Here is a 69,806-nt window from a genome sequence, read left to right as displayed (position 1 = left end):
TAGGGAAATAGATCCTGCATGCCACAACTAAGAGTTCACATGCCACAACTAAAGATCCCACACATGGCAACAAAGATCCTGCATGCCACAACTAAGACCCGGCACAGCCAAATAAATTAATTAATTTAAAAAAAAAGAAGACGAAGAAGAAAGGAAATAGGAAAGGTTATCGTTTGAATTGGACAGTAGAATTTAGTTCTGGAGAAGTTCCAATACAAGTTGAGAGGAAGGTCAAGTTTGGGGAGGAATATGAAACAGTAAGATTTCAAGGGATAAGAGAATGAGCTCTTCCTTCTTTAAGACTCATTTGCTACAAAAAGAAAATCTTGGCAACAAGTGTCTCTCCTCCCCAGCTCTCTGCCTTCTCTTATCTGTATCTTGTGAGCTAAATGAATGAAAATTTAAGAAGTATTGAAACAAGATAATACATTGAAGCAGCTCCTTTCAGAGCCATGTTTCATGGACTTGAGGAGCCTTGAGTTCTGGGACTGGTATAGTGATGGCCATAAACAATAATTTTCACTTAAGAAAAAACTTTAATTCCTCTCACGGCTTAATTATATTTTAGCCTCATTTATTTCCTTTTCATGACTCAAGACCTTGGATTTCAACTTCTTGCCAATTCTTCCACATCCTCAATTTGACCTTTCCCTTAGCATTTATTATTTTCCACCCAAGTTCACACATAGAAACATAATTTGGGAATATTAGGACTAATTTAAGTCAAGGCATTGGTGAAAAAAGTTAGGTAGTTAACCCCTTAACAATACCCTCCCCCAAAGGAGTAAATGCATGAGAGGTTTTTTTAAAAGAGAAAAAAGATAAAGTTGGGAGGAAAACAACAAGAAAGATATAAAGAAAAGTTCATGGAAAATGGTTCTACTCTGGCAGAAGAAAAACAAATTGTATATTCAGCAGCTTCACTAGTCCTATTTCAAAGCAATAAAATAGTTAGGTTTTATCTTACTAATTCACTTGTATCCATTTTAGAACTGCCTGCTCCTCCATCGTTCAGAGCTTATTCCTTAAATCATTTGGTAATTTCAGCTACATAAATTTCTAATGAGTCCAATGAAGCCTGAGAGCTGAATGAAAAGTATTACATTACTATCCTGCCTTTATACATAGTTTTTCCTTCTAGAGACATAAAGCATTTCACACATGCTTTCTCTTTTATTCAGCAGACATTTCTAAGAGTGGAACAGCAGGCTGCATACCCTAAGTCATGTGAATTGTCAGCAAGAGAGACTCAAATTCCAGACTTCAAGTTCCGGACTTTTTCCACTGAACTCTGGCACCACTCTAGATCCAAATGATGTACTTTCCAGACTATGGTTCCTTCTGATTGATGACTGTTCATCTTCCTGATTCCTAATTCCCCAAGGGATCCCTCCTAGAGACCTTTCTCTAGGTCATTTTCATTCTGTTATTAACCCCTCTGGGTAAAAATCCTCCATTAGTTACAAATTCAGTTAATGTCTGTTCTTCTTGACTTCTCATCAAAGAGTTTCTGCCCTGGCGTCACGGTCACATTTGCAGATTCTTTCCTGGGATGGGAATTGTCTGGGCCTGAAGACAAGCTCTTTTATGAGACTACCTACACTCTTAATTCCTTCTCACCTACCTCAAGTTTTAATTCCCTTTAAGAGATGTTTGTTTGAAATCACTTTTGGTTTGAAATCACTTTTTCCAAGAGAAGAAATCAAGAGCTTGGCAAACAATGAGAGATTTTGTCTGCTGGCTTATTCACTGACTCAAGGACTTTCACTATTCCCTGCTCTGCGACTCTGAAAATAATTTCTTTGTGCTTTCAAATTGCCTATCAATAAAATTGGAATCTCTCCGGTGGTAATGACTAGTTTAAAAATATTTTAAAGCATTGATATCAGAGGGGGTCCCAACTTCTAAAATGCCATTTACTACCCACAATCCTTACATTTATTGACAAAGAAAATGATTAGAATTTGTGTGTGTGTGTGTGTGTGTGTGTGTGTGTGTAATAGGCTGGGTTGGGGGTGAAATGGTAAATGAATTATCCAAAATTAGTGATGTTATCAGACAAGCCATTTAGAAGAAGGATATGTCACTCGCTAGCTCCTCATGTGATATGGGTCCATTAACCTTTGGCTATATTTCAATAAATAAAACTGGAAGACAGAACACTTATTTCCCCATTTGAAGGTGTTCCCCAGATACTTTACAAAACTTATGCATTAAAATATATGATACAATGGACCATGGAGATGGCAGTGCCATGGCTAAGGCAGTGTGAGAACTGTAGAGTGGGGCGTCCATGGAAGTTGAAGGATGAAGTGTTTATGAATGACCTGCTGAAATGTGAAAAGAAGATGATATTCTCCAAGGCATCAGGCTGCTGGAGGACCTGCTGCCCAAAGGGAGCAAAAAGGAGCAATAGGTCTGTATCTTCTACTTGGCTGAGGGCACTGCCAGCTCAAGGAATGGGAAAAGACCCTAAGATATATACAGGGGCTGCCGCAGGCAGAGCAGTCAGGCTAAGGAGCTGAAGGAGAAAACCGTCTGTCTCTCCTCCCTCATCGTCTCCTGTCCCCCCCACTCCCCGCCATCCCTCTCTCTAACCCCACCTCACTTTGCTCCTCACCCCAAGTCCCTCTGAATTCCTGCTTATTAAGATTTCTCCCCCTCCCCTCACTTTAGGCCCTTTCAATCTCCCTGTTAATGGTCTACCTCCAAGCAGGCCCCCCTCAGCCCCCGCTCACCTCCCCACACCCTCACCAAAGGCCTTCCTGGTAAGATTTAGGAGCTAGCCAAGTCGATTTATAAATTATCTCTCAGCATGTCTAGTTTATGTTGATTCTTAGCAGCATTAATTCGGGAATTTCAATTTTTTAAACCAATTTCTCAAACTTTGCCACTGCTCTAATCATGTCACAGTATGATGCAAAATAAAATAAGGGCCGAATGGTACTTATGCAGGGAAGAGAGACGGAACGAGGGGCCTACAACGCGAATCCACTTGTGTCCCTTTGTGAGGCGATGAGAAAACTAAGGAGACCCATGACTGGGCAAAGCAGGCAGACATAGTAATGGCTCAGGATCCTTTGATTTTTTGAACGGTGGCAAAATCAAACTAGAACCCAGGTCTCCAAATGTATAATTTCATGGTGTCAGTGAAGCACATGAGCTTAAGGAGGAGGAAGGGGAGTTCACAGTCCGGCTCTGCCTCTGAGGGGTGTGAGGAGTGAGGAAAGTTACTTAGCCTCTTTGAAACTGTTTCTCCTTCTGTGAAATGGGATACATTTGCTGCAGGATTAAATGAGCTAACCTGGCAAGGGCCAAACTGAGTTTAAAAGTCAGCCTTTGCCCCAGCCTCCTCAGCCCTTTGCTTGACAGCCGGAGCAAGCCACAAGGATTGCACAACTCCTAGATTCCCAAGTCACATCAAGGGAAGGAAGGTGGCCAAATCCTTATCAGGAATTTAAACCTGGCTTTTTTGCCCCTGGCTCAAACTTATCACTGTGCTGGGGTAATTCTCCAACCCTCTCTGGAACTCAGTTCATTCCTCTGTGGGATGAAGAAATAACAATCTATGCCTTTAAGACACGGGTTAGATAAGAACCAATTAATGTTTATAAAATACAGTGTTACCGCAATGGGAGAGGCTGCAACGGGAGATGCCACAACAGTGAGAGGCCCGCATACCGCAAAAAAAAAAAAAAGAGAGTAAACCTTGGGAGCCATGCCTTCAGCAAGAGGAGGAATTAAGCAGAATTTAGAAATATTTCCAAAGTTTTAATTTTTATGTTTGTCTTCTAGTTATAGCAAATAACACTGGTTTCCCATTTATGATAATGGCAACCTTTTTTCGTAAGAGTAAATGGAAGTGTTCTTTTTTTTTTTTTTTTTTTGTGGTACGCGGGCCTCTCACTGCTGTGGCCTCTCCTGTTGCGGAGCACAGGCTCTGGACACGCAGGCTCAGCGGCCATGGCTCACGGGCCCAGCCGCTCCACGGCACGTGGGATCCTCCCAGACCGGGGCACGAACCCGTGTCCCCTGCGTTGGCAGGCGGACTCCCAACCACTGCGCCACCAGGGAAGCCCTGGAAGTGTTTTTTAAAAAATAAATTTATTTATTTTTGGCTGTGTTAGGTCTTCGTTGCTGCATGTGGGCTTTCTCTAGTTGTGGCAAGCGGGGGTTACTCTTCGTTGCAGTGTGCAGGCTCCTTATTGCGGTGGCTTCTCTTGTTGTAGAGCACAGGCTCTAGGCGCACAGGTTCAGTAGTTGTAGCACACGGGCTTAGTTGCTCCGCGGCATGTGGGATCTTCCCGGACCAGAGCTCGAACCCATGTCCCCTGCATTGGCAGGTGGTTTCTTAACCACTGCGCCACCAGGGAAGCCCGGAAGTTTTAAAATACATTACATATTAGAAAATTTTTAATTTTAAAAATAGGCAATTCCCTGGTGGCCCAGAGGTTAGGACTCTGCGCTCTCACTGCTGAGGGCCCGGGTTCAATCCTGGGTTGGGGAACTAAGATCCCACAAGTGGCAAGGCACGGCCAAAAAAACAAAACAAAAAAACTTGATTCAAATAAAAATATTAAGTAAATACTAATATAAATGATATGTGGATTTGGACAAATTGAAAAGGTAGTTTTCAAATGACTGAAGTTTGGGAAACACTGGCCTCATGGATGAGGAGTCCAGGGGCCTGTATTCTAGCCCTGCCTCTGGTAGAAATCTACCATGTGACTTTGGTGAAGCTGAGCCTCAGCATCTTCATCTGGAACTAACAGGGCCTGCTCAGTTGGTCCCTAAGGAAACTTCCGGCTCTAATATCCTATCATTTGAAGCAGATGATTAGGACATTTTCTGTTTTCTGGTTAAGAATCAGTTGTCCTGTTTTCTCTCCATAACCCCCTTCGGGCATTTGATACCTAATCGAAAAGAAATATGGATCTCCATTTTATTAACACTCATAAGTTTAACTAATGCATATGTTGTTCCAAAAATGCAAAAGAAAGGAAGGAATTCTTCGTAATGGAAAGAATACTGGATTTTGAGGGAGATGACATTCATTCTGGTCCTCAAATTTGCCATTTACTGAAAATGTGATCTTAGGTAACCTTAAGTTCTCTTTAGCACTAAAATTCTATGAAATGCAAACAAGTCTATAAAAAGAAAATAGATCAGCTGATAATTCACTGCCTTTCCTTTCTAATTGAGATATTTAATACCCCACAGTGAGATTTTAATATAGACTCAGAGCTGAAAGGAGATCTTCATTTTTTTTTTCCCACTCCCCAAGGAGATCTTCATTTTAACTCTCATTTTGATACTAGCATTTTACTTGGTACACAGTAGGTAATCAATAAATATATAATGAATAAATAAAAAGTGGCTTCTCATGAACATGAGGCCAAGAAGAAACACATTTCATCAGGTAAGAATTTAATTAATTCAAAGGGAGTTAATTGAGCACCTACCATTTGGTGGCCATATTTGCCAAGCATTATACCTTTTATCTTCCATAAATAGCAAGATGAAAAAGACATGGCTTCTGTCATCTATTAACCAATGACACTTTGAGGGGAGATGGCATGTATACAAATAACCACAGTATGGTAAAAGAACTACAGTGCAATGTGAAAAGTGCCAGGCTCCTCAGGAGCAGAACTGTGCCCCATCTTCATTCTTCTACTAACTAGTTGTATGAATGTGAGAAACTCATTTGTAGAGTCAAATATCAGTTTCATCACCTGTAAAATAAGGTTACACTATATGATCTCTAAGGTCCCTTTCAGCTATGAATCTGAAAATGATTCTATGCCTCTGAGAAATTAGTTTAAATGCTAGTCTCGAAGACTCCTAACTATACATTGGAGATTATTTCTTCAATACACTTATTTTTCCAGGTAAAAATAATAAGCAAAATCACACAACTTTTTTTTAATTGGCTTCAATCACAATTGCCTTAATCTTTGAACTCTCCCACTAGCAAACTTTCGAATTTGATTTCTCTTGATTTTTGTAAAGACAGTAATAGGAACACTTGCTTTCTCAATTTACCTCAAATACCCTAGTGGGAAGTTAGATGAAAGATTCAATTCCATTCAACAAACATCTATTGAATATCAATTATGTGCAAAATCCTAAAAATGACTCCAAGATAAAGGAAAGTCATGGCCCTCAAGGAACCTAAAACCAAGTAGAGAAAATGAAACATATTCATTATAACAAGAGAATTCATTTCATAGAAAGTAAAAACCAAATTCAGAAAGTAAAACAACATGGAAGATTAAAAAAGAACTTAAAAAGAAATGATATGGAGGAGGGTTGGAAATCAGTCAGAAATTCCTCAGCCTAAAAGAAACGATGACCCATATGTTAGCAAGTAAAGGTATCAGTTGGAAGATCTTGCATTCAAATCCATTCCACCAGGGCAAGACTGGCTGGGGCCAGCAGCTCGAGTAGAGATAGCTTGTGAGCTGTCCGCAGGACTCTCTGGGTTCCCGGAGAAGGACTCAAATTCCAGCCAATGCTGGCACCCTCCAACAGAAGGGAGAAAGAAACAGCTGACTTAAAAAGTTGCCCCCAAAGTCAGGCAACTGAAGTTGAGAAGAGTACAGAAGCATTTCCCAAACAAACAATAGAGGGGAGGACAAGTAAGAGAAACCCTTGCCTTTCATGCAGTCGGTGAAAGATAATTTTCTTCTCCCTCATAATCTCTACAGATGGTCATAGGCAGGAACATTCAGGAAAATGAAAATGCAAAGCTCTGTCAGAGGAAGAGAAAAATGATTGATATGAGGAAAATCTCCATCACTGCATGGAATATTCCATTTTATACAGATTTCTCCTGAAGGTCCAGGACTGAGCTAAAGGACTGGGCCTGCGTGCATGTGCCCTGAGTTTGCGGGTAAGGAGAGGAGAAGGGGATGGAGCTGAGTCAGCTCAGCAACAAGCTCTGGGAATCCTACAGAACACTGGAGACAGGGTCTCCACTTACCCTTTTAGATATAATACAGTAATTTCCTATAGGCTGCCAGGAGCATTCTGGCTCAGACATAGATGTAGAAACATCTAGACTGGCTCCATCATTTTCCACACTTTGGGCCATTCTGGGTATAGCTGTAAACTAAGATCAAATTATACATCTTTGAAAAACTGATACTAACGTTCTGCTCATACCACACTGTCAAATACCCCACAAAAAATGTGAAATCAGGAAGAAAAGTGAAAAACAAGACAGCAGGGTAAAAGTAGGGGCATTTCTAGACACTTCATCCCCAGCAAGACTACCACAGCCAAAAGGAGTTGCCTCTAGAATTTTCCTCTGGGCTCTATTATTTTTCCTGTATGTTCTGCAACTATCAAGGTATCTACTACAGTTTATTAATGCACATGTTTGTGTGTATAAATCATGCTTGTCCAGCTAAATTCTGAGCAAATTCCACACTCTTCAATCCAGGATCCCAGACTTAACTCCACAAATCCCAAGATCCGAAACTCCTGCTCTAGGACCCAAGCACTGAATAACTTTGGGTGAATTCCTAGGCTTAGCCTGGGGGAGCTGGAGCAACAATAGCAAAAAGGTCCAAAAAGCAAAACAAACAGGCACACAAGCAACTTTCCTATTGCTTAAACAACGAGAGGCTGTTCTTAACTTTTTTTTGTTTGGTCTCAGTCAATAGTGAGTCAAAAGACTATGGCAATCGTTTTCATCTTTGAGATTTAACCACACTAGGGGACAATAAAATATTTGGGATTTTGGATGTTGGTTTGTTGTTCTGTTTTGCTTTTCTTTTGTTTTTCTGGTGGTGGTAGGCTTCAAACTCCTTTTGTACAATTGTTAGTGGGTTTCTTTTTTTAAAATCATGTTTGTTATTTTAAGTAAACGTTGCTTCCCTTTAGTTATAGGAAGGGAACACTTACTTTCTACTCTCACCAGGATATACATTCAGAAACAAGATCCTGCAAGAATCCTTTCCAATTTAAAGCTAATTTAGAGGTTTGTCTGTAACTTCAGAGACAACCCACTTGAATTGTTCTAACTTTTGGTGAATATGGAGTCTCCCAAAACGGGCCACAATTTTGAACTGGATACATTCATAACATCAAGGGGAATATACCTACACTGTCCATATGAGTAATGAGAGTTGAATTACAGGAGAAGCCCACCTTTTGCACTATTAAATATTATGTATTCTGAAGAAGGAAAGGAAAAAACTCACCTCCAAATGAAGTTAAAATTACCTACAATTGGGCTTCCCTGGTGGCACAGTGGTTAAGAATCTGCCTGCCAATGCAGGGGACACGGGTTCGAGCCCTGGTCCGGGAAGATCCCACATGCCGTGGAGCAATTAAGCCCGCGAGCCACAACTACTGAGCCTGTGCGCCTAGAACCCGTGCTCTGCAACAAGAGAAGCCACCACAATGAGAAGCCCGCACACCTCAATGAAGAGTAGCCCCCACTCGCCACAACTAGAGAAAGCCCGCGCGCAGCAACAAAGACCCAACACAGCCTAAAATAAATAAATTTATTAAAAAAAAAAAAATTACCTACAATGATGTGGTGAAAAGTTTATCTACATAGGAAAATATTATTTTATCGTGAGAAAGAAAAAAAGCAAGACACAAAATTTTATATTGTATTCTACTCCAAAATTCTATTTACATTTAAAATGGTCATACTTATTGTCCTTGAACAAAAGAATGTAATAATTTTTGCTTCCTCTCTCTAATGCTTATGTACTTCTCTGTCAGTGTAAGAGAACAGTGTAGAAAAATACACCCTTAAGAGATACAACTACATGAAAACGCCAAATTGTGTTTTTGTTGTTGTTGCTTGTTTCTTTTTGGCCAAGCTGCGTGGCTTGCTGGATCTTAGTTCCCTGACCAGGGATTGAATCCACACCCCCAGCAGTGAGAGCATGGAATCCTAACCACTGGACCCCCAGGGAATTCCCGATGCCAAACTGTTAATACAACATTTTGCTGAGATGTGAGAAAATGGAATAAGACAGGATGTAAATTTTTTAAAAATTATGTTTCAAGATAGTAAATGTTGGTTCAAAAATTTAAAAAGGGGCTTCCCTGGTGGCGCAGTGGTTGGGAGTCCGCCTGCCGATGCAGGGGACACGGGTTCGTGCCCAGGTCCGGGAAGATCCCACATGCCGCGGAGCGGCTGGGCCCGTGAGCCATGGCCGCTGAGCCTGCGTGTCCGGAGCCTGTGCTCCGCAACAGGAGAGGCCACAACAGTGAGAGGCCTGTGTACCGAAAAAAAAAAAAAAAAAAATCGAAAGACATGATATCCACATAAAAAAATCATGACTAAATCACCCTTAGTAGATAACCACACAGCAGCAATGTTTTCTGAATAACTCAAGAATGAGATTCAAGAGAACGGGTTTTTAGTGGTTGGATCAGCTTTGTTTTGGAAGTGAATGCTTTCCAGAACTTTTACTTATGATTTTGATTATACATATACTTGATGTTATTTTTATGGCTCTTTGCCAATCTCTTATATTTTATGAGATTTTGATCTTTCACTTTTGCAGCTAGCTGGGATTATTATGTAGAAAAATAGTATCTAACACTTATATCTTACTCTTAGTATCTGACACTCTGTTGCCAGACCCTGTTCTAAATGTTTTTCTCATATTAACTCGCTTAATTCTCAAAACTGTGAAGTAGGTAATATTACCATCTCCATTTTACAGATGAGAAGATTGAGGCATAGGGAGGTTAACAAATTTGCCCAAGGACACACAGCTAGTAAAATTCTAAAAGCCTAGGAGGAAATGCACCAAGGTATTGATGGCGGTTTCTTAGGGTGTGGGGTTATAAAGGAGTGTTAAGAGAGATGACATGACAAGCTCTTGAATTAAGACAGTGGCAGCTGTTTTGGAACAGAGAAGACAGACTCCAGAACGTTTAAGAGAAAATACTGGCAGGGCTTGTGGACTGATTCATGCCACATGGGGTTGTGGGAGAGTGGCCTGAGTCTAAAAACACTCCAGCTTCTGGCTTGGGTGACTGGATGGACATGCTCACTAGGGTACGGAATATAACAGATGGAGCAGCTTTGGGAGAGAAGACTATGTTCTCAGTTGTGACATGTCAGGCTTTATTGTAAGTATCTGAATATGTAAATCTGAAGCTCAAGAGAGAAGGCAGGTCTGGACTTGAGAGTCTTCACATAGACCTGGTAATTAAACCCCAAAGAGAGGTTGTCATAATGCAGGGAGAGTGTGGAAGAAGAAAAACAGCTGTGGAGCAAGAATAAAACTCTGGGGAATCTCAGCTTTATGGGATATGCAGGTGATAAGAGAGCCATTCGGATTTGACATTAACATAGCAAATATAAATATGAAATGCCACGTACATATTTACTTCTCATGGTAGGGTTCATTTATGAGAGATAAGGTAGCATGGAAGTAGGGCAGGGCAGTAGACAAGTTTGGGTTCAAATCTAGCACTTTATCACTTCGGAGCTCTGTAACTATCGTCAAGTTACTAACTGTTGGTAAAATATAAAAGATTAATACACTGCTCATACTGCTGTGGGTATTAAATGGGTTAATCCACAAAAGCACTTATATGGCACGGTGCCTGACATGTAGCATGGACCCAACAAATAGTACATATTATCACTAATGAGTACGCAAATCATACAATTATTTTTCATTCCATTGTCATACTTTGCCAGTTGAGGAAATGGTCTGGAAGTCTGTTGACTAGCAGTAATAAACTAGAGTGGAATTAAATACTTGTATGAAAACGTCACCAAAACAATTCACAGACACTCAAGAACTGGTATTTTCCATGAATTTGTGTGGTACAGTACATGTAAACAGAGGTAGTAGCAGTTCGTTAGAAGAATTAGCAGGGACTGATAGAAATATTGGTATCTGAGCTACAAGACTGCATTAAAATTTTTCTGTTGGTCTACTATAAACATTCAACAACTAGCCCCAGTATCTGGCACAGAGTAAGCCATCAATAAATACGTTGACTGAATGTAACAAAATGTTTTTTTTAAAAAAAGGAGGGAATGATTTCTTGTACCTGGTATTAAACATCTCACCATTGGAAGAATTATCCTTATGCAAAGAAAAAGATGAAGTGGCCATGCCTAGGTGCTGTCGCTTGAGATCTCTCAAAAGAATTTGGCTATGCAACTCCTCTCCCATCGGCATCTGCTGCATATTTGAAATTCCCAGCCTTAGTTGTCCTCCTTTGGAACCAGGTTTAGAGTCCACAGAAGAGCCAATTAAAATGCAAATATGTCATCTGTATACGGGAACCAACTTGGCTTCTGGCAAACACTGACACGTTTATCAGCTCTGCTGTGTGAATGGTTAGCTGCCTCGCAGAGGCCTAGACCTTGGGCGCAGGAAGGGCTGCTTCTCAGCAGACACGGTGGGGTCTGCCATGGCCAGTGGCAGGGACACTGCTGACCGCCAGCCTCGCTGCAGCCTCGAGGCAGGCCCAGCTGCAGGAAGTAGCCAGGACAAAGACAGCCCCGGGAGGTCTCATGGTGGGGCGGGACGCCATCATGCCCGGGTCTCCCTGTTCCTGAATTCGGGTCACCTCGGCCCTCCCAAAAACCGGCTGGCTCTCGTCAGAACGTTCGCGGCCGGACGTGTGGGTGCATAGCGATGTTCATTACCTTCTCACTGTTTTTATCACTGCAACCTCCAGTTCCCCAGCACATGAGGGCCGGGAAGGTGGCCAAACCGAGTAAAAACCTGAAATGTCTTTTTTGTTCTTTACAGTTCAGTCAGTTTAAATTCCATGCAATCTTTACGCTGTGAGCTAATACGTATTACACAATTCTGTGTTTGCCTTTTCAAAGGCTCTTCAACTTACAAATACCATGCTGGCCTCCCGGCCGGGAAAATCAGACAAAATTAAAACGCACAGTTGATAAGTTCCAACCCAGCTTTTAGGGCTGGGCTGGGGCTGCAGCCCCCCCTTCCTCCTCCGCCCCGGCGCTCTTCCGGCTCCCCCTTCGCGTCCCCAGGACAACGCCCGCGCGCACCCGGAGAGAAGGCGGGGCGCCGAGCCGAGGCCGTCACGTCCCGAACGTCGGGAGGCTGGCCATCGCTCTGTGACGTCACGAGGCCCCGCCCCCGTTACCCTGCTATCCCCCGCGGCACGCGCCATTTTGTCTGCAGTGTCTCGTTTGCAGTCGGTTGTGTGGAGGGAAGCGTCTTGGTCCGTAGGCGTGAGGAAGGGAACAGCCTCTATTGTCTGTGTTTGACTCCGTAGTTTGGTCCGAGGCCTCCCGGAGCTTTCCCGGGGCAGTCGGCAGAAGCCGCCGCGACCGCCCCGCCCCTCCCCTCCGTCCCCGGGACCGGGAGGGACCCAGCCCGTGTCACGCCCCTCGGCGCTCGCCTTTCCCTTCTCTGTCGTTGCGTCCGCATCGCGCCCCCGGAATCAGACGGTGCCCCATAGATGGCCAGCTTTCCCCCGAGGGTCAACGAGAAAGAGATCGGTGAGGAATGGGACGATGGGTGAGGGTTGCTGGTGAGCGCGCGGGGGCTGCGGAGAGGCAGAGGTTCGGGAGGAAGCGTCTCTGAGTCTGAGGAAGAACAGTGAGCCGGGGCCAAGCCCTGGAGCGAAGAGAAAGGAAGCGGCCCTGCGAGTGGGTGTCGCCGAGGGTAAATGGGATCTGCATTGATGCGGCGCCTGCTGTGCGCCTGGCACGGAGGGAGGCGGTGCGCGGATATTAGAGGCAAAGAGAACCTGGGCGCCGAGTGGCGAGGGTTGCAATGATTGTGTGGCCGGAGATGGACACGCTTCCCCGGGGACCCCCCCCCCCAGTTTTCTCATCGGAGGTCCGCGCAGGGCCATTTTTCTGGATTTTTTCTGGCTAAGGGGCTGGGGCGTCGAGTGGGCAGGGGAGGGCTGGGCAGGTCTCCAGGACTCTTAAAAAAGTTTCCGGTGGGGAAAAGTAAACTTTTGTGATCTGAGCTGTTATGAAAGGATGGGTCTTCGTGTATACCAACAATTATAAGGAGAAATGCAGCCGAAGAGGTGCCATCAGCCGGGAAAAAAAGCAGTATTTTTTAAAATGCCATGGCGTTAAGAAAGGCAGCGGCTCTGGGGAGGAGACTCAGTTATCTCTCCCACTTAGAGGAGCAGGGAAGAGCAGGGTGGTTGGGTGGAGTGACCGGAGGAGAAAAGCTGATCTACGGAAGAGCAGAATCTTGAAAAGGCTGCCTAGAAACTGGCTTAGTGGCCAGCCCTGCCAAGCAGAAGACAGGCCAATAGATGTTGAAGGTCCTGCGTCAGGACCTACCCACTGACTCAGTAGAAAGCACCTCACATTATTTAAATCCTCTCTCAAGGTAATATAACTGGAACAACTTTGGGGCGAGTTGCGGGTGCTGTGCATTGATTGCTATGCTTGTAAAACCCTGAACTTATCAAGTGATGTTATACACCTTATTTAAATACATACAGTTTTGGGGACTTGCCTGGCGGTGCAGTGGTGAGGACTGGGCGCTTTCACTGCGGGTGCCCGGGTTGGATCCCTGGTCGGGGAACCTAAGGTCCCGCAAGCCGCGCGGCATGGACAAAAAGATATAGATAGGTAGACAGTTTTTATTAAAAAAAAATAAAATAGATTTAGCATCTCCTCATCCCTCCCCAGAGCCCAATACTGTGTGTTAATTAAATGAAAATTGGAGGTAGCTACTGAGCAGAGAGCCTTTGCATTTTCTTGTTCTTCAACTAAACGTGTGCCTTTATTGAATCCTTGGAGGAGGTTTTCTAGAGAAAGGGAGAAGCTGAAGTATCCAAAAGGCCCTGTATCCTGTATGTGGGTGAATTTTTATACCTAGAGACAGCTATCTTAGAGTTCTGGACTTTTGTTCTCTAAGAGATAAGGTTGAGTGGCAGGTTAGGAGGGGACTTTAACCCTGGTTTTAATGACTATTTTAAACATACAGAGAAAACAAAATTCATGTCCAATTTTTATTTTAACTGTGGAACATGGAACTCAAAAGTTCTTATTCTCAATTCAGTGCTGTTTTTTTTTCCTACTCACAGCAGTATTGCAGAGGAGTGATCTGCCTTTCATTTATCTATATTTTATTTCATCTTGATGAATCACTTTGAAAACTTTCCAGTCCTCTCTTCTAAGGGATGGATAGAGGTTCTTAGCATACCTGCATAAGGTAGAACCATGCACTAAATAGCTTTTTTAATTAAAAAAAATTTTTTTTTGCATATTTGTCTCAGTGTTATTTCCTGGATATAATATAAAGTTACTATATAACTATATAAAGTTACTTATAGTATAAAGTTGCTATATTTAAAAGAACTTTGGCCTTTTGTAAGTTTTTTTTTTTTTAACCGCAGGTTTTTGTTTCTTTGTTTCTTTTTTTTAAACATAATTTGAATACAAAGTTAAACACTAATACCTCTGCGTTGCTTTGTATCTATCAGTAAGGGCTAACATTTTTTCTTGGGTATTAATTATAGCTGTTTGGTTTCTCAAGTACTGAAAGAGGAGGCAAGATTCCATGAATGATTCAAGAAGTCTCTGACAGGAAGTTACTGCCTAGAGCTACTGCCCTCTTTCACAAGGTTCTGCCACAGATCCTCCCTTTCTAGTTATGAAATTGCAGGGAGGAATGTGAAGAAGGAGCTGAATGTGGTTTGCTTGGTTGAGCAGTGACTCAGATGATGTGTTACTACTGCGCGGATATTAATAATGTGGCGTTGTATCTAATGGCCAAGTTGCCATGGCAGGCAGCTTTTCCCTTATACAAGGTCATTAAATTATAGTATCTTAGGATACTAACATTCAGCAGTTGCGGGTAGTATATAAAGGTTTAATTAAAATTTTTTCTTCATTATAGACCTCGTGCTAGTTTATAATAGTATACCAGTAAGTATTTAAATGAGTGTTTAGATTATTTCATTAAAATGCAGTGATCATTTTATATGCCTGTTAACAAGCAAGGAAACACAAGGTAATTATTAATTCAGTACTTGTTTGTATTTATTTGGAAGTATTTTTTTAGGGTGGCCCTATTTCTTGAAAAAATATATATATATTCAAGAGTAGATCAGCTTATTATTTCGTGGTCTTTGTTATCTGAACCAGTTTTTTAGTTAATTTATTACCACCCTTTACACAAGAGGAGTTTTGTGATTGTGGTCAAGGTGAAAGAAGAAAAATACAGAGTGATCCTAAAATACAGATTTAAAAAAATGAGTCTTCTGTAGGAAAGTTAGTCTTGCTTATGCTTGCTAAAGGAGAAATGAGTTCTAGTCTAATTTACCAGATGTTTTTGAAGTTGAATGCAAGGGCCAGTCCTGTTTTTTGAGATGGAAGTTATATAAGTATACTCATCTAGTTTAATCAGGGGCTTTCTCTTTTTAAGATAATGCTTGCATTTTTCAGTTGAATTTTAAAACTTGCTTCCCTTATTTGTGAACTTTGATTTTCTTTTTCTCCTAAAATTTGTGGATTTTAAAAGATAGATGTGGTTATAGAAACCCATGTTTAAAAAAAAAAAAGATTTAGGCAGGGGTTGCAAATTCAGGGACCAGGCACATAAATGAAAGACTGTGGGCTTGGAGGAATATAGGGGACATGGAGCAGCAAGCCCTTTCAAAAATCATTTGTGTGTGAGTGTTTTGTTTTTTTTGGCCGCGCTGTGGCGGCTTGTGGGATCCTAGTTCCCCAACCAGGGGTTGAACCCGGGCCCTCAGTAGTGAAAGCCCAGAATCCTAACCACTGGGCCACCAGGGAACTCCCTCATTTGTATATTTTAAAAAATCATTCTACAGGCATAAGAGTGTCACCGGTTTGTGAATTTTGTATTAAAGTCATGTGATACAAGTGGGGCAGGGGTAGGTGGGGGGTTCTGCTTTGATTAAACCACACTTGAAGTGTTGTGTTTGGTTGAAAAAGTTCCACTTTTTTGAGGGCCATTACTAACTGGAGTTTATCCAGAAAAGTATGAAGGTGTAGGTGGAGAATGGACTTGAAACCATATAATCTAAGGGACGATTGAAAACTCATCAGATTTTATCCTGGTGAACAGATTTAGCTGCTGATGTCATGGCCGTCTTCAATATATGAATGTCATGTGAGAGCAGGATCAGGCTTATTCTTTTAGATCAGACCCAGTACTGAGTGGGTGGAGTGTCACGGAGGAATATTTTGAGTTATCAAAAGGAAATTTTCTGATAATTTCAGCTGTGCCAAAATAGGTGCATATTTATATTTATGAATATCATAGGAAAACAGATTTCAGTTTTGCTTTGTTTTACTTTTTAAACCACAATCTCATTGTTAATGTATCAAAGAATTGGGCAAGGAAATATTTATTTATTTATTAATTATTGTTTTAAATATTTATTTTTATTTTATTTATTTGATTGCACCAGGTCTTAGTTGCAGTAGGCAGGCTCCTTAGTTGCGGCTCGCCAGCTCCTTAGTTGTGTCATGCGAACTCTTAGTTGCAGCATGCATGTGGGATCTAGTTCCCTGACCAAGGATCGAACCCAGGTCCCCTGCATTGGGAGCACAGAGTCTTATCCACTGCGCCACCAGGGAAGTCCCAAGGAAATATTTAAATCGCTTAAGAATGGGAGCTTATACACATGCTTTCATATTCATTCAATAAATATTTTCTGAGCCCCTGTCACATGCCAGGTGATACACTCCCTGTTGGTGGAGCACACGTGGAGACTGGAAGTGTCACTGAATGAATACATTTTTAGGGTTTGTATATATATATATATATCTGCTCTTGCAATAGGAGTATCTGTGGTTCTCATTTGAACTGCAGTACGTAGAATATATTGAAGTTCAGTTGTTGGAAACTTTAAGCCCAAAACATAAAAATAGACCATAGAGTTGAACACGCAACAGATCACAAAATAGATAATAGGGAAACTAAACCGAAGGTGACTTATAACTAAAAAGGAAGAGTAGCAGAATTTGAAATCAAGACAGACCCAAGACAGCAGTGGTGATAGACTGATTAAGATCCTTTCCCTGGTGGCGCAGTGGTTAAGAATTTGCCTGCCAATGCAGGGGACACGGGTTTGAGCCCTGGTCCGGGAAGATCCCACATGCCGCGGAGAAACTAAGCCCGTGAGCCACAACTACCGAGTCTGCGCTCTAGGGCCCGTGAGCCACAACTACTGAAGCGCGTGCGCCTAGAGCCTGTGTTCTGCAAGAGAAGCCACCACAAGGAGAAGCCCGCGCACCGCATCAAAGAGTAGACCCCGCTCAACGCAACTAGAGAAAGCCCATGCGCAGCAACGAAGACCCAACGCAACCCCCCCCAAAAAAATCCTTTTCCAGAATTGAGGAAATAGCAGCCACGTTTGCATGTGCACATGTACAATAGGAACTTGTTGATTATCCTTCTTGTTAAAGGCAGAAGAAAAATTCTCTGTACACTCTAATATGCCAGTTTTATTTAAAAAGTTTATTTATTTATTTATTTATTTATTTGTGGCTGCTACTCTTCGTTGCGGTGCACGGGCTTCTCATTGCGGTGGCTTCTGTTGTTGCGGAGCACAGGCGGGCTCTAGGTGCGCGGGCTTCAGTAGCTGTGGCTCGCACGCTCTAGAGTGCGGACTCAGTAGTTGTGGCTTGTGGGCTTAGCTGCTCCACGGCATGTGGGATCTTCCCAGACCAGGGCTCGAACCTGTGTCCCTGCATTGGCAGGCGGATTCTTAACCACTGCATCACCAGGGAGGTCCCAAATACGCCAGTTTTAGTTATGAATGCTAAATTTAAGTTCTGGTAACTAAATTTAAAATATATGAACTTGTTCCTTTTTTTTTTGTCCTTAAAAACCAAAAGAATTACTTCCATTTTTGGGTCAGTTTGTGACCCATTAGGAAGATGCTTGAGGACCACTATTCGAGAATCACAAATAACAATGCATTTTATTTATTTGGTGGCACCGAGCAGCATGCGGGATGTAAGTTCCCCCACCGGGAATCGAACCCGTGCCCCCTGCAGTGGAAGCACAGAGCCTTAACCACTGGACCGCCAGGGAAGTCCCCAATAAAGTGCGCATTTTAAAGCACTGGTTGGGGAGACTGGACTAAGTAACCTTTAAGTTCCTTCTAGTTCTGAGGATTTTGTGGGTTTTGTGACTTGAAAAAGATAAGAATATTCATATTTGACTTCATGTTTTGACTAGACCATTTTATAGTGCTTTTTTTTTTTTTTTTTTTTTTTAATTTATCTTTGGCTGTGTTGGGTCTTGGTTGCTGCTCACAGGCTTTCTCTAGTTGCGGCCAGCAGGGGCTACTCTTCGTTGCGGTGCACAGGCTTCTCATTGCGATGGCCTCTCCTGTTGCAGAGCACAGGCTCTAAGTGTGCAGGCCTCAGCAGTGTGGCACACGGGCTCAGTAGCTGTGGCTCGCGGGCTCTAGAGCACAGGCTCAGTAGTTGTGGCACACGGGCTTAGTTGCTCCGCTGCATGTGGGAATCTTCCCGGACCAGGGATCGAACCCCTGTCCCCCCCCATTAGCAGTCGGATTCTTAACCACTGTGCCACCAGGGAAGTCCCTATAGTGCTTCCTTTGAGTAATGATATAAAACTTTATTTTATAGTGGTTTATGGTTTTGAAAGCTACAAAACTTTTTGGAAGATACTTTTCCTTCAGAGCAAGTTCAGTTTCTTGCATTTTAAATGTTAGTAATTTGAGGAAAACATAAGGCAGTGCAAAAGTCAGGACTTCAGCAATTGCTAGCCCTGATTGATCATTACATTATTGTTATTTGACCAGTTCTTTTTTTTTTTTTTTTTTGAAACTTTCTTTAAAAGCTCTTGATTTGGGAAATTTTAGGAAAATCACTTTATCAAAACTTAAAGATGTTTATTCTCATTACGGGGTCTTCATACCACATATCTCCCCTCAAAGGGTAGAATGCAGAACTCATTGTACCTTGTCTACATAGAAAAAGGAAAAACTCAGTGGAGCTGATTGGATCCCAAAGTAATATGGATGCAGTCTCAAATTCATTGTTGGTTATATATGATATCCTGTATTTTTTATTTCTCCTTTTAGTGAGATCACGTACTATAGGTGAACTTTTAGCTCCTGCGGCTCCTTTTGACAAGAAATGTGGTCGTGAAAATTGGACTGTTGCTTTTGCTCCAGATGGTTCGTACTTTGCTTGGTCACAAGGACATCGTGCAGTAAAGCTTGTTCCGTGGTCCCAGTGCCTTAAGAACTTGTAAGACTGTTTGCTTTTTTGTATTTTGTATCTATCTGTTTGTAGAATTTATTTTTTTCTCTGTGTGGAATATTAAGATTATTTTGATATTTAAGTTTTTTCCTTTGGAGACTGTTGTAAATGAATTTTACTCATAAGCTGAATATATTTGTTGGAAAATTTGTGGGAAGAATTGTCTGGCCTTATATATTATAGAATACTTTCTCAGATACTTTGGTGTCATTAAATTTTTCTTTTCCATATATCAAAAGGCAGGTTAATTGTGCCTTGGTAGTGCAATTTCTATAATGTATCTACTAAATTTAATCTTTCCCTGCTTTTTGTGTTTAGTTCACCTTTATGGTTTTCGTCATTAATGTCCTTATTGCATATTAGTTTAGGTCTAGAATGTATGGGAAACTACTGATAATTATGGGGTTTAAGATAGTTTTCTGGTGTCAGCTTCACAATATCTTAATGTTCTCAGAATTTTTTGTATTTTGCTTGTTTATACTTTTGGGTTAATTAAAGGAGTCCTAATTGAGATAGGATTTCTATATCAATAAGGATATATTAAAACAAATTTGAAAATTTGAAATGAATAAATTATAAATTGCTTTATTGTTGAACTTTTTCTCATACACTGAGGATTTCTTTTAGTCTGAATTTATTTGGCCATGCCCATGTAGCTTGTAGCAACTTTTCCTCTTCCCATCTATAAGGATTCTGTTGTTATTCAGTATCACTATAATAATACTGAAGTTATTTTAACAAACATTTATCATTATTTAGTATTCACATGAGTACAGAGTAAATAATAACTAGATTTCAATCTGACCTTTTTTTCTACCCAGTCTCTTGCATGGGACCAAGAATATCACCAATTCAAGCAGTTTAAGATTGTCAAGACAAAACAGTGATGGTGGTCAAAAACATAAGCCTCGTGAACATATTATAGACTGTGGTGATATAGTCTGGAGTCTTGCTTTTGGATCTTCAGTTCCAGAAAAACAGAGCCGCTGTGTAAACATAGAATGGCATCGATTCAGATTTGGACAAGATCAGCTACTCCTTGCCACAGGGTTAAACAATGGGCGTATCAAAATATGGGATGTATATACAGGTATGGAGTCATAGTTTTGAAAGCAAACCTGATTATCTTATGATGCAAGCATAGCTCATAGGCACTGGAAGAATACATAATTTGAGGATTTTAACTCACAGAGAAGCAAGAATTGATGCTATGAATGTATCTTTATATTTGGCCTAAATAGCATCTTCAGCTCATAGTTTTTTTTTTTGGTTTTTTTTTTGTTTTTTTTTTTTTTGTTTTTTTTTTTGAGGTACGCGGGCCTCTCTTCAGCTCATAGTTTTAATTTAGGAAAACAGAGTTCATATTGCTTAATCACTCTTCAGAGAATATTACAGTAGGGAGGCCACGTCTAAGGAATGTTTAGTTAATTATCACTTATAAACTGGTAATTTATGACTCAAATTGCAAGGTGTTTTCTTATATACTTTTTCAATGACTGATAGCTTAGAGGCTTTCAAGGTAAATCTGGTTTTCAACAATCATTATCTAACCTCTGAAAAGTTTTAATGACATTTTATCTAAAGTTTAACCAGATAGGTTGAGAAGTTAAATTCTTTGGGCAATTAAACGTAAATGTGTTGTGGGAATTCGCTGCGGTCCAGTGGTTAGGACTGCAGGGGACATGGGTTCGATCCCCGGTCAGAAACTAAGATCCCGCAAGCCATGCAGCACGGCCAAAATAAAGTAAAATAAAATAAATTTTAAAAAAGTAAATGTGTTGTTCACTACCTAAAATAGTTTCTGGCTGATAGTATGTACTCCAAAATTTAAAGGATTTTTAAAAATGAGCATTAAAACTATGTACATTAGAATACAGCAAGTGATACTAACACTGAGTGGGGATAATGAGTCAGTAAATTTGATTGAATTCTGGGAAAACATTTAAGGTAAGCACATTGCTTTTCATAGAAGAACAAAACTCTATAATATTAGATGAATAAAGTACCTTTTTTTCATCGAGATTATATTTAAAAATTTAGGCCGTTATAGGATAACATGTATCTTTGGGGGAGTTTGACAGTCCATTCGTAGTCTAGGCCAAGTAAAAGAAAAGGAAAATTTTGATTTTGTATTTTAAAATCATACTATACAAAGATTTTTAAATGATGTAGATCTTCTTGATATTAAATTGACTTGATCCAGGGGTTTGTTCACATTTCAGGAATTCCCTTTTAATTTTTCTAATTTAGGCTTTGGTATCTTGGAAATAATCTATTTTGTAACAGTGTAAATACCGAATCTTTAAAGATAATAGTAAAGGCACTAGTAAATAAGTCATTTTACACTTGGTAAACTAAGGAGGTACCCAGATATTTCTATTCTTTTTTTTTTAAATGGTGATCTCAACCCTATTTTTTTAATATGGAAGCTGATTAAAATTATTAACATTGTCTCTTTCCCACCTTCCATTGCATTTAGGAAAACTCCTCCTTAACTTGGTAGATCATACTGAAGTGGTCAGAGATTTAACTTTTGCTCCAGATGGGAGCTTAATCCTGGTGTCAGCTTCAAGAGACAAAACTCTGAGAGTGTGGGACCTGAAAGATGATGGTATGTCTTTCTAGGCTGTGGAAAAGAATTAGTTTCTGGATATTACTACTGAGAGGTATTACGAACACTTGGGGCATTTGACATTAAAAGTGACATGATCAAAGTTTCCTTTTCTCTGCTTAGTCCTTTGGTCCCTTTCCCTGTACAGATCAAACAAAACCATAAATGTGACCCAGAATAGGAGCCAGCAGTTACTCTAAGTAAACAATCTGATATTACTCAGAAACTAACTACACAGATCTGTACCAACTATTTGAGGACAAAATCTGGATCAGTCTTAGGGTTTTATTTGAACTGGTCTGTGTTTTATTTCCTTTATATTGGGGAGGATTATTAACTTCCTTCATTTGCTTAGTGAAAATTTAAGTAGATCTTGACCTAACAAAAGACATAACTTAGTAATTAATAAAATGTAAATTCAAACATGATTTATATACCAGAATTTGTAGGATGTAAATACTAATCATAATAATAAGTTGGATAGTTTAAGTAAGAATTATAAAAAGTAAGAGATTTGCCCTCCAATATAGTATAAGGAATATCAGTGTCAAGTTTTAGCTTTTTCGGAAACATTGATAATTGTGATCCTTTTACAAAGTTTGGGAGAGTCTACCTTGTTTGAGAAGACCTGAGATGAGCATCCCTTCCCCCTGCTTAAGCTCTGATGAAAGAGTTTACAGTTTTAACTAAAACCATGTATTTAATTAAGATCTGCTAGTGCTCCACCAGCCTCAAGCTAGAAGTTGACAGGCTTGTTTGGGGAAATGTAGCTTAAATTGAATGTAGTAGAAAACACACCCCTCAGATTTGGAGACTTGTTTCAGCTTATGGGTAATAACAACCATTGCCTGATAGAATAATACACTAATACTATTACCAAATTATGTGGCACCTCTTCTGCATTTATCAGTTCTCTGATTGCTCAGCTATTGAGGGGTGAAGGGATCCCAATAGTTAAAACATTCGAAAATTAAATTTTATTTTCTTTCGCATATCATATGGAACTTGCGCTCAACATACTTTCAGTTGTAAGTCAGCTGACCTTTTCTTAAAGGGCCAGATGGTGAATATTTTAGGCTTATGGACCATGCTATCTCTTCAGTAGTTACTCCACTCTCCTGTCACAACAGCGGGCATGCTTGTGCTCCAATAAAACTTAGGTACAAAAGTAAGCAACTGTTGTATATTGCCAACCCCTGTAATAGATTAATCACTGCCTCTGTAGAAGTTTGTGATTCTGCCATTTTTGAAATGCTACTTATTTGAAGTAGATTCTAGGGTTAACCCAGGTATTTTCCTTTTGTTCAGGAAACATGATGAAAGTATTGAGGGGCCATCAGAACTGGGTGTACAGCTGTGCATTCTCTCCCGACTCTTCTATGCTGTGTTCAGTGGGAGCCAGTAAAGCAGTATGTGTCGAAGTTCCTGTATACTTACTGTGAATTGGATTATAATAATGTGTGCATAATCATTTTAAATCTAAGTAACCTATTAAGTCTGTGCTCGGTGTCTTGAATATCTTAAATGTGTTATTTCATGATGGGGGAGAATTTGCATGAGGGAAATTAAATAAGTATAGTTATTGATTGTAAAGTGAGAAATTGGATTGTTTTAGTTAGAGATGATATTCATAAAATGAGGGGTATGTCAATTTTATTTTTTCTCAGATCTAGGAGAGTTTATGTGCTATAGAAGAGATCTAGTCCAAACGTTAAGACACTCCCGTGCTAATTATTTTCTTCCCTGTTGTTCTATTTTTTTTTTTTTTTTTGGTCCAGTTTGCTGTTTAAAGTTTTAAGTCCCAGCTGGTCCTGGACATTTAACTGAAAAAACGTAACTTAAAAATCTAATAAGAATAAAAATAACAGTCATGTATGTCCTGGAGTGAATTTCATCTAAATTTGATATGATATGTCTTGCGTAGCATACCTGTAGACAGATTAAGTATAAAGTGACTCTGAAGAGGGTTATGCTTATTGAGGAACCCTCCTTTCGTTAGTTGTCTACCAGCTCTGAGTTAGTATAATTAAAGAGATCTTATTAGCTTCAGGTGTTTATGAAAATGGTTGAAGTCCAAATACATGTGATGACCACAATACGCTTTGAGTTGATGGGGGGGTGGGAGGCTGGTTAAAGTGCATTTTATTTAGCCAAGAAGTGTGTTAAAATGATAGTTGCAAATGTTGGCAGTTTAGAAAAAACTATTCAGTTCTTTAAAACTCAGGAGAAGAGCAAAGCTAGGTGTTGACATTGCTATTTTAGGCTGTGTGTTTTCCATATGCTTCTTGCTTTCCCTGTCACAGGTGGTGGCAGCAATATTGGTGTGATTGAGGTTATGCTGGCACCACTCGCACACAGGCGCACAATGGTGTTAGCTGGGCAGAAAGAGTGGCATCTCTGGCTACCGGGCTGGGGGCGACCTTTACCGTAGGATGAAGTAACCTTGCATTCGGCTGCAAGGTGTACTGTACGTACACAGGTGCTGGTCGATGTCCACTTTCTGCTTTTCTTTCTTTCTTTTTTTCTTTTCAAAAATAATTTTCCCCACAGTGAAACCAACTGACTCCTCCGATGTAATTGACCTTCCAGTCTGGTGGAATGGGGAGTCTAACATGTGAAACCAATTTAATGTAATGCAGTTGGCTTTCAGATGGTTTCTCTGTGCTACTTTTTGGAATTCTTTGAGATACCAGAGATACCTTAAGTCTTTGATCCAACTGAAAATTTGTATTTATTTTTCTTTGGAAATAATATATTGTGTCTGTGCAGAAAAACGTAGCAAAAAGCATTGCTTTACTCCAAGAGGAGGAGAGGTTGTCTTATTAGGATCGTAATAAACCTCCAAGCTCACGTTTAATATAACAGATTGAAGTAAACATTAGAATCCTGTTTAGAGCTATTCTGCACAGTATTACTACTGATCTTTAGAAACTAAAACTATGTGTGAACTCGTACTAAAGTAATTTAAATGTTTTATACTTAAAATGACTAATGATTGTGGTTGGTTTGGGAAAAATAAGATTGGCAAATCTTGATTCACAGAAATGTTGTTAATTGTATTATTTTCGTAAATTAGCATTTTCATTTTGTAATGTGGTTTAACATCCTTGTTGTTTGCCAAAGAAATTTCATTTGGCTGTGAAAAATTCTCTTTGCTTGCAGTATCTGTTTCTCTTCCTAGGCTCACGTTGGTGACCCAAGCCTATTGTAAACAAGTGATTATCTCAAAGGGAGATGCCAATGGAGTAACAATTTGTTAACCTTATATTTTCTGTCTGTATATTTTTTAAAAATTTGGTAGTTTCTGGAAAAGAAAAAGAAGGGGGTTTGTAGTACTTAACCCTATTTATTTCTGTATATTTTAGTTAATTAGTTTTTGGAATAAATGGATGTCAGTATAACTTTGTGGTTAAATTGCATTGCCTTTTTTGTGTTTAGGCTTATTTTTAAATTAACATTTAACAGAAACATTTGAAATAGAATTTGCATGTTTACTTTAATTAACTTAAAAACTGATTTTAATCTTTGACTATGACACTGAGCATATTCTTTCATAATTATTCGTAATTTATAATGTTTAATTTAATGTAATCTTAATTAAATTTAGCAGTTTTAGTTTAAGATGTGCGATTTTATCCTCTGCGTGTCTGAATGAAGCTATAACATTTGCCTTTTTTGCAGGTTTTCCTCTGGAATATGGATAAATATACCATGATACGAAAACTAGAAGGACATCACCATGATGTTGTAGCTTGTGACTTTTCTCCTGATGGAGCATTACTGGCTACGGCATCTTATGATACTCGAGTTTATATCTGGGATCCACACACTGGAGACATTCTGATGGAATTTGGGTGGGTACAGCATGAATTATTCTAGTCTGTAATTCATCTCTACTATCAGTATAGCTTTTAAGAAGTCATGGGGATGATTAGAATCATTAACATGTGAAATCTAAAATTGCAGTCTGTCATAATTTAAAATTTTGGTATCATTTAGGCCCTTTAATAATGCATCTAAATTCTACAAATAAATTTGACTTTCTTGATACAGATCGTATTATTGTTACTTAACAGTACATGACTCTGTAGAAGTGGTAATTATATTTAGAGTTTCGTGTTGGGAAACATAGTTAAAACTAAAGTTGGACTTAGTCTTAAACCACTCTATAAGACGGAGATTAGTAATTAGGTTTAGTCGCTTCGTTTAAAGCTCTGCTCAGTCTTCTCAGTTGTGTTTGTTAAGGCCACTTTAAACATTCAAAGACTGATGTACTTTGTACCTGGGTAGTTTTGTTTCTTGAAGTGACTCTCATTTCCACTGAAAACATGTCTTTGACCTCAGGCACCTGTTTCCCCCACCCACTCCAATATTTGCTGGAGGAGCAAATGACCGATGGGTACGATCTGTCTCGTTTAGTCACGATGGACTGCATGTTGCAAGCCTTGCTGATGATAAGTAAGTGTGTGAATTACAGCTTGACCTATTTATTATTGTAAAGATTTCCTTTCATTCTTCTACTTAATAAAAAACATTCTTAAGGATGAAAAATACGGCCTTTCTGCAGTTTGGGTTTTAATGGCCCTTTTTCTAGACAAGACCTTGGGAGATGTTGTTGTGTCTTAAAGAATATTGGCCTGAACAGTATTTATGTAAACTAAAGATAATGCATGCCTTTCCCTGTGTTCTTTGTTTGTTAACTGGTTCAGGCAAACTGGGTGCATTTTTAATTAGCTTTTTAGCTCAGCTGACAGATTTTCTTAGTAATATCTTATAAAGGTTGAAACAGAAGGACATTTTCAAAGTGAAATAAATGATTAAAACAGAGTCGTTTGTATCCACTGAAACTGAGACTATAAAGATGAAATGTCACATGAGTGAGACGTGCTGCTAATTGGTAAGCAAAAACTAGATGTAGACATTCCATTTTCTCATACTTTTATCAATGTGCATGGATATAGCATTAAGCAATTTGGTCACATCAGTTCAGAAAGTGACTCATTACCGTCTTTCTAGAATGTTAGCAAACGTATGGGGAGAGTTCTTTATTTGCCAGCAGTCATTGTTTTCCTGTTTGTTCAGCTAGTTTCTGACTATCAGTTGTCTGCTATTCCTAGACACACACTACCTAGGTGAAAAGTTTCATAAACTTCTTGAAAAGAGTCAAACAGATCAGATACCGATTATATTTTAAGTGTAAGGAAGTAAGGAGAAAGTTTCCGGTTGTGGGCATTACAGATCAGGACACTGGGAAGTGAAGGCAGCCATGCTTTATAGTCTCTCAGTGTGAATTAATCCAAATTACCAATTGGTATAAACTATAAAATCTTTAATAAAGCAAGTTCCAGTCATTGCTGCAGTGTTTTGTGTGTGTGTGTGTGTGTGTGTGTGTGTGTGTGTATATTTTGTGGCTCAGCACAGAGTGGCATTTCTTTCTGAAATTTTTTTTTTTTTTTTTTGGGTTTGCGGGCCTCTCACTGCTGTGGGCTCTCCCGTTGCGGAGCACAGGCTCCGGACGCGCAGGCTCAGCGGCCATGGCTCACGGGCCCAGCCGCTCCGCGGCATGTGGGATCTTCCCGGACCGGGGCACGAACCCGGGTCCGCTGCATCGGCAGGCGGACTCTCAACCACTGCGCCACCAGGGAAGCCCTCTTTCTGAATTTTAAAAGTTGCTTTTACCTTAAATTTCCTACTAGATAATTACTGGACGGTTTATTTCCTTTCCAGAATGGTGAGGTTCTGGAGAATTGATGAGGATTATCCAGTGCAAGTTGCACCTTTGAGCAATGGTCTTTGCTGTGCCTTTTCTACTGATGGCAGTGTTTTAGCTGCTGGGTAAGTGATTTTTCTGTTTTCTTTTAAGAGGCAATTTAAAGTGGCTTTTAGTCAAAGCAGCCTGCATTTTATTGTCAGTAAATCTTCCATAAGGGCTGTTTATAATATTATTAATTTGTCATAGAGGGAGATCACTGGGCAGGTCTCCTTAATTAGGTTTTAATGTGCAGTTTGTGGCTCTAATTCACAGCCTTGGTGGTAGTTGTTTGAGCTGTGGGGTGACGAAATACATGGATTTGTGAGACTGAGCTTGTGATTTGTTTATTTCTGTTTAGGACACATGATGGAAGTGTGTATTTTTGGGCCACTCCAAGGCAAGTCCCTAGCCTTCAACATTTATGTCGCATGTCAATCCGGAGAGTGATGCCCACCCAAGAAGTCCAGGAGCTGCCGATTCCTTCCAAAGTTTTAGAGTTCCTCTCCTACCGTGTTTAGAGGATGCTGTCTTCCCTAGTATTAGGGACTGACAACACACTTTACACAAACCTCAAGCTTTACTGACTTCAAGATTTAGGAGATTTATTTAATTTGATACATTCTTGTATTGCATTTTGATCAGTTGAGCTTTTAAAATATTATTTATAGACCTTAGGAGAAATATTTCTGAACATATCAAATGTAAATTTTTTTTTTAAATGTAACTGTGAAAACATATACATACATGTATATATTTCGATATAAGCTGCTGTGTGTTGAGTGGACCCTTTTGCTTTTCTAATTTTTAGTTCCAACATGTATATATTGCTTCAGTAGAGCCACAATATGTATCTTTGCTGTAAAGTGGAAGGAATTTTTTTATTCTGGGACACTGAGTTAGATGGTAAATACTGACTTAAGAAAGCTGAATGCCTCATAACAAAATGTGTATTTGGTTGGCGGTGGTCAGACAACTGACCTTCAAGTAAAAACAGCTTTTGTCTAGGGAAGGATTTTGTTTTCCTTAGGAGTGGCATCTGAGAGGTAGAATTTGAATGTGACATTATTAAATGAAAAATAGCCAAGATATAACCAGGAAAAAAGGGTGTTTTTTTTTTTTTTTCCCCTAACTACTGCTGTGGGCCTTAATTTTGGAAAGCAGCTTGCTACTTTAACCCCTGTGGTATAAGTAAAGTATTATAATAAATTTTAGTCAATTTGAAAAATCCATCTACTGCATTATTGCTAAATCCCGTTATTTTGTTGTTTGTACTAAGGGACAATTTTTTAAGACCGTGGTGGGTTTTTTTGCTTTTTGTTTATTTTTTACACATTTTATCCTATGTTTCTGCAGGGGATAATATTGGTGACTTGCCAAAGAGAAGCAATACAATTAGTATATCTGCTTTTGCCTTCTGTTATTTATCTTACCTGCAGATATTAAGAATGTATGCATTATGTAAAATGCTTGATTATATATTTTTGTTGAGTTTTTTAATTAAAGACTTGTAAAAAAAAAACCCACTTATCGCAAATGTTTCTTAAATATGTTGGAAGCACCACAAGCAAATTAAATAAGAAGGGTAATGAAGAAATAGCACAACTGTAGGGCACTGCTTGAGAGTTAATGCTTCATGAATGCAACCACTTTTACTTGGTTTGTTCTTGGAGAACTGTTGCAGAAATGCTTACTTTAAAATAACTACTGAGCAAAAGAAAATTATGATCTTTTAGGGGACCTGATAGGCTTATAGTAAACCTTTCTGGCTAAAGTAACCATAAGAAAAAAATCTAGTGGTGTGGGACTTTTGAGGAGGCAAAATGAGGAAGACTTTTATTAGCCATGCGTACCCTTGAAGACTTGTCTCCACTGAGAAACTGTTCTGAAGTTCTTACAAGTTGCTCTTTTCAGGGTGTATATAGTTGTAGCTTATGAATTTAAAAGCCAGTGGAAAATCTACCCAAGTTACTTCTTGAGAATCACCTGTATTTTACAAAAGCATCTTATCTTTAAAACTGTTGTGATTTTTTTTCATTTTATTTTAATACATCTACTTTATAAAGCAGTAAGATACCAATACCCTTCACACCATTAAATTATTTACTCTCCAACCAACATATCCAATTAGGTAAAAATAGCATTTTGGGAAGATACGTTCTCTGAGAAAGCCAGAATTGCTTGCCATCTCCCCATGAAAACCATAGTGCAAGATGAAAGGAAGATTGCAGAATATAAGTAGAAACACGCTTACATTTTCCGTATGTCTATCAGGAAGGAGTAATAGCAGGATGGTAATGCTTTAGACTGAGTGACCAAGGAAGGTAGGGAAGACATGATTGGGATACTAACATGGGTCAGATTCTAGCTACATGATTTTAAAATGGTACTGCTGCTTTCTCTCATGTCATTTGGAGAACTGACAAGAGAGCCTGTACGTTCAGATTTCATTTCCTGTTTTAGGACCCCATGGGGTGCCTGTGAACATAGGAAAATGCCTTTCACCCTCAGTAGCCAAGCAATGTTTTCAGAACTTCAAATGACTTTTATGACCTGTACCTTGATCTGAGGTTGGCAAATCTTAAATTTATGGTCCTTGAAATTCCCTGCCTGCTTGCAATTGAGGTAAGTTTGGATTCGATTGGTTTGCCCTGCCTTCAGGGCAGCAAGACCAAAAAAGGCTGGACGGCAGCTGTAGCATGATGCAGAGGACTGGTGCAGAGGTCTTGGCTGTTGGCCAGCCAATGCGAGGCTAAGAAGATACAAAGAATGAGAAGTAAAACATTGTCTCATAAGCCAGAAATCATAGCGATGGTGAATCCAATCTCCAGATAAACCGGAATGGTTTGTGGGTGACAAACATTTTGTCCAAGTAATTCTGACCAAGTTCTGGCTTAAGACAATGCATTTTAACTATAGAATGTTTAGATAAAACATAAGCAATATCAACTGTAGAGGGACTAACCTGGTTTCGCAGTGGTTAAGAATCCACCTGCCAATGCAGGGAACACGAGTTCGAGCCCTGGTCCAGGAAGATCCCACATGCCACAGAGCAACTAAGCCCATGCGCCACAACTACTGAGCTTGCGCTCCAGAGCCTGCAAGGCACAACTACTGAAGTCCGTGCGCCTAGAGCCCGTGCTCCACAAGAGAAGGCACTGCAGTGAGAAGCCTGCACACCGCAGTGAAGAGGAAAAAAAAATACAACTCTAGACTTCAAAAAAAAAATCTACAGTAGAGTGATATTTGGGTTTACTATTGTATGTTGATTTCAAAATCATAGATAAAGCATCAGTTGGAGTACTGTTTTTTTTTTTTGGTGGTCCAGTGGTGAAGAATCCGCCTTCCAATGCAGGGCACGTGGGTTCGATCCCTGGTGGGGGAACTAAGACCCCACCTGCCGCCAGGGCCCGGCGTGCTCTGGAGCCTGTGCACCACAACTAGAGAGAAACCCGCGCGCCACAACGAAAGATCCTGAGTGCCGCAACTAAGACCTGACTAAGCCAAAAATAAATATTTAAAACATTATAAATCCTTTGCCCTGAGAAATGAGAGCTGTTGGTAGTGACAGTAAAGTGCAGCCAGGAGAAAGGTCATCATTACCATGGCTTATGTTTATGGTAAAATGTTTGGGAGGAATGAAGATCAGTTAGCAATCTCAACGTGCTCTTTCCTCTGTAAAGCTTGCCTTTAGCCAAAAGCAAAATGTCTGGTCTGAATCAAGTATAAAATGACCTATTTATATTACAGATGTTTGGGTAGCTTTGTGTGGTTGTGATATGGCATTCTTAAAGGTTTATTTTAACAGTTGAGAAATTAGAAAATAAAAAAAAAAGATTGAATGAGGCTAGGATTCGGGAAGGAAAGATGATTTAATTCAGTTTTGATGAATTCCAGGATTATTTTCCTTTTTAGAGACTGCAACTATGATTATCCTTGTGGTTTCTCTTTTAGAGATACGATAGAAACCTAGGAGCTTTCTCTACCTGTAATACCACAGAGAAGTTGCTCTTCTGGTCTCAAAATAAACCCTAAACTTTGTTTAGGAAAATCTATAATACAGTGATGATGGTGATTTTTGTTGTTGTTTTGTTTTAAATGAGGCTGAAGGACTAATGGCTCTTTTTAAAAATTCTTCTCCAAAAACAAAGTGTGGACCGTAGAAATCATCAAGTGTGGGTCAGGAATAAGATGAATGACTTGCAACGAAGATAGACGAAGTGGCAACTCCAATAAGTTTTGTGTATAAGTTTCGCAATTTTTGATTAATAATGAAATGTTCTTACAGAAAAAAAAAAAATAGGGATGATGAATATTCAAAGGTACCCGAGAAAGATAATGATACGAAATAGAGCCAGGAATGAGGCTAGTATAAAATGGAAACCATAAAGACACATTTGCACTAGGTGAACATACAGATACCCATTTCTTTGTATTCCTCAACCATCTCCTTGCCTCTAAGACCCCCCTGCTAAAATGATGGCAGGAATTCTGTAGGTTTCGAGCTCCCTCTTCAGTGATACCAGTTGAGCTTAGAAATGGGAACTGTGGGCCAACTGTGTTGCAAGAGTCAGCAGCCACCAATTCAAAGGTGTCCCCACCACCCCCTATTTTATGACACGAGCCTATTTCACTCCATTTCACGACATGCCCAAATCTTGTAGGTATGTGAGTTTATGACCTAGACGGTCTCTCTTTGGTGGTCACAGACAAGCTACCCCAGCCCAGAGTGGTCTTGCCTCTTTCTTTCTTGAATTCCATCCATCTTAATTTCCACACCATTTGCTTGACCTTTCAGCCATGCCCTGTTGCTGGTTACTTCTTCTTAGGGGTTGGTGCCCCATTTAGAAATGCCTCACACTTAGCGGGGGCTCTCAGCATTCTCCCACAGGGCTCTGCCCCTGGCTGGCATTTGGGTCACAGTGGCAGGTTGTTTGGGCCTCGGAAAGGAGAGACTGGCCCCTGATCAGCAGGCATGGAAGTACCCCTGGTTGGGGAGTTGGGATGGGAGGCAGAGTGCCAGCCCATCCAGCCCGTGCTGCGTGGAGAAAGCAGTTCTCTCAGACTGGGGCATGATGTTCAACACGTGGCGGCGAAGACCCAGCCCTTCTAGGCTTGGCTGCATCCAGCCTCAGATCAGGAGGATGTTCATATGGTAGGTTGGCCCAGTTTCTCACCCCAGGGCCAGCTGCCCAGAGGACTTTGCAGAAGTGCGGGCTAAGGCGGCATCTCAAGAAACACTTGGGTGATTGCTGGCTTGACTGCTTAATAGTATGTAGCTTCTGGAGTTTTGATATTTGAAAAATGCTGTAATAGTGCCTCTCCTCCACGAGTGGTGTTTAGCTTTATTTTCTGCACAGTGTCAGGTATGCGGTAGGCATTCAGCATGTGTTGGTGCCATTTGTTGAGCGTTGGCTGTGTGCTCATTGCTATTCTTGGTGCTTCCCAATGACTCTGAAGTATTATTATCCCCGTTTTATAGCTATGGAGGTTCAGAGAGACCAACTCACTCCCCAAGGTCATACAGCTAAGAAATGAGATCCAGGATTGATTTATTTTAATCAATTTATTTATTTTTGGCTGGGTTGGGTCTTCGTTGCTGCGCACAGGCTTTCTCTAGTTGTGGAGAGCAGGGGCTACTCTTCGTTGCGGTGCGCGGGCTTCTCATTGCTGTGGCTTCTCTTGTTGCGGAGCACAGGCCCTAGGCACGCAGGCTTCAGTAGTTGCAGCACGCAGGCTCAGTAGTTGTGGCTCACGGGCTCTAGAGCACAGGCTCAGTAGTTGTGGTGCACGGGCTTAGTTGCTCCGCGGCATGTGGGATCTTCCCGCACCAGGGCTCGAACCCGGGTCCCCTGCATTGGCAGCGGATTCTTAACCACTACGCCACCAGGGAAGCCCAACATCCAGGATTTAAATTCCAGTTACTCTGCCTCCACAGCCCTGTCTCTCTCCAAACTGGCCATGAACAGATGCTAGACTTTAGGGAAGGCACTCACTCCGTCAACCTCAGACTCCTAAGTTAGTCCCTGCCTGTGCTGCCAACCCCCTGGGGCTAGCACGGAGGTCAGACTTAACCTCTCCCAACACACTCCTCCTTCCCCTGGATCATGGAAAAAATGAACTAGGAGGAATGACTCCAAATGTAATTTGGTGATTGAAACCCACGCAGACGAGAAAAATGATTGCTGAGCCCTGTGCTTTGCCCACTGCCTGGGGAAATTACACTGGACATTGGTTAATTTTTCTCCCGATACTGTTCTCCTTAGGAACTTACCTCAAACAAATCATTTTTTTAAATTAATTAATTTATTTATTTATGGCTGCGTTGGGTCTTCGTTTCTGTGCGGGGCTTTCTCTAGTTGCGGCAAGCGGGGGCCACTCTTCATCGCGGTGCACGGGCCTCTCACTATCGCGGCCTCTCTTGTTGCGGAGCACAGGCTCCAGATGCACAGGCTCAGCAACTGTGGCCCACGGGCCCAGTTGCTCCGCGGCATGCGGGATCCTCCCAGACCAGGGCTCGAACCCACGTCCCCTGCATTGGCAGGCAGACTCTCAACCACTGTGCCACCAGGGAAGCCCTGAAAGCTATACTTTTATCCCTCCACGTTTGAACATCTCTGAAATTGGGATGTATTTTAAAATCGATCTTGTCTTTAAATTTTTTTCTTTCTTAAGTGGTACGCACTGATGGTACAGATTATAATCAGTGGCATCTAGGATTTGATGAAATACAAGTCAGTGGTATTTACATACAAGTAAAGCATCCGTGAGATGTTATAGACAATGTCAGCAGTAGAAGACCCCAGAAGCAGATGGTAAATGAAGTGTGAGACTCTATGAGGCAAGTTAAGGGGGATCCATTAGCCCTTCCTGAAAAATGGCTTGACAATGAAATCCAGCTAACAAAAATCTATTAAAATCGCAAAATAGCTAACATTTATAGACATTTACTATGATCTAGGCATTGTCCTAAGTGCTTAACCTGCATAATTTGATCCTTGCAACAAACCCAATGAAGCAGATTTTCTTACCCCCATTTTATAAATGAAGAAACAGAGGCATAGAGGGGTTAACTAACTTACCAAAAAGCCACCTGATAGTAAATGGTGGAGCCGGGATTCAAACTCAGGCTTTCTGACTCCAGGTCCTGGAAAAAAGAAGGTAAAACACTCAATGTGCAAATTGAGCACAAAGTTCAACTTCGAGCTTCCTGGCAGGCAGAGCAAAATAGGATCTAAAAGTAAATATATGCTCAATAGAAATAAATCTCCACATGTACTTTTAAAGTAATGTCTTCATAACTTCACTGTTTTGAAAGACAAATGCTCATGATTTCTTCACATCAAGCTACATGGAAAACTACAAAGTCGACAAAAACTGCATACTATTTCTTCTCCTAGAAATGCCATAGAAGAAGATCCCATGCCTGGTATCTCATTTTGTATTGGATTGGCCAGAAAGTTCGTTCGGGTTTTTCCATAAGATCGAACGAACTTTTTGGCCAGTCCAATAATGAGAGGGAGGGGTGTGGGGGTCAGAGAGAGAGAGATGTGGAGATCCATCTGGAACTTTTCTGTAGAAAGTGGGTCACTTTGGCCTGTTTTCTAGGCACTAAATAATTACTGAATGGCCATTGACACATCCTCAGACAAGGCCAAGGCAGAGTCTGGTTATACACCTATGAGATCATAAGCTTCAGGGTCAAGAAATAACTTGGTTTAAAATCTTTGCTCTAGGGCTTCCCTGGTGGCGCAGTGGTTGAGAGTCCGCCTGCCGATGCAGGGGACGCGGGTTCGTGCCCCGGTCCGGGAGGATCCCACATGCCGCGAGGCGGCTGGGCCCGTGAGCCATGGTCGCTGAGCCTGCGCGTCCGGGGCCTGTGCTCCGCAACGGGAGAGGCCACAACAGCGAGAGGCCCGCGTACCGGAAAAAAAAAAAAAATCTTTGCTCTAACTATTGATACTTCGCAATTGTGTGGCCTTAGGCAAGTCCCTTGACCTCTCTGAACTTCCTCTTCCTCACCTGTGAAATCATCCTAGTACCTTAAACCCAGGGTTGTCAGGATTATACCAGAGCAAGCCCCAAAAGCCCCAAAAGCATTTAGCATGGGGCCTAGCCTAAGATAGGGAACTGTTATGATGCCTAAAAGAGTCCACAGAAGCAGGGGCCTTGGGTGTTTTTGATTATCCCCTTCCCCCAGGCAAATTTGAGGCAAATCAAATTTTTTTTAGCAGTGTTGAGCCATTGTTTTTAGTTTTTTTAGTTGGTTTTTTTTTTCCTGAAAGAAATGCCAAGGGCCTTAAAAGCAGCCACACCCCACTCCAGGCCTCATGTGACCAGTCAGATGACCAGGGAGGGCTGGGAGGCAGAGAAGTGGAGCTTGGCTGCCTGCCCCCAATACACAAGCCCTGGAACCCAGGGAGGAGCCTCCTTCCCCTGGGGGGAAAGGCAGAGCCTGGGTGTGGGGGTGGAGGGGGTGGGGAGGCTGCCGCCCCAAGAGGCGGAGGGTTTTGCTGGAACCAGTACTTGGGCTGTGGGCAGAGACTGTCAGAGGACATTGTTTAGCTGCCTTGGGTATGGACTGATCAGGGCACAGAACCACCCTCTTGGGCCTGATTCCAGCCTCCGCCCAGGCAGTGGCTGTCCTGCCCTGGCTTCCTCCACATCCTGGGCCTCCTTCTATCCCCACACCTGTCATTCCCAAACTCATTCGTTCATTCTTGTCTTCCTTCCTTCATTTATTCACTCAGCATATCTTGAGCACTTGCCATATGCCTGACCATGCTGGTGCCGGGGATACCAAGACAGTTCCTGCCCTCCAAGAATCCCAGTCTCGAAAGCAGATGAAAACAAATCTGCAAAACTAAACAGCTAAGGAAAAAAGCCTCATAATTGCTTTAATGGGCCATAGGCAGGATCACTATTCACAGCCTTATTCAGTGGGTTTATCACTGGAAGCAACAGAAAGAGTCGGTTGACAGCAGAGTCTGCAGCCAAACTGCCAGGGTAGGCACCCCAGCTCTCTACTAACTAGCTGTGGGACCTTGAGCAGGAACTGAGGTTCTCTGTGCCTCTGTTTGGCTATCAAATGGGGATAATAGTAGTTATGAAACCATGTATCTCAGACTGGGACTTGAACCAGCCAAAACCCAGGTTGGGACTTGAACCCACGGTCTTTTAACTGAGATCACACACCTGGTCTCAGGACTTAATGAAGCTCAGGTTCTTGACGTCTCATGGCAGAAAGAGTTCAGTGAGAGACAAAGGGACAGGTAAGAAGTGGATTTATTTAGAGAGAAACACACTCCACAGAGTGTGGGCCATCTCAGAGGCAAGAGCGGCCCCGTGGTATGGGGTTGTCAGTTTTTATAGGAGTGGGTACTTTCATAGGCTAATGAATGGGAGGAATATTCCAGCTACTTTGGGGAAGGGGTGGGGATTTCCAGGAACTGGGCCACTGCCCACTTTTTGACCTTTATGGTCAGCCTTGGAACTGTCATGTTGCCTGTGGGTGTGTCATTTAGCTTGCTGATGTGTTATGATGAGCATATACTGAAGCTCAAGGTCTAGTGGAAGCCGACTAGTACACCATCTTGGACCTATTTTGTTCTAATCAGTTTATGTCGTGTCCTCGGGTTATGTCATTCTTTTAAAGCCTGTCCCCTGCCCCCTTCCCTCCTGTTTCAGTTACATCCTCATAGGGTTGTCATGAGGATTAAAGGATTTAAGACTGGAATAGGGGCTGCTCTCTCCTTCTGAGATAGCCCACACTCTACCTGTGAAGTGTGTTTCTCTCTAAATAAATCCACTTCTTACCTTAAAAAAAAAAACCCTCAGAATGGGAGAAAATATTTGCAAATGAAGCAACTGACAAAGGATTAATCTCCAAAATTTACAAGCAGCTCATGCAGCTCAATATCAAAAAAATAAACAACCCAATCCAAAAATGGGCAGAAGACCTAAATAGACATTTCTCCAAAGAAGATATACAGACTGCCAACAAACACATGAAAGAATGCTCAACATCATTAATCATTAGAGAAATGCAAATCAAAACTACAATGAGATATCATCTCACACCAGTCAGAATGGCCATCATCAAAAAATCTACAAACAATAAATGCTGGAGAGGGTGTGGAGAAAAAGGAACACTCTTGCACTGTTGGTGGGAATGTGAATTGGTACAGCCACTATGGAGATATGGAGGTTCCTTAAAAAACTACAAATAGAACTACCATATGACCCAGCAATCCCACTACTGGGCATATACCCTGAGAAAACCATAATTCAAAAAGAGTCATGTACCAAAATGTTCATTGCAGCTCTATTTACAATAGCCCGGAGATGGAAACAACCTAAGTGTCCATCATTGGATGAATGGATAAAGAAGATGTGGCACATATATACAATGGAATATTACTCAGCCATAAAAAGAAACGAAATTGAGCTATTTGTAATGAGGTGGATGGACCTAGAGTCTGTCATACAGAGTGAAGTAAGTCAGAAAGAGAAAGACAAATACCGTATGCTGACACATATATATGGGATTTAAGAAAAAAAATGTCATGAAGAACCTACAGGTAAGACAGGAATAAAGACACAGACCTACTTGAGAATGGACTTGAGGATATGGCGAGGGGGAAGGGTAAGCTGTGACAAAGCGAGAGAGTGGCATGGACATATATGCACTACCAAACGTAAGGTAGATAGCTAGTGGGAAGCAGCCGCATAGCACAGGGAGATCAGCTCTGTGCTTTGTGACCACCTAGAGGGGTGGGATAGGGAGGGTGGGAGGGAGGGAGACGCAAGAGGGAAGGGATATGGGAACATATGTATATGTATAACTGATTCACTTTGTTATAAAGCAGAAACTAACACACCATTGTAAAGCAATTATACTCCAATAAAGATGTAAAAAAAAAAAAAAAAGACTGGAATAGGGCCTGACATATAGCAGTGTGTTTCAGTCAGTTTTCTTTACGACGCTGCAAGTTTTTCATATAGCAATGGGGTTCTACACCCACTCCACCCAAGCTCACAGCGAGTGTGCCCCATGCCCCTCCCCAGAAAATGAATGAGCTATGCTGACCATAAGAGTTACTTGTGGAATTTTGGGAAAAGTACCTGCCAGGCCCCTTCCCTGGACATTCTGAGTTGGAACCACAACCCAGGTGTCAATGAAAAAATGTTGCCTGCCATATCAGTAAACAAAGGATGCTGCAGCTACCAAGCTATCACATTACAGCCGCTCGGATGGTGAGCCCTGAAGTAACTCAGAATAGAAACAGGATGCCCGCCAATCTAGCAGTCAGACACTGCAGCACCCCCCACCCCCCACCCATGGTGCACTCTGAGGAGACTCGGGATGAGAAAGCACAGACTACTGGCCCTAGAGAGCTAAGGTGCGTATCAAAGAATGATTTCAGTGAGCCCAGACTCTCGCCTCTCCCCATACATAGAAAAGTGCTAAATTCCTTAACTTGAGATATCTGGTTTTCTTTAATTAACAGTAATTTTTTAAAGTGCTGACTACCTGGTCTTTGTTGCAAAAACTCCTATATATCCTAGCTTCCCCGTTACCTCTTCGGAGCGTGATCCGAGAGTCCTGTCTCCCGGGCTTAAAGTCCACGGTATGTCTGCCGAATAAGACACAATTGTGAACTTTTAGGTTATGCCTTTTTTTTTTTTTTGCGGTACGCGGGCCTCTCACCGCTGCGGAGCACAGGCTCCGGACGCGCAGGCTCAGCGGCCATGGCTCACGGGCCCAGCTGCTCCGCGGCATGTGGGATTGTGCCCTGGGTTGTGCCTTTTTTTTTCAGTCAACACAGGCCACATAGAAGTATGTTCCCAGTTGAAAACCACTGATCCGGTTCAAACCCCTTAATTTTACTGAAGCCAATCAACTCCATCAAGACAAGGTAAAGTCGGCGGCAGAGCCCAGACGGGGAAAGTGAGGGGTTGTTTCCTTTCACTCCTATTGTTGGAACCATGGCCCCAGCGGTCCTCACAGAAAATGGGACCCTCAAAAGGCGGGGCCATGGGGGGAGTGCCAGAAACCAGAGGGGATGCTGGGAAGCCACAGAGGATGCTGGGAAGCCACAGAGGATGCTGGGAAACCAGAGAGGATGCTGGGAAACCAAGAGGACGCTGCGAAACCGCTGGGGTGGTGCTGCTATCCTTTCCATGGCCTCCTTACCTGGCTGCCTCTTCTAGTTCAAAGCACAGTCTCTGGCCCCCTTCCTCAGGGCTCCTGCCTTAGGCAGCAGTAGTGCCTGCTCGTGGGCAGAGCGAGGCCTTGGGACAGCAGCCTTTCAATGGCTGAAGGATGGAAGGGAGAGATCAAGGGGCCGGAAAGGCTGTGAAGGCACAGATCTTCTTCGACTTACGATGGGGTTACCTCCCAATAAACACATCATACATTGAAAATATCCCAAGTAAAAAATGCGTTTAATACACCTAAACTATCGATATCACAGCTGAACCGAGCCCACCTTAAACGTACTCAAAACACATATTAGCCTACAGTTGGGCAAAATCATCTAACACAGCCTGTTTTATAATAAAGTGTTGAATATCTCAGGTAATTTATTGAGAACTGTACTTAAAGTGAAAAACAGAATGGCTGTCTGGATCCAGAATGATTGTAAGTGCATCTTCGTGATCGCGTGGCTGACCGGGAGCTGTGTGGCTGCCCCGCCCAGCATCATAAGAGAGCATCAGACCACATATTGCTAGCCTGGGAAAAGGTCAAAATTCAAAATTCCAAGTATGGTTTCTACTGAATTTGTATTGCTTTCACACCATCGTAAAGTCGAACCGTGTAAGTCAGAGACCATCTGTATTTGTGTGCATGGCTGGAGACCAGACCAGGAGGGCAGGCAGGTCCAGTTGCCTGTTCATCTCTCCACCCAATTGTTATGATTCAGAAAGTGTCAGGCGTTTCAAAGAGGGAAGGCTCTAGATGCAATGCAAAGTTTGGAGGATGAGTCAGCATTCACCAGGTTGGGTGAGGGGGGTAGTAAAGATACAGAGGTGTGAAGCAGCTTCTAGGCATTTTAGGAGAAGTGAAGCAGTAAAAGCCCAGCAGTGGAGTTACAGGGTTATTCTGCTTGTCAGCTATGTGACAGCTGAGGAAGAAGGTACCAGAGAGGCAAGGCAAGAGGCAGGGAGAATGGAGAGGAGCTGATGACATCATTAACATTTTTTCCACTTTGCTACATAGAATTAGTTATTATCATTTATAATCACTACATGATATTTCAGAACGTTTTGGCTTATTCAGTGATAATAATAATAGAATATTTACGCTCACTTATACTTCACATATTTTACCTTCTTTAATTCTTTTGTTGTTGTTGTTTTATTTTTATTTTTTTAATTCTTTGCACCACACGGCTTGCAGAATCTTATTTCCCCAACCAGGGATTGAACCCAGGCCCTGGCAGTGGAAGTGCAGAATCCTAACCACTGGACCACCAGGGAATTCCCTTGGTTTTTTAATTTTTAGATTTTTCTTTATTTTTATTTTTTCTTATTTTAAAAATTATTTTCTTAAAAATTTTTTTAACTTTCTTTAATTCTTACAATAATCTTGTGAGAACGGCCCAACTCTAATCATCAGCCTCATTTTACAGAAGAGGAAACTGAGGCATGGAGAGGGGACATAACTTTCTCTAGGTCACACTGTTAGTTAGTGGCAGAGCTGGGACTTGAATCGGGTAGGCTGGCTCTTGAAGCTGTACCTCTAACCACTATGCTGCATCTCTTGGCTCCACTGGCCCTCAAACTTTTCCGGAGGGCCCTCTTTGAGCCTGGGCTTCACGCATAGGAGGAAGTCCCTGTATCAAAGGAGCTTTCAGTCTAACGAACAATTTCCCTCTGGTTATACATTTAAGCTTGCTCCCTCTTTTCTCCTATTAAAAATAGCTCTCAGAAAAACAAAGCTTTGATAATCCCGAAAATGGACCAGTGGGTCAAAAGTTTTACTTTGCAGCTCTTTTGCATGCTGCCAGCTTGCTTTCCAAAAGTGTAGATTCCATTTAAACCACAGCAACAGCATGTGTGTGGGTATGATGACTTCACTGCAACCTCACCAGCACTGGGCGTTATCTTGTCCAAAAAATGTTTGGTACCCAGCATGTTCAACAGGCAACTGCCTCCTCCTGCGGTCCGCATTCCCAACGCATCCCTGAATGAAAGGAAAAACTCATGAAAGATTATTAGCCTATGGAGAAGACAGAGGACCCGTGCAGACCTGTGAAGAGAGCCAGACTCATGGGGGGTTTTGCCTTTAGGCTGCGAATGTTACTATCTTTTCCTTTGTCTAATATAAAAATGTATCCTTGAGGAAGTAATGGGATTTCAAGAGCAAGAGGTACAGGCAGAGAACATATAACCTCGAGCAAAAACATGTAAGTGAGAAAGGAAAGAAGGTGGATGGACAGATATCACATTCCCCACAAAACATTTCACCAAGAGTAAATATTCCCCTTCATTTAATGGCACCAACCTCCCTCCTACCCACGCCTCCTGTTGCATCTATCTCATTGTATTGTGATTATTTATGCTCCTGTCTCGTGACCAGACTGTGAGGCTAGACCTAAGGGCAGGGACATTTTCCCACCTAGTTTCCGGGAGTAGACAGTGATACCCAGTGAGTGGCTCAAGGGACCCCAAAAGAAGGTTCTCTGAGAATGTTCTGTAAACTGTTCTGAACACCCTGCTTCCACTCCCCACCACCATAGATGATACTGATTGCTAACACTCATGGTATAGTCTTTTTTTTTTTTTTTTTTGGCTGCGTTGGGTCTTTGTTGCTGCGCGTGGGCTTTCTCTAGTTGCAGCGAGCAGGGGCTACTCTTCGTTGTGGTGCGCGGGCTTCTCATTGCAGTGGCTTCTCTTGTTGCGGAGCACGGGCTCCAGGCATGCGGGCTTCAGTAGTTGTGGTGCATGGGCTCAGTAGTTGCGGCTCGCTGGCTCTAGAGCACAGGCTCAGTAGTTGTGGCGCGTGGGCTTAGCTGCTCCGCGGCATGTGGGATCCTCCCGGACTAGGGATCGAACCCCTGTCCCCTGCATTGGCAGGCGGACTCTTAAGCACTGTGCCACCAGGGAAGCCCCAGTATAGTCATTGTGAGAAAGAAGAATCACCTGCACTCATTTTTGTTGGGGAGGGGGATGGGCAGGAGGGAGGCAAAGCTCTTTAAAGCTATGATGTGCTATGACAGGATCTGGGGAACACACAGTACTGGGGAGAAAGTGGACCCAGGTTCGTGCTCTCTATTTTTCTTTTCTCACCCCAGTGCTTGGCCCAGAGCTGAGTGGGCTCCATGAAGCCCGGCGCTTGACTAGCTCACATCAGTCGCTCAAAGCCACCTGAGTGGGCTGCGGATGGTGCATTAAGACAATAAGCAGACACACTCCCAGTAGAGCCCTGTGGCAGTGGGGAGGGTTTGATTTGCATTTGGAGACAAACTGTTTCTCTATCTTTGTCTCTTCCTTAAAAGGAGGGAAATGGAAATGTGTTACCAAAGCTAGTAGGCAGGGCCACTGGGCTGCAAAAGGGAGGCTTTGTGAGCCCCTGGTGGCCCCCCACGGTGGGACAGTTGTCAGTTCTGATGGCCAGAGGGAGGTGTTTGATGGCAAATAAGAAATTTGGGGGAGGAGGTCAGGTGTGCCAGAAGGACCCCAGGGTCTGTGCACAAAGGCAGAAACTTTAGACCGGGCTGCTTCCTGGCTGGAGGGTGAGGGGCAGGCCAGGGAGCAGGGGAGGCTGACATCTGGAACTGCTCCGTGAGTTGGCTCAGTGCAGCCTGCCCTGCGCCTGTCAGCCCTTTGCCACCACAAGCTTTTAGAGAGAGTAGCAGAAGCATGCACTTCCTTTGCTATCACAGTTCCACTTTTAGAAAGTTATTCCCTGCAGATGTGCCTGCAGTAAACCACAGATGTGTACTGTAAAGGTAAAACCAGGAAACTCCCTAACTGTCCATCTGAGAAGGCCGGTTAACCATCTGTGGGATGTTAGGAGCCTGTACAAAAGGAGATAAAACTATAGGAAGAGAACAGAGCAAGTTCTAGAATGGTATGCTCAATTTATAGTTGAAAAATCTTGGAAGCATTTACACCAAGCTGTTAACAGTGAGATGTCAGTTGGGGGAGAATTGGACTTTCATTCAGATTCTATTTTATATACTTCTGTCTTGTTTGGACATTTTACAGCAAACATTTTTAAAAAGTCAATTTAGGACTTCCCTGGTGGCGCAGTGGTTGAGAATCCGCCTGCCAATGCAGGGGACACGTGTTCGAGCCCTGGTCCGGGAAGATCCCACACGCTGTGGAGCAACTAAGCCCGTGAGCCACAACTACTGAGCCAGCATGCCACAACTACTGAAGCCCACATGCCTAGAGCCTGTGCTCCACAACAAGAGAAGCCACCACAATGAGAAGCCCACACACTACAGTGAAGAGTAGCCCCTGCTCAACGCAACTAGAGAAAGCCCACGCGCAGCAACGAAGACCCAACGCAGCCAAAAAAAAAAGAAAGAAAGAAAGAAAAAAAAGTCAATTTAGGGAATTCCCTGGTGGTCTAGTGGTTAGGACTCCACGCTTTCACTGCGGAGGGCCTGGATTCGATCCCTGGTCCGGGAACTAAGATCCCACAAGCCGCACAGCATGGCCTAAATTAATAAGTACATAAATAGTCGATTTAAAAAATGCTAAAGACAAATTTCTGCCCTTAATTCTGAGAACAGGTCATCCCAGCAAGGGCACGGAGCACCAACCTGCTTTCCCCTTTATTCTGGCCACATTCTCTACGGGGGGCAGCATGGGGGGCTTGGGAGCTAAGCCCTTCTGCCTCTCTGCCGTGTTTCCTGGCACAAAATTTAGCCCTTCTGTGCCTCACTGTGTCCACACGTAATGCAGGCAGAGGTGACACTGTGTTAGCAAAACTCAGTGTAAGAGAGGCCTTGCAGCAGCCCGACTTCACGGCCAGGGCAATGTGGGTTCAGAGTCAGACTCAAGCTCAAGGTGGGGAAGGAGGCAGGAAGGAGAGAAGGAGAGAAAGGAGAGGAAGAGTTCGTTTCTTCTGGACTCAGACCCTCCTCCACCTGACTCTCTCGCTGACCTCCCTGCTGGCATGGGAGGTCTTCGTGTCACTTGGGCCCAGAGCTTCCTTCCCTGACGCTGCCCCCAACTTCTCCAAGGTCCCATCTTCCTGGGTCTCTCCAGCTATCTCCAGCAAAACAGACCTGGGCTGTATAGGCTGCTTCTAGCTTCCCTAAGACTGTGTAGCTCACACCTTTGGACCAAGCGACAAAAGTGTCCTCTTTATCAGCAAAAAGTGAGAATTTTGGACAGACAAAGAAATGTAGACTGCAGACATCCCAGGGCAGTTTCAGAAACAGAGGGAAGACTGGATGGGCTTGAGTGGGCATGAGAGACCGGTGGCCACTGCAGGCTGGGATACAAACACAGACCCCAATGAGTAGGATGCGTGGTGTGTGTGGGATGGTGGGAGGGGGGTGACAGAGTGAGAGGGGGTGTCAGAGCCAGTCAGAGGGGTGGATCCCAAGGGAATCCAATGCCAGGATGAGGTGTCCCAAATCCGGCAGCTGAACTTGAGATGCAAAGGGGAGACCAGTGATTTGGGGACCCACCCAGGCAAGCCCAGCCTCCAGGGTCTGAGATCACACATTCTGAGCTCTTGTGGCTGTGGCCTTAGAAGTTCCCTAGAAGTTGCCTGTCAGAGTGTCTCCTGACCTGCCTTGCACTTTAGGGACTCCTCAGATATCTGTCACATGAGTGCACCAGGAAGGAAATGGAGATGCCCTTCCCACTCACATCCTGCCACTGGGCCACTGATGCTCAACAGCAAACAAGGCCACCGGCCTGACCCAGTTTCCCCGCTGTGCCAGCCAAGCCCGAGGAGCCGCAGATGAGGCCAGAGCAGGAGTCCAGGGTGACTCCGAGGCGCCGCCCTGCGGCCCCGCTGCCCTCCTCTCCCATCGCCTTGGACGGGAGGCGTTTCTGACTTTGGCCCCGGCCGTGACTCCTGTGACTCATGTCCGGGAGGAGAAAGGGGCCTTTGTGGTCCCCGAGCTGGCCCGAGGCTGGCGCGTCCCTTGGGCAGCACCGCCCCCCGGTGGCCGCGGCGCCCCGGGGGCGTAGCCCAGCTCCTGCCCTGCTGGCCCTGCGATCGGGAGCCCGGTCCGCCCCCGTGAAAAGGGAGGGGGATCACCATCTTCCTGAGGGTGTGGGCTGCGTTCTGGGTGAAGCCTCAACAAAGGATGGAATTGTTCGTCCAGCGCTCGGGGAAAGGGCAAGCTCCGGCATCCCGGACCCCCGCGCCTGGGGAGCCCTTTTACAGAGCGGGGCGGGGCCCCTGGCCTTTTCTGGTGAAAGCCTGGCTTGGTTCCTGCTTTCCGCATCCCCGAAATCACGTGTCTGCTGCATTTTAAAAATAGATGCGAACATCTGCAGTTCCCCTTTTGTGAGTGGCCTATTCATATCTCTTGTCCATTTTTTCTATTTTTTATTTTTTTCTCGTATTGATTTTTAGAAGTTCTCCTGACATGTTGAGTCTGTCACGTGCTGCAAATATTTTTCTAAGCTTAGAGTTTACCTCGATTTTGTTTTTAGCGAGTTTTGACACATACACGTTACATTTTTATGAGGACTTTTTGATGTTTTGCTTTATTCTTTCCCCCTTTGCTTTCTGCTTATAGGACTGTTTCCATCTGAGTATCAGACAAAAGATTTCCCTAATTTTCTTCTAGAGCTCGATTTTTGTTTCTTTTCTCCCCCTCCCCGCCTTCCTCCTTTTTTTCCTGTTCCTCCTTCTTCATTAGCTTTTTTTTTTTTTTTTTTTTTTTTTTTAGTATTTATTTATTTGGCTGCGCCGGGTCTTAGTTGCAGCATGCGGGATCTAGTTCCCTGACCAGGGATTAAACCTGGGCCCGCTGCATTGGAAGTGCGGAGTCTTAACCACTGGACCACCAGAGAAGTCCCTTCATTCGCTTTTAAATCCTGGAATTAATTTTGCTTTAAGGGTGAAGTAAAGATCTAAGCTTATTTTTTTCCAAATAGTTAGCTAACTTCCTAAATACCATTATTCAGCCTTTCTCCTTTAGTAGAATATTTCCTTACTGATTTGAAATACCACCTCGATTATAGAATAAATGCTTGGGCCTGTTTCTGGCCAGGACCCCGACCCTTATACACAAGTCAAAGGGTATAGACTTCTTAAAAAAAAAAAAAGTATTAGACCACTTCTCATGGATTTAGGACATATTCACATTCTTTAAGATCCAGATAAAAATGCAGTCCTGAGTGAGACATCTGCACATGAAAACTGTATGGGAAATATTTCATTTAAAAGGACAAGAACATTTTGGGGAATTCCTTGGCAGGCCAGTGGTTAGGACTCCGTGCTTTCTCTGCCGAGTGTGTGCCCAAATTAAACAAATGAACAACAACAACAAAAGTACAAGAACATTTCAAATTCTTATAATACAAAATGCCAAGCCTTCCTCCAGAATGGCTAGACTAATTTATATTCCACCAGAAGAGTATGAGAATGCCCTTTCCCTATACGCATGCCAAGGTTGAGTATTATTTGTAAAAAACGGGTCCCAATCTGAAAGACAAAAAATACCACTTCATTGTTCTGTCTTAATTTACGGTTCTTTGCTGCTGGGGAAACCCTTTCAGCAGGACCACCTGGGCAGGGATGGCAACTGACCTGTTTCCTCACCTGTGGTTCACCTGAGACCTGCCTTTGCCTCCTCTCTCTACTCCTTATGGATAGGTGACTGTGATATTTTTTTAAATTGAAGTGAAATCCACCTAACATTAAATTAACCATTTAAGCGAACAGTTCATTGGCATTTAGTACATTCACAGTGTTGTGCAACCCTCACCTCCATCTAGTTCCAAAATATTTTCATCACCCCCAAAGCAGACCCATATCCATTAAGCAATCACTGTCCATTCCTCTCTCCCCACAGCCTGGTAACCATGAATCTGCTTTCTGTCTCTGTGGGTTTAACTATTGTGGATATTTTATATAAATGGAATCATACATTATGTGACCTTTTGTGTCTGGCTTCTTTCTTTTAGTGAAATGTTTTTGAGGTTCATCCATGTTGTAGCATGTATCAGTACTTTGCCCCTTTTTATGGCTGAATAATATTCCATTGTATGGCTATACCATAATTTGCTTATCCATTCCTCCATTGATGGACTTTTGGGTTGCCTCCATTTTTTGACCGTTGTGAATAGTGCTATGAGCATTCATAGAGACGATGATTTTTATGAAGTAATAATTGGGGAGCAATCTGACAAAGCAAGTTTTCTAATCTGTGACTTTTTTAATACAAAAATTTCATGGTGTTGTAAACGTAAATCACATTTTGACATACATTTAATGATATCAATTTTACTGATTTCCAGGAATGCCTGGGTAAAAAAGAAAAAAAAATCCAAAACCTGTAGAGAGTAGGGAAGTGAATGAGCATTTGTTGAGCACGGATGTGCCGGGTCTAATACTGTGCAGGTAGCAGAAGCTGCCCCTGGGCCACCCGGAGTCACCTGCAGATAGTAGCTTTAGGAAGGTAGCTTTGGCATCTCTGCCTCAGGACATACCCCGGATATGGAGCGCACACAGGGGCAGCTCAGAAGTACCAAGGAATTGCCAGTACCCCAGTTGTGACCCTCAACCAACGAGGAGCATCTTTACACCCCTCTGCCATATCCTGATGTGTGTTCTATGCAGCCCCTCAGAGGGTCCCGGTGGGAGTGACCCCAGTTGCCCACAGTGGTCACTTCCTCATGAGTGCAGACTTCAGAGGCCTTCCTCCCTTCCCTGTCTCACCTCCCCTCCTTCATCGCATGTTGGATTTCTGACTCCTCCCCTTGTTTTTTGTGTGTTTGTTTTGTCTTTTACCTGGAGCAAATTACTCAAACCCTGTGCCTTAGGGACCTTTATAACATAGAGCTAGTCCTAGTACCTGCCAGGATGAGGACAAAATGAACTAACATGTGTGAAGTGTGTAGATAGTGCCTGGCACAGGGTATGTGCTCAAAATGTCAATCATGATAATATAAATAGGACCAGCATGGGCTGTGGGAAATAAAACACACCTGGCTTCAGTTTCCTCATCTGAAATGTGGATTAAAATGCCTCTTTTGGAAGATGAGGGTGAGCAGTACATGGAACAACATAACCTATGTGAAAAAGCACAGGGCCCGGCCCTAGGTGAGGACCGATGCTGGGCAGTCCAACCACGCTCTCTTTATCTACTGGCTGCGCCATCGTGAGAGAGTGACCTCCACCAGGCTGGAGAAGCCAGTGCTGGGGCACAGGCGAGATGGTTTCAGAGTCCCTGGCCGCTTCCTCCTTTATCTCTGGAGAATGGTGTGACCTCAGGCGGGTTATGTCCCTGAGGCCCTGGTTTCCACATGCCCTAAAAGAAGTGAATTTAGGGGATGGCTAAATGCCCTACTGGCTCTAAAGACCTAGAGAGTGTCCTGACCTGGGATGGACACACACACACACACACTCGGCAGAGAGGAAGCATCTGCACATCTGCTGGGCCACTTGAGTCACCTCCTGGAGCTGTAGGCCCCAGGCTCTGTTGGCCTTGAAAATCACCCCAGAGAAGAATAATGAGTCTGGAAAACTTTTCCAGGCATTTTCATGTGTGAAAGCTGTTTTCTTCTTAGGCCCCTCCTCCCCTTTTGTCGCTTTGCAAATGTCTGTGGTTGTCTTGCCAAATCTTGGAATCAGGCCACATCTCCCCATTGACAGCTGTGTTGAGGGGTTGGGGGGGAGCCTCGAAAGATCAGCCTGCCCCTTTCTTTCTCACTGCCCTCTCCCCAGCTCCCGCAAGAATCTAAGTAACCCAGAGGAAGAAGTAAACAGCTCACAGTGTTTTACAGGGGTCATAAAACATGGCTCCACCCTCCAGAGAAAGTCAAGATTGGGAAGTAACCACAGAACAGATGGGGCCTGTGGAGGGGCCAGCACCAAGTGCAGAGACTTAGAGGAAAGTGGCGGGAGGAACTGAGAGAGCATGCGCAGTCCATTATCTGGGCTCCAGGCCTCAGATCCACAGGCTGGGTTTTCTCTCAGGGGCCAGGCATCTCAAGGGGTGGGGAGGAGACATAGAAGTTTCTTTATTTTCTACAACTGTGCCTCACTTCTGAGTCCCTTTTCCATCAGGCTGGTGGGGGAAAATATGTCACTTCTTCCAGGAGCTATATCCTAGTTCTGAGATCTTAATGCAATAACGCGTGGTAGGAGGATGGTGTTTTGGTTCTCGTGAAACAATTCCCAAGTCACTTCTGAGGTTCTCCTGCCCCGTCTGCAGGCCCCCGTCTGCAGGCTCCCATCCTTCAGGTCCGATGTTTTCCTGTTACTTCCTCAGGGTCACTGTCACAGCCCAAGGGCATCCCCAAACCATTCCCCCCAGGCTCCCACTGCCTCCTGGGGCCTCTGTCATTCTCCTTCAGGCCACGGGACCCCCTTCTGGTTCTGGACCAGGGCCCTCCCCTCACTTCTCTGGCCAAGGTGTCCTGAACACTTGCATGAGCCACATACATTAACATATACATCCTGTTTAATCTCACCACAATCTCCTGATACTATCCTCATTTTATGGATGAGGAAACTAAGGCTTAATAAGGTCACGTAAGTAATAAGTGTCCTTTCCACCTGTATACCCAAACCGCTTTGTGAAAAGGGGTGCATGAGTTGAGCGAACAAAAGCCTAAGCTTTGTTGTTGTTACACGGACGAACTCTTTATGCAAACAGAACTTCCATGGGAAACCTGAAAGTGTGTTTCTGCTCTGGTTGAAGGTGACTGGTCCGAGGCTCCATGTACAGCCTCCTCCTCCCCCTCCCCCCTGGGGGGGCACCTGGGGCATTTTAGTGATGTCCCAGGCCCAGGAGCCATCTGGTCTGTATGGCCTCCAGGCCAGCTCTACAGTCAGCCCCCCAGACCTGGATGGGGACATTTCTTGGTGCCCAGCCCAGTGGATTTCCTTGGAAGACATCAACTTCATGGCACACGCAATCGTAACTTCCTGCTTTGTTCTTCCTTTGAGATTGCCAGGCCCCAAGCCTGGACACCGTGTCCAGGCCAGATCTATGGGCGTCTGAGAGGGTTTGGAGGCTGGCCCACCCCCGCTGCCCAGTCTCTCCACTGCATCCACTGCAATCAGCCAAGGCTGCATGGGGCCAATTGCTTTATATAAACGTTAATCCTGCTCAGAGCTGGATTGACAGGGCCTTTGGGAAGGGCCAGAAGGAACGGGGCTGTAGTTTATCCCCCGAGACTGTTTCTGTTTTTGTTTTTTCTTTTTGGCAAATCTCTTCTTTGAGGCTGCTGCTATCTCGTCCCATTTTATTCATAAAATGGATGTTTCAAGAAACACTAATAGCCCTTGGGCTTCCATAGCTGGTCATTTCATCCATTCCCTCACTGGATAAACATTAGGTGAGCACCTACTGAGTACCAGGTGCTGTGCTAAGCACCGGGGATGCAAAGGCAAGGAAGATGCATCTCCTTCACCATCCACAGGTCACAGGTCACAGGTCACATTTCATGCCTCTGTGCTTTTCTAGCCCTGGGAAATTGTAGTGTACATTTGCTGGCCCTTGGCCACTCAGCATTCATTTCCCCTAACAGCTCTCTGGTTTCCTTTCCCATGACCTGCCCCCCACAAGCACAGCCTTGCTGAGACAATGAATCAGGGGAAACTTGCCCTCCCCTCGTGGAAATCAAAGGGGTGTCTGGAGGTTTTCTCAGCCACAGCTGTTCCTCTCTCTGCCCCAATGAGACCAAAGCCTGGAGACACGGCCCAAGGCCTGCTAGTCAGACTCCTTTCCAGGACTTTGAAACAAGGTTGGGAGAGACAGTTGGTATATTCACCCCAGCAGCATAACCTAACTGCCAAGGAACTTCTCTTCTGCTTTCTATACTTCTTCCAAGCCTAGTTCTCCAGCCTTCTTATGGATTTTGGGGACCTCCCAAGTTTTCTTTTCTTTTCTTTATGACAGCCAGAGTTGGTTTCTGTTGCTTGCAATCGAAGAACCCTGACCAGTATCCTAGGTTCCAGCTGTTATCTCAATTGCATCTAACTTGCTTGCCACATCTGTTGCTGAGTACCTGTTCTGGGCCAGGGATTGTGTATACATAGATCTGGAGGAAGATTGATAAGCAAACAGCTAGTGTTTAAACTAGGAGAAGTGTCCGGAAGCTCAGGGAACAAGGGAGGAAGAGGTCAGCTCCACCTGAGGGCAGGAGGAAGTCAAGAAAGCAGGTCATCCAAACGGAGTTCCCTGCTCTTGCCCTCTCTCTCCTCCCCTTCTTCAACCTTCCCAACACAGCAGCTGGAGGAATCGTTTACAAATCAGATCAAGTCACTGTGAGCTCAAAACCCTCACTCAGAGTACAAGCCAAGTCCTACGATGGCCTACAGACCCTTTGTAACCTGGCTCTTCAGCAAAGGACTGTGTCTCCTAATCCTGTGCAGTGGGGCAGGGCCACAGGGTCAAGCTCTCTCCAACCAGAAGGAGAGAGGCTGCCACAGAGACTATTTATTTTTTAATTTTAATTATGGTAAAATACACATATCCTAAAATTTATGAATTTAACCATTTTCAAGTGTACAGTTCATTGGCACTAAGTACACTCACATTGTTGTGCAACTATCACCACCATCCATCCACAGAACTCTTCAGCTTGTAAAACTGAAACTCTATACCCATTAAACAATAACTCCATTCCCCCCACCCCACTCTGTCCCTGGCAATTCTTCTAACTCTGAGAATTTGACGGCTCTAGGTACCTCATATAAGTGGAATCTTATAGTATTTGTCCTTTGGTGACTGGCTTATTTCACTTAGCAGAATGTCTTCAGGGTTCATCCATGTTGTAGTGTGTGTCAGAATTTCCTTCCTTTTTAAGGCTGAATAATATTCCACTGTATGTATATATCACATTTTGTTATTCATTCACCTGTAGATGGACACTTGGATTGCTTCCACCTTTTAGCTATTATGAATAATGCTGCTATGGGACTTCCCTTGTGGTGCAGTGGTTAAGAATCCTCCTGCCAATGCAGGGGATACGGGTTCGAACTCTGGTCCAGGAAGATCTCACATGCCGCAGATCAACTAAGCTCGTGCACCACAACTACTAAGCCTGTGCTCTAGAGCCCGTGAGCCACAGCTACCGAAGCCCAGCACCTAGAGCCCGTGCTCCACAACAAGAGAAGCCACCGCAGTGAGAAGCCCATGCACGGCAACAAAGAGTAGCCCATGCTTGCTGCAACTAGAGAAAGCCCATGTGCAGCAACGAAGACCCAACACAGCCAAAAATAAATAAATAAATTTATATAAAAAAAATAATGCTGCTATGAACATGGGGGTACAAATATCTCTGAGTATCTACTTTCAGTTCTTTCTGGCGGACACCCAGATCAAATGAGGAAGCACCATACTGTTTTTGTTTGTTTTGTTTTGTTTTTGGCTGCACCACACAGCTTGCAGGATCTCAGTTCCCTGGCCAGAGACTGAACCCGGGCCCGGTGAGTGAAAGTGCCCAGTCCTAACCACTGGAGCGCCAGGGAAGTCCCGACCACCATACTGTTTTTGACAGCAGCCACAGCATTTTGCATCCCCACCAACAGTGCACAAGCGTTCCAGTTTCTCCACAACCTTTTCAACGCTTCTTGTTTTTTGTTTTTTGATAATAGCCAACCTAATGGGTGAAGTGGTATCCCATTGTGGTTTTGATTTGCATTTCTTTTATGATTAGTGATATTGAGTATTTTTTTTGTGCTTATTGACCAGTCCTATATCTTCTTTGGAGAAATGTCTATTTAAGTCCTTTGCCCATTTAAAAATCATATTGTGTGTTGTCTGGTTCTTGATTCATAGGAGTTCTTTATGTAGTCTGGATATCAACCCCTTATCATGTATAGAGTTTGCAAATATTTTCTCCGGTTCTGTGGGCTACCTTTCCACTGTGTTACTTGTGCCCTTTGACGTACACCATGGAGATTTTAAAGGGTTGGTGGAAGTCAGCCAGTTTGGGCAGCAGCGGAGCGAGAGGAAGTTGTTTCCGTCAAAGGAAACAGCCTGTGTAAACACAAAGAGGAAAGAAACAGCAAAAAGTAAGTAGTTGAGTTTTGCTAGAACATGTGTGCAGGGGGTAGGAAGTGGGGAGAGGTGAGGCTGGAGGAACAATAGGCCAGCTAAGTGGCTTGGAGTCTATTCTAAGGTGGAGCTACTCAAGGAGTGGTCCCAGGGCCCCTGCCTCAGCATCACCTACTAGGAGTTTGTGAAAAACGCACTCTTGTTGCTTCAGCTCTGACCTACACTGGGCTGGGGCCCCGGGATCTGGGCTTTAACAAGCCCCTGGGATTATTCTCACGTTCGGTCAAATTTGAGCGCTGTTCCAAGGGTGCTGAGGAGCCACCGAGGGGTCCGGCTAGGCTGATGGAAAGATGACTTGGGCTGTGCTTCAGGTTGGGGCACCCCAGGCCCCCTACGTCCTCCAGCCACCCCACGTCCACCCCCGCCCCCGGCCACCTCCATCCGTCCAGCCACACACCCCCACCCCCAGCACCGTATCACCCCCTCTCCCCCTAGTCGCCTGACCCTCTGCAGGGTCCAGCGTCAGAGGCGGAGGGGGCACCGCTGCTGCCGAAGCCAGGCCCACATTCCTCTCACTTCCTGCCATTGTCCCGGGTTCCTGTGGCCGCGACTCTGCACTCGCCCGGGGCCTCCTCACGGCCCCGGGGAGCGATGACTCATTTCCCTTCTCCCCAGTGACATAGTCCTGCGCCCAGTTTAGCCGGCCCGGGCGGCGGCCCGGCACCCTCCCCGCCGGCCTCGCCTGCGAGGCGCTTCTCGGCCCGCAGGGGGTGCCCGAGCCCGCAGCGCCTTCCCCGGGCGCCGGAGCCGAGCCGGCTTCCCTGGGCTGCCAGTACTCAGCTCCCCCGGCCGGCGAGGAGCGGGAGAAGCCGAGCAAGGCCTCTGACACTGCTCTTCCCCGCCCTCTGCCCGGAATCAGATCCCTGACGGTCACGGATGGGGAAACTGGGACCTGGGGGAGGGGTTGTTCCTTGATTAAGGGAGCGCAGCCCATCCTGGGAAGCGGGGGGACTGGAATTCAGCACTCTCGCCCCACACACCCGCGGGCATTAATTTTACCCTCCTCGCCCCTCCCCCCCACCCCATGGTGTTTCCCGTGCAAGTTTGCAGACAATAATATTTCCCAGATTCTGATCATTTGTGGGCCCTGAAACAAGGCCACCCCTGGAAGCAGCAGGAGCGGAGGGCCGCTAGGGCTTCACTTGGGAAGCAAGTTGATCAGTGGTGGCTTTATGACAGTGTGGTGGCTTCATATCTCCTGTGGACACTGAAGATTGCTTTTTTTTTTTTTTGTGGTACGCGGGCCTCTCACTGTTGTGGCCTCTCCCATTGCGGAGCACAGGTTCGGGACGCACAGGCCCAACGGCCATGGCCCACGGGCCCAGCCGCTCCGCGGCATGTGGGATCCTCCCGGACCGGGGCACGAACCCGCGTCCCCTGCATCGGCAGACGGACTCTCAACCACTGCGCCACCAGGGAAGCCCTGAAGATCGTTGTTTTAAAAAGTCAGCTTTTTTGGGGGGGTGTGCTGCACCGAGGACATTCGGGATCTTAGTTCCCCAAGGAGGGATGGAACCCGCGCCCCCTGCACTGGAAGGGCGGATTCTTAACCACTGGACCGCCGGGGAAGTCCCCCAAAGTCAGCATTTTTGAAGTGCGTGGTTGAGTTCTGGGAAGCGTACCTCCAAACGAGGAGCACCTGTGAGACACCCGCAGGGCACTCCCAGAAGGTGCACAGGAGCTGCTGGGGACAGAGTCAGAGAAAGCCGATTCCTGTTATGTGTGGCCCTATTTCTGTCAGTGGACTGATGGGGGCTCGGGGGGCTTGTGCTAACACAGCTAGTGGGGAGTGGGCTTGCTGTCCCTAGAAGTGTTCAAGCAGGTGCTGGACTGGCACCCTGGGCGGGTGGCATAATGGGGGTTTACCTCAGGACGGGAACCTGGGCGAGGTGGACCTCAGGTTGTTGCTCGGAGGCACGAACAGCAACGCAGAGGGCATCTCTGAGGCCGCCCATTCCTGGCCCTGCAGCCATGATGCCTTGAGAGCAGAGGCTCAGGGGAATGGAGTAAAAGCTCCCGAGCCTTCTGGGGAGTTGTTCCTGGCTGGTCTGCATGTCCTCCTGAGGGGCGGGATAGCGCTGACCTAACCCTGCTGTCCTGCCTGGTGGCCTGGCTGCCCTCTGATGAGACAGTGAGTGGCAGTGGAAGGAGCCTCCCAGGCTCTGGAGTCAACCAGATCTGAGTTCAGATCCCACCTCCACCACTTCCTCAGCAAATCCTCTTACTTCTCTGAACCTCAAGTTCTTCAGCTATAAAAGGAGAGTGAAAATATTTACTTAGAGTTGTTGCGAGGTGATGTGTATACAATGCCTGGTGCAGAGTAAGAGCTGAAAGAACATCCGTTCTCTCTGACTCGCTTTAGTTCAGGGGCCAGGCTGAGCCCTCTTGGGAAGCGATGAGAACATTCCTGAAAAGAATGCTGAGTGTTGAAAGGGTCTACAGGTGACTTTAATAAAAAGCCTTTCACTTTTCCCCTGCCCATCTGAAAACTCTTTTTAACAGTGTATGTGGCTGGAACACAACTGTCCTTGGGCAACTCCCTTGACTTCTCCAGTCCCAGTTTATTCCTTTTTAATATGAAGACAGTGGGAAAGGGATTCTCAAGCACCTGCTAGCGGGTCCTGTCAACGTTCTTCGATGTGGGAGAACTTTGTAAACCATCTCAGCTTTAGTTCTCCAAACTAGCTGAATCTTTCCACCTGGGCAGCTTCCACCCTGCCTGGATTTCTAACATGTCAGGAGTGGTGGGAGGATGTAGGTTTTGGCATCTCACAAAACTCAGAATCCTAGCTTCCCCATTTGCTTGCCTTGTTTGCTAACCTCAGAATGAGGACAATAGCAGCTCCTTTGCAGGGTTGCTGGGAGAGTTGAATGGGAACACATGTGCCAGGTGCTCACACTTATATACTAGGTGCTTAATAAATGGTAATTAATATTTGCATAAAGTGCTTAGAGTGCTGTCTGGCACATAGTTAAGTGCTGTCTAAATGTTTACTAAATAACTAGAAATGTAGATAGATTAAAACAGACATATATAAATAGATATGTGCATAAATAGATATAGAGATAGCAGCTAGATCAAGCTCTTCCCTTCTATACCTCCCAGACTTCTGAAAATTTGTCCACCAACCTCCTTCCCTCCCAGTTCTGACCCCAAATTCCTCTCGCCGTGCCAGTGAAATTCAAGGTTTGAGGACTGTAAAAGATGGTTCTTACTCACAAAGAAGTTGCAGATACTGAAAGAGACGTCCTTCCGGCTCAAACCACTCATCCAACTGCCATCATTGGAGACCCCTCCTTTGTGATAGCATCTTTTAAGACATTTACTCACATAAACTCTTATTTGTGTTCCCCCAACAGCCCCAGGAGGGGTGGTAAGGATAAAGATTAGGCACTTGATATCACCAAAAGGAGCTGGAGGGACATGAAAAGTGCTGGGTTTTCCCCGTACAAGCCCCAAACAGCTGGCCTTGAGCCATGAGGTCAAATCATAATAATCACCACTATTTAATGGATGGTCAACACGGCTTATCTAATTTCGATAATCCCATTAAGTCAGCATTAAATACCCATTTTACAGCTGAGGAAACTGAGGTTAGATGGGTAAAGTGACTCAAAGTCATTTAGCCAGTAACTGTCAAGTAGGGATTCTAGACCCAGGTCTGAGGACTCCAAACCCATTGCCACTGGACTCTGGCATCCTGACACTCTGCTGGGGGATGGGGGAGAGAGGTCTGGTACTTCCTCTGGGTGGCGCTCATACCAGATACCAGGACAAGAATATGAACAAGGCCCACTTGGGCCCATGCACTCACCTCCCCCAAATCTGAGTTCTGCCTCTGTGCCCTAGGAGGCTTGAAGGGCTGTGTCAGAGCAGCAGAACCACCTTTAGCTCTGTAAAGGGATTTGTCATGGCCTTTGATATTACATAACTAATTGCGTCAACAGCCTCTGTAAAGCTGCTCTCTTCGTGTCTGATGATGGAGCTTTATGTCCACAGGGTAGGCATTTGGGAAGAGAAGACAGATGAAAAGTGGGGGAGGGTGAGGATAAGCTGGAACCTGAGAGGATGGACTGAGACCCGTGCTAGCTCTTCTTGCCTCTGACCTTGATGATGGAGGTTTCCTACAGGAGAAGCATCTCAGAATCTCTTTGTGGAGATGCTAAGCACAAACCTGACCCAGGAGTCTCAGAAGCCACAGGATGGTCTCGGGACAGCTGGGCAGTGGCAGGCTGGGCAGCTGCCTCGCTCATCAGGGTCAGCCAGCAGATAACTAATAACTTGGGTAAGGTACAAAAGTGCCTGCCTTGCCCTTCTGGGCATTAAAAAAATTTTTTTTTGTATTAGTTATCTATTGCTATGTAACAAATTACCCCAAAACCTAGCAGGTTAAAACAATCTAAGGTCATTATCTTACACAGTCTCTGTGGGTCAGGAATCTGGCAGCACCTTATCTGGGTGGTTCTGTCTCAGGATCCCTCATGAGGTTAGAGTCAAGCTATCAGCCAGGCCTGCAGTCAACTGAAGTCAACTGAAGTGGGACTGGAGGACCCACTTCTAAGATGGGTCATTCTCATGGCTGTTGGCAGGAGGCCTCAGTTCCTTGCCATATGGACTTCTCCATAGGCATGCTTGAGTGTCCTCCTGACATGTCAGCTTACTTCCCCAGAGCAAGGGACCCAAGAGAAAGCAAAGCAGAAGCCATGATTTCTTTTATGACCTGGTCTTGGTCATCACAAACCATCATTTCTGCCATCTCTTATTTGTTACAGTTCAGCCCTATTCTGTGTGGGAGGAGAATGTGTAAGAGAGCGAATACCAGGAAGTGGGGACCACTGGGGCCGTCTTGGAGGCCACCATGAGGGACACCAGAGTGTCCTGATGTCAGGGTGTTGCTGAAATCAAGAGGCCCCGGGGAGGTTCACCAGAGTGTCCGGCCTTCCCAACTATCTGGAGAGCGCTTTAAGTTCATGGACATCCTCCCATGTCCTGACTCCTCCCCACAGTCCCCAGCACCATGATGCCTCAGCATCTCCACTCGGAAATCCAGGAGGTATCTCAAACTAACATGCCCAACACTGAACTTCTGACTTTCCCCCAAACCATCTCCTCTCATACTTTTTCTAGCTGCGGTGAGCGGGAGCTACTCTTCATTGAGGCACGCAGGCTTCTCACTGCGGTGGCTTCTCTTGTTGCACGGGAGCACGGGCTCTAAGCACGCGGGCTTCAGTAGTTGCAGCACACAAGCCCTAGAGCGTGCGGGCTTCAGTAGTTGTGGCTTGCGGGCTCTAGAGCGCAGGCTCAGTAGTTGTGGCGCACAGGCTTAGTTGCTCCGCGGCATGTGGGAGCCTCCCAGACCAGGGATCGGACCCGTGTCCCCTGGATTGGCAGGCGGATTCTTAACCACTGCGCCACCAGGGAAGCCCCTCGCCCAAAACTTTGATATCATCATTTCTCTGTCTCATTTGCCATGTGCAGTCCATCAGCAAATCCTGTTAGCTCTACTTTCAAAACATGTCTGGGATCCACCTACTCCTCTGCACCTCTGTTGCTGCCATCCTGACTGAGCCCCTGGCTGCGCTGAGTCTTCGTTGCTGCGTGCGGGCTTTCTCTAGTTGTGGTAAGTGGGTGAGTCCGGTCTTCTCTTGCCTGGGTCAGTGTGATGGCCCCCTGACTGGCCCCCCTGCCCCTGCTCTGTAGCGTCTGCCTCCACACACTAGGTGAGATGAAAAGCAGGGGAGGGAAGGCCCCACTGAGAAGGTGACCTTTGAGATAAAACCCAAGGAAGTGAGGACGTGAGCCCTGGCTTCATAAGTGAGTCCTGTTAAACCCAGCAACCCTCACGCCTCCTACACACCCTGCTTATCTTCCCTGATTTACTTTCTTCCACTGTATTCCCCATCTCTCACCCGACTTACTTCAGGATTTGTTCACTGTTTCCCCTCCAGAATGTAAGCTCAGCCAGGGCTGGGATTATTGTCTGTTGTGTTCCCTGTTGTGTCCCCAGAGCCTAGAGCAGTGTCAGGCAGGTGCTCAGAAAGTACTTGTTGAATAAATAGCAGATCCTGAAGAAAAATTTTTGAAAGGATAAATGGAGCATGATAATAATGTACTAACTTGCCAGCTGTGTGGCATTAAATGAGTCACCTCCCCTCTCTGAGCCTTGGACTAGACACAGGCTCATCCTCACGGATGTGGTTGTCTTAGAGTGGGCTCGGGGTCGTGTGGAGTTCTAGCTGCAATGGCTCTGCTGCTTGCCATGGTGAGACCTTGGGCAGGTCACTGAACCTCTCTGCCCCTCTGTTAAATGAGGATAATCATAATAAACAGCCTAAGACATTGTTATAAAGATGACATGGGCTTAGGGACCAGCCCAATAATTGGCACAAAATAGGTCTTCCCAGAGAGGAAGATGACTTGTCCCACTAATTCCAAAATTCTTCCTGCCCTGGTCATGGGACAACTGTGCATCCAAGGCTCTTGGCCTCTGGGATTTTCCAGAACCTGGATCAAGATCTGTTATGATTGCCAGTATTTTTCCACAGTTAAAAACCAGCCCCTCAGGGGACTTCCCTGGTGGCACAGTGGATAAGATGCCGCACTCCCAATGCAGGGGGCCCGGGTTCAATCCCTGGTCAGGGAGCTAGATCCCACGTGCACAGAGTTCGCATGCCACAACTAAGGAGCTGGCGAGCTGCAACTAAGGAGCCCACCTGCTGCAACTAAGACCCGGTGCACCAAATACATAAATAAATATTAAAAACAAACCAACCAACCTATCCCTCTGAGTTCTGCCCCTGACAGTCAGGGAAAGATGCACAAAGGCTCCCAGAGTGGCCCTGTCTACTGAGAGACTCTGTCAGGAGACGAAGGAATTCAGAGGACGCTTTACCTTGTGTGACTGCATCACCCACACACGAAATTACTGAAATCACTCTTTAAATCTGGAGGCATCTTGGAAATAAGTTTGTCCAGAGGCTGCAAATTGGCAGCCACACGCTGGATGGGACTCAGGGACCTGATTGTTCCGTTTGTCCTATACCTCATTTTGAAAACAACAGAATCTGAATGCTTGTGGATAGTTCAGAAGAGTCAAGGTCTGCAGACCCCACCACACCCTAGGGCCTCACACCCAGCCAGATGAGCATCTTTGCTTTGTTTTCGTGGACCCCTGAGTAGGCCATCTATGTGCTTCCCAGGTGCGAATGCAAGATGACTTCTTGGAAGATCGTCTCAGACTCTTGCTACCAGGATCATTTTGGGCTCCTATCCAGCCAGCAGTTAAGAACACAGTAGCCTGTATCATCTACCACCATGGAGTTATCCCCAGGCCCCTTCTCTACGGTTCTTGACCTGCCCCCCAATTTTTCATACCCACCTCCTACTCATGTCCACTTCGGTGTAACAGGAGGGGAGCCAGGCTGGCTCTTTCCTCTGCCAGGAGCATCCTCTCTGTAGCCTGCTTAAGGCCCCTGGTTCTGTATCACCTCCTTTGAGAAGCCTTCCCTAACTTCCCTTCCCTGGTCCCCAGTCAGCCTGATCTGGCCATGCTGTTGCCTGGACAGAGGCCTATCAGGACCGCTTTCCCTCTAGATTGTACTGATTTCTTTATGGATCTGCTTCCCGCGTCAGACTGGGAGCTTCGTGATGACAAGGGCTGTATATTACTTAGCTTGTATACCTAGGGTGTAGCTGATGTGGTTACTCAATAAATGGGTCCTGAGATTGTAATAAAAGAGTGAATTAATAAATGAAGGAAGGAAGGAGGGAGAGAAGGAAAAAAAGAAGAGGACTATTAGTTAATTTGTCCTGTTCCTACCACACATTTGCCTGGCAGGGTCCCACCGCTGTCAGCATCCACCCCCTCTGCTGGGAGTGTGTCAGTCCTCACATATGAGGATCTGGGCCTGGGCCGGCTGTAATTGACATTCATCTCACCCCATCCCTGAACATAGCATTATACCCAGTTTCTGCTTGTTCTAGTTTTTCATTGTTTTTGTTGTAAATTTCATGATATAACCTACATGCCCCCAAATGCAAATAATCAGCATACAGTTAGGCAAATTTTCAAAGTGAACACACCCATGTCAGTAGTACCCAGATCAAGAAAGAGAAGGTAAACAGCCCTCCTTGTGCCCTCTTCCAGGCACTGCTCCCCGCCAAGGGTCACCATTATTCTGGCTTTTTTCACCATTAATTTTCCTGCCTTGTATTTTATATAAATATGATAATATATTATATAGTTTTTTGAGTCTGGTTTCTTTTACTTAGTACTGTATTTATGAGATTTATTCATGTTGTGGTTTAGTTATCCTTATTGCTATATAATATTTTGTGGCACAAATATGCCATAATTTATTCATTCTGCTGTTGATGGACATTTGGGTTGTTTCCAGTTGGGGGCTATTCAGACTAGTGCTTTCGTGAGCATTCTTGTACATGTCTTGGGGAGCATGTGTGCACCTTCATGTTGGGTATCTACCTAGGTGTTGAGTAGCTCAGTCATAGGCAAGGTGTAGGCTCTATCTTAGTAGAGACTTGCCATTTTCCAAAGTGGTGGTGACAATAGTCGCTACCACCAGCAAGGTTTGAGAGTCTCAGTTGCTCCACATTCTCACCAATGCTTGGCATTACTTGTCTTTCTTTGTCCAGATATTCTGGTGGGTGGATTATTTCATTTTGACCACAGGCTCAATCTCACTGGCAGTCTGCTCCAGCTCTCTCAGTTTGGGATGGATTCTGGAGAACGAGCTTCTCCGGTCCTCCACTCTCGTCCTGCAGTTTTGATCTAAAGCTCATGTCTACCACTGCAGATCTATACCAGGCTTCTCAGCTGTGTTCCAGGACTCTCTTCCATGAGGAGGACTGCATCCTCAGATGACATCACCCCATAGAGTGTGGACCACCAGGGATGAGGATGGGAAGGTGGAGGAAAGGCACAAGGAAACTTTTCTTCAAATCCTGCATGGGCCCTTCCCAAGTAAGCATGGCCGCAGCTTACTTGGTTGGCCACCTGTGGATCCTTCTTAGGTGTTCTATTCAAAACACTGAGTAGGCATAAAAATAATTAAATATAAGAGCCAAAACTATAACACTCTTAGAAGAAAACATGGGGTAAATCATGACCTTGGATTTGGCAATGGTTAGACATGACACCCAAAGCACAAGAGACCAAAGGAAAAAAATAGATAAACTGGACTTCATTAAGGTTAAAAGCTTTTGTGTTTCGATGGATACTATCGAGAGAGTGAAAGACAACCCATAGAATGGGAGGAAAATATTTGCAAATCATTTATCTGATAAGGGGCTTGTATCTAGAATACATGAAGAACATTTAGAACTCAATAATAAAAAGATAAGTAACCCAGTTAAAAAATGGGAAATGGACCTAAAGAAACATTTTTCCAAGGACACTATACAAATGGCCAAGAAGAACATAAAAAGATGCTCAACTGCATTAGTCATCAGGGAAATGCAAATCAAAACTACAATGAGGTACCACTTCACAGCCACTAGGATGACTGTAATGGAAAAGACAGATAATAATAAGTGTTAGTGAGGACATGGAGAAATCAGAACCCTCATATACTTCTAGTGGGAATGTAAAATGGTGCAGCCATTTTGGGAATCAATGTGGCAGTTCATCGAAAAGTTGAACACAGCATTCCCATTTGATCCAGCAATTCCACTCCTAAGTGTATACCCAAGAGAAATGTAAACATATGTCCATACAGCAACTTGTACATGACTATTCATTGCAGCATTATTCATAATAGCCAAAAGGTAGAAACAACTCAAATGTCTATCACTGAATGGATGAGCAATGTCCATCGTTGCAAGGATGTCCATGATGAATGGATAAGCAAAATATGGTCTATCCATACAATGGAAAATTATTTGCCTATATGATATACTGAAACATGCCACTACATGGATGAATCTTGCAAACATTATGCTTAAGTGAAAGTAACCAGTCACAAAAGAACACATATGATTCCATTTATATGAAATGTCCAGAATAGGCAAATCCTAGAGACAGAAAATAGAATAGTGGTTTCCTAGGGCTGTGGGAGATGGGGAGATGGAGGGTGACAACTAAAGGGAAATAAACCATTTGGGGGATGGTGAAAATGTTCTTAAATTGTGGTGACCGTTGAACAATTCTGTGAATGTACTAAAAACCATTGAATTGTACACTTTAAATGTGTTGAATTGTATGTTATGTGAATTATATCTCAATAAAGCTGATACAAAAAATAATAAAAAAGTGATTTGAAACCTTCATTGTTGTTCCTTGAGAAAAGACTAGAAGGGAAAGTAGTGAGTTAAATGGTGGCCCTGCCATATGATCTGTCCACATCCTAACCCCTGGAACCTGTGAATGTGAGCTGATTTGGAAAAAGGGTCTTTGCAGATGTAATTAAGCATCTAAAGATGAGATCATCCTGGATTATCCAGGTGGGCCCTAAATCCAAGACAAGTATCCTAATAAGAGACACACAGAGGAGAGATAGGTAGAGAGAAGAGAAGGCCATGAAGATGGAGGCAGAGATTGGAATGATGCAGCCCAGGAACATCTGGAGCCACCAGAAACTGGAAGGAGCAAGGAAGGGTTCTTCCCTAGAGACTTTGGAGGGAACATAACCCCAGCAACACCTTGATTTGTCTTCTTGCCTCTAACACTATGAGAGGATAAATTTCCGTTGTTTTGAGCCATCAGACTTGTGGCAATTTGTTATGGCAGCCCCTGGGAAACCAATACAGGGAATTACTGTGATAATGCAGCAGAACTTTTAAAAGCTTATTTCCCCAGCTGTCTCTTTCTCTGTCCTTCTGAACGTGCCTCTCTACGTCTCTCTCTTTTTGTTCCTGCATGTGTGGCAGCGGCTGCCAGTCCCCACCCCCCACAACCTCAGGTCTTTCCATGGAAACCTAGCTGGGGCCACAGCAGTTCCCCTGCTTATCCCTAAAGCCCAGGATGGATATGGGCTGAGCCAGAGCTCTCCTTGGCAGTGGAAGGAATCAGCAATCGTGAATGGCCATCCTTGTTTCTCCTGTCCAGATCTTTCTCAGGAAACAGCCACGTGGTTCTACCAACTGCCTTTGGAGTCTTCCCTTTCCCTCTTTCCCAACATCCTCTCCATCATTTCCAAACAACTGTGGAATCAGCCCAATTCTCTCCACCCTTTGCTTCTCCCTGGGTTCAGGCCACCAGCATCTCCCTTGGACCACTGCACCACCTTGGGTGTACTGCCCAGACAACCCATCTGTCTCAGTCCATTCCGGCTGCTGTAACAAAATACCAGAGACTGGGTGTCTTGTAAACAACAGAAATTCATTTCTCACCGTTCTGGAGTCTGGGAAGTCCAGAATCAAGGCGTTGGCAGATTCAGTGCCTGGTAAGGGTCTTCTTCCTGGTTCATGGATGACCATATTCTGTGTCCTCACATGGTAGAAGGGGCGAGGGAACTCTCTGGGATCTGTTCTATAAGGGCACTAATCCCTTTGATGAGGGCTCTGCCCTCGTGAACTAATCACCTGCCAAAGACCCCACCTCCTGATACCATCACAGTGGGGGTTAGGATTTCAATATATGAATTGGGGGGAGGGGGGACACAAATATTTGGTCGTTTTTTTTTTTTTTGACCACACCATGCACAGCATGAGGGACCTTAGTTCCCCAACCAGGGATGGAACCCGTGCCCCTGCGGTGGAAGTGTGGAGTCCTAACCACTGGACAGACAGGGAATTCCCAGAATTTGGTCTTTAACACCATCCTTTACACTTCAGCCAAGCAGAGTGTTCCAACACTGCAAGTCTGAGCATGCTCCACCCCACCTCTTACCCCTTCAGTGCCTTTCTTCTTCTCTAAGACTATATCCAAAGTCTTTAGTATGGTTTGTGGGAGCCCCTCCTCCATCCTTCCAGCCTCATCAATGCCATACAGCCCAGGCTCATCCCTCTCAAACCAGGCTGACCGGAGTTCCTCTAATACCTCCTCGCTTCTGCACTGGCTGGTTCCTCTCCCCTGAGCACTCTCCTACCCCACCCTAGTTACCCCTCCTCAGCCTGCAGCCCCCAGCAACACTTCCTCTGAGAAGCCTTGTCTAATCCGCCAAGTCAGGGTTAGCTGCCCCTGCTCTGTGTCCCCTGGGCACTTAAATTTATCTCTATGGTAACCTTGTCATACACAATTTATAGTTGCTGGGACATCACAAGACCAGTTTCTATGTGTCATTTTTGTTCATCACCGGACTTTTACTGGCCAACCCTGGAACATACTAGGCCATCAACAGGTATTGCTAACTTAATTATTTAATTATTTGGAGGAGCCAATTAATTCTTGGCGGAGAATATGGCCGCTCTTCATATTGCCATAGACGTAGGGCAATAGGAACAAGAAAAGATGATGAGATTAACTTTGCTGGGATAATAATATTAACTAACATTTATTAAGAATCTTATAAGCTTTTAGGGACGTTTAAGCACATTTATTCATTCCACAAACATCTGAGCATCTGCTATGGGTCAGCTACTAGGAACACACATATGGATATGACAGAGCTTGTCCTCAAAAAGCTCATAATCTGAGGATCTAATTCTGTTGAATCCTACAGTAACCTGCTGAAATGAATATTATTAATCTAAGTTGATTAGGATGTTTTTGTTCCAAGTGACACGGGACCCAACTCGAGGCCTGAGAAAAAGAGGGAACGTACTGGGTTACGTGACTGAAAGCTTAAGGGGGCATATCTGGCTTCAGGCATGGCTGGATCTAGATTCAACAATGCCTCCTGGACCACACTGCCCTGGCTCTTGTTTCTTCTCACCTTGAGGTTGGCACCATGTTGTCACCCCAGCATCCCTGTGGGTCCTCTCGCAGTCACCATCTGGCTGCAGGTTCAGATCCCTAGAGCTCTAAGGCCAGTGGGAGAGCAGAAACCTCTTTTTGGGAGCTCCTGCAAAAGCCCAGCCACTCACCCCAAAAACCAGCTCAGGTCACTGGTATGTCCTTGAGCCCGTCACTCCAACCAGAGGAGGGTGACGTCCCAATGGTTGAGGCTCTTACCAAAAGCTCCAAGCCCATCCAAATGTACCACTGAAATGAGGTGTGGTGCCCTCCCTAACCTCATGGACGAGAGCAGGGGAGGGGTGAACCTTCTAAGTGAAAATCAAGGGGTGTTGCTCTAAGATGGGGGCACAGAAGCCAGAGAGGCAGACAAAAAAGGTTTTCAGGCCACTCTGTTTCAGATGTAGGGGCATAAGGTACATAGAGAGGTAACTGACATGCCAGGTCACACTGCTGGTACCTGGCAGAGTTAAGGCTTGAATCCTGGTCTGCCTGGCTTCAAGTGGCTCCTTGCACAAAGCCACCTTGCCCCAGGGATAGCCTTACACACAGGAAGGACCGTGCAGTCCCTGCTCAGACGCCCTTCTTTGGTTTTTTTTTTTTTTAAAGTATTTATTTATCTGTTTTTGGCTGCGTCAGGTCTTAGTTACGGTGCGCAGGCTCTCTAGTTGTGGTGTTTGGGCTTAGTTGCCCTGCAACATGTGGGATCTTAGTTCCCTGACCAGGGCTCAAACCTGTGTCCCCTGCATTGGAAGGTGGATTCTTAACCACTGGGCCAACAAGGAAGTCCCCAGAGGCCCTTCTTTTAAATCATAAGGCATAGGTCTGTCCTTCTTATGAACTGGGATTTGGTCGGTGACTCTGTAAAAGGAAAACACTGCATTCTTTGCCCTGGGAGTCTTCCTCTATCTCTTTTCTTTTAAGAAAATTTCCTCAGGAGGGATAAATTAGGAATTTGGGATTCACATATACACACTACTATATATAAAATAGATAATCAACAACAAAGACCTACTGTATAGCACAGGGATCTCTATTCAATATTCTGTAATAACCTATATGGGAAAAGAATCTGAAAAAGAATAGAGATATATATATGTATAACTGAACCACTTTGCTGTATACCTGAAACTAACACAACATTGTAAATCAACTATACCCCAAAATAAAAATTAAATTAAAAAAATAAAATCTGATACCAAAAAAAAAAAAAAAAAAAGAAAGAAAAAGAAAAATTCCCCTCCCTCCCAGTCCTCCCAGCCCTTGCCAAGGATCCTTTGGCTCTAGACTGAGCTGCTGCTTTACCGATGAGGTCAATTCGGCAGCAGCTACACCCCAGACTGTCTTGCAGAGCAACGCTGTGACCTGCACAGAATTCCTTGCAAATGATCAGGACAGGCCCAGGAGCTGCTGGCCTCCCCTCCTGGGCTTCCTCTTCTGCCTGCATCGCCATCCCTCCTACCAGCTGGAGGACAGACAGACGGAGCAGCCAGGAAAAGCACAAGACAGTCTGGTGACCGAGCACAAACCAGGCTCCTGTCTCTGAGCCCGGGGCTGTTGGGCCTTCTCCATGGGGCCCTGTCCAGCCCTCCATCACCCCCTGAGCATGGACAGCCTACTCCCCAGGCACGGCAATTTCTGTTCAGCTTCCTCTGCTGAATTGCTTTCTACCACATTTGGCGGTAGAGGGGTTGAATGGTGTCCCCCCAAAAGATATGTCCAAGTCCTAACCCCTGGTACCTGTGAATGTGACTTTATTTGGAAGTAAGATCTTTGCTGATATAATCAAATTAAGAGGAGGTTACACTGGATTAGATTGGATCTTAAATCCAGTGACTGGTATCCTTATGAGAAGAAGGGATTGGAGTGCAGAGACATACACAGAGGCAGGAACAATGTGAAAACACAGACACATAGGGAGGAGGCCACGTGAAGACGGAGGCAGGGATTGGCGTGATGCATCTACAAGCCAAGGAATGCCGAGGGTTGCTGACCACCACCAGAAGCTAGGAAGAGGCCAGAAGGACCCTCTACCAGGGACTTCAGAGAGAGAGCAGGGCCCTGCCAACACCTTGAGTTTGGATCGTCTAGCCTCTGGAGCTGTGAGAGAATAAATTTCTGTGGTTTTAAGCCACTCAGTTTGTGGTAATTTGTTATGGCAGCCACAGGAAACTAATATGGGGTAGAAAGAGAGAGTTAACAAAAAGGTACTGGTAGCTTAGAACCACAGAGAGACCTAGACAATCATGGGTTCAGAGAAATGGTTGTTTACGTCTTAGCTGTGTGAACTTGGGAAGGTTACTTCACCTCTCTGAGCCTGGATTTCTACATAGTGATTGTCAGTAAAGTTTAGGAGCTTGCTAGAGCTCTTGGCTGGGAGAAGAGAAGACAGGGGTGGGGAGGGGAGGGGAGGGTGAATACAGTCTTTAAACATTTGAAGGCTGTCATGAGGACAAGGCACTCATCTGTTCTGTGTGACGGGGGGAAGTGAAACTGAGGAAGAGCAGGACTAAGTCAGGGAAGAACCTTCTATCAAGGAGATTGGCCCCGTAGTGGCAGGGGCTGCTGGGAGAGGTAATGAGCTCCCCATGACTAGAAGAGATGACGAAGAGGCCAAAGGACCGACCATCAGTGAGAAAGCCGCCCATCACCCAGCGTGACCCTCTGCTACGACACGCCAGGCTTTAACCCTGAGCTGCCTGACTTCAAATCCCATTTTCTTTAGCTATTAACCTCAGCTTTCTTACCTATTGAATGGTGGAGACATCATGAAAAGTCACTGTTTGAGGCCCTTCCTAGCCCTGAAGTTTTCTTTTTCTTGTAAAACGCTTCATGGTTTATTTATTTATTTAACTTACAGGGGAATTTTATTTGATTTTATTTTTTCTTGAAGTATAGTTGATTTACAGTCTTATATTAGTTTCAGGTGTACAACAGAGTGATTCAGTATTTTTATAGATTATACTCCATTTAAAGTTATTACAAAATAATGGTTATACTTCCCTGGGCTGTATAATACATCCTTCTCGCTTGTTTATTTTATACCCAGTCATTTGTAGCTCCTAATCCCCTTCCCTCTCTTGCCGCTTGCCCCACCCCTCCCCCCACTGGTAACTCCTAGTTTGTTCTCCATGTCAATGAGTTTGCT

General features: G+C 44.3%; 1 protein-coding gene across 3 annotated transcripts; it reads left to right on the top strand.

Annotated features, from left to right (window-relative positions):
• The first annotated feature begins 12,144 nt into the window (after positions 1–12,144).
• Positions 12,145–28,993, top strand: WSB1 (WD repeat and SOCS box containing 1). Of its 3 annotated transcripts, XM_082604122.1 has the most exons (9): positions 12,145–12,478; positions 19,045–19,213; positions 20,047–20,315; positions 21,705–21,836; positions 23,145–23,245; positions 25,518–25,690; positions 26,181–26,294; positions 27,564–27,671; positions 27,947–28,993. In XM_082604122.1, the coding sequence occupies exons 1-9, from the start codon at positions 12,439–12,441 to the stop codon at positions 28,104–28,106; spliced, it is 1,266 nt and encodes a 421-aa protein (XP_082460248.1). In that variant the 5' UTR covers positions 12,145–12,438; the 3' UTR covers positions 28,107–28,993. The 3 variants fall into 3 exon arrangements, with proteins under 3 accessions (XP_082460248.1, XP_082460250.1, XP_082460249.1); XM_082604124.1 differs by lacking the exons at positions 12,145–12,478; positions 19,045–19,213; positions 20,047–20,315; positions 21,705–21,836 and adding an exon at positions 24,140–24,315; XM_082604123.1 differs by lacking the exons at positions 12,145–12,478; positions 19,045–19,213; positions 20,047–20,315; positions 21,705–21,836 and having other exon boundaries at positions 24,140–25,690.
• Positions 28,994–69,806: the final 40,813 nt, after the last annotated feature.

Source organism: Mesoplodon mirus (assembly GCF_964341445.2).
Source record: "Mesoplodon mirus genome assembly, chromosome: 18".
In the NCBI taxonomy this organism is placed as follows: Eukaryota; Metazoa; Chordata; class Mammalia; order Artiodactyla; family Ziphiidae; genus Mesoplodon; species Mesoplodon mirus.
This window is presented reverse-complemented; position numbering and strand designations above follow the sequence as displayed.

What these genes read in the sequence shown, in the direction of transcription:
- WSB1 (XM_082604122.1), top strand. Translation starts at nt 12,439, where the DNA reads ATGGCCAGCTTTCCCCCGAGGGTCAACGAGAAAGAGATCG. An exon ending in CAGTGGGAGCCAGTAAAGCA is followed by an intron (nt 23,246 to 25,517) that starts GTATGTGTCGAA and finishes CCTTTTTTGCAG; the next exon opens with GTTTTCCTCTGGAATATGGA. An exon ending in GACATTCTGATGGAATTTGG is followed by an intron (nt 25,691 to 26,180) that starts GTGGGTACAGCA and finishes CTTTGACCTCAG; the next exon opens with GCACCTGTTTCCCCCACCCA.